The sequence below is a fragment of the Amphiura filiformis genome, chromosome 3 (genome assembly GCF_039555335.1).
Source record: "Amphiura filiformis chromosome 3, Afil_fr2py, whole genome shotgun sequence".
Classification (NCBI taxonomy): domain Eukaryota; kingdom Metazoa; phylum Echinodermata; class Ophiuroidea; order Amphilepidida; family Amphiuridae; genus Amphiura; species Amphiura filiformis.
In genome coordinates, this window is record NC_092630.1 from 40,061,172 (window position 1) to 40,133,260 (window position 72,089).

A 72,089-nucleotide genomic window follows, 5' to 3' on the forward strand; every position below is an offset into this window, starting at 1 on the left:
TAAACATATTTTTTAAGTTTTAATTGGGTTCCTAAAATAATTTCAATGTCTAACTTCATGTACAAATACTACTTGATGAAAGGAACCTCCCAGCCAAGTTTCACAGAAATTGGAGTTATTTTTTAGAATTGGCAATTCAAGCGATTTGTGTTTCGGAGGCTTCAGTTAACAACACAGGTGATCATAAAAGTAAAATATTTGGCTAACTACTACAAGTTGACATAAAAAATAGGTAAAAAATATCACAATTACTAATTTTCATGCTTTGCTTCTAAGTATTGAATTTCAGTTGTGACAAAAATTAAATTATCACAGCAAGTCATTTTTTTGTTTCGAGGCTTCATGTTAACAATTGTTAAACATTGCAGAAGTAGTTTTTTGAAAACAACAGTGTTGGGATCATCTAAGCTGTTATTTTCTTGTGTGTATTGAATCAATGATTCTATGCGGCAGATATTGTAGATTTATCACATGTTAATTTTTTCCCCATTTGTTAAGTATGGTGTTTTTTGCATGTGAAGCCTCCGAAACAGGCTTTTATGGGTATCAGTATATTTTTCAAACATAAAACCATAATGTCAAAATTTTTTTAAATTTATGACATTCTGCACATATCAAGTAATAATTACAATGCAGATATCAGTATGAAACACACCAATTTAGATATGCATAGATGATAATTAATCTTATTGTTGTTTCGGAGGCTTCATTTGTTTCGGAGGCTTCAATTGTTAACGGAAAGTTTGTATTGGGTCCCATTTTCAAACGGTGATATATATCTCCACGATTTAAAAACATGTGACTTGAGGATCTACTTTGCTACATTTTGATAAATAGATTGAATGTAGCTCTTTTATTTATATTTGCACAAGCTTGCTGAACAGTTTGTTTCGGAGGCTTCAAAAAAGTTAACGGAAAAACGGCTCTTTGAAGTCAAGATTTTATAAAAAATTTAAAAGCTTGCAAATCGACTAATTTTTGTTACCCATTTCAAGTTAAGATAACAACTGTTATGAATCAAGAAGAAGTGAAGAAATAACCAAGAATTATGAACCCAAGCTACACCCACAAAGATTGTTAACAATTGTTAACGGAAAATGAAGCCTCCGAAACGACAAATATCAAAGTCCGGTTCTCAAAAATACAGGGCTGTTCACAATTAAATCTAATGTGGCAGTGTTTACTGAACATATGACTGTACTTTCAGGATAAGAAAAATTATCCATGAACTAACTGAAGAAAACACAGGGTTTTACAAAAATGTTACTGTTTTTTATAGTTTTTCAAAATGGCAATATTAAGTACATTTAAGCCTGCTAAAACTGAACGCAGTAACTCCCAAAGCTGATTATGCTACCCAAGGTAGCTGCTAACTAGATGACTTATGTGGCCAAAAATCATGGAATTCTGTGGCTTTATTAGAACACTACGCATTAAAATGTTAAAAATCCAAAGTTACACCCTTTACCGTGAAAATGACCATATTCAACCATCATCTGATGCTACATGTATATTCCTATTTCTTGCTTCCATGTCATATCAGATGGTGTGGTTCCTCTTGAAAACAATTATATGCAGCCAGATTATGGTCATAATTAATATGTATAGCACTCAGGTACAAAGGTTGTAAAAGGAAAAAGGAAGGTTTGCTAAGGAAGAGAGGAGGCCATTGTACCACAGAAGTGTGTTTTAAAATATTGTGGTATCAGTCTTCAACAAAGCAAAAAACAGACCGAGAAAAAAAAAAGAGGACCATGAAGACATTATGTGTACAAGTGCATTATAAGTCTGGACAATGGACATGACCATCATTACTGCTTGCTAAAACAACCCCTGTTTAGTAGTACAAAAATGTAAATTTTGTTTTTAGCAATGGTTTGAATTGTTTTGTATAGTTATATAACTCTTCTGTAAAGTTGTTAGCAAAGTTGTACAAAAAATGGAGAATTTTCACTGAAGTTGACGCATTTGTATACAATGAGATAACGCAGTTTATTACAAGGTATTAAGGTAAGCACCGGATAAAAACGCGATTTTGGAAGCCAAAAAACGCACCACGATATTCCAAAAACGCAAAAAACGCGATTTCACGAAAAAACACAAAACAAATTTTTTTTTTTTTTTTTTTTTTTTAATTATTAATTTTTTTAAAAGTTGTAGACTCTAAATTACTTGTTATTGAAGGTTGGCACCTCCGAAATACTGCTACATAAAAAAAAAATAAAAAAAAAAGATCTGAGATTTTTTTTCAAAACTGGATAAATTTGTACATTTTAATTACTTTTGCTTCTATTGAACAGCTAGCAATGCATGTTAATTCAATATGTCCCTGGCTGTTCAATAGAAGCAACAGTAATTAAAATGTACAACTTTATCCAGCTTTGAAGAAAAATCTCAGAATTTTTAAATCTTTTTTTTTTTTTTTTTAAGTAGCAATATTTCGGAGGTTCCAACCTTCAATAACAAGTAATTTAGGTCTATAACTTCTAAAAAATTAAAAATTAAAAAAAAAAAAAAAAAAAAAAAAATATTTTGAAAAAACGCAATTTCACCCAAAAAACGCAATTGCGGCCGCAAAAACCGCGATCGCGTTTTCCTCCGGTGCTTATATTAAGGTAATACACAATTTTAAAGTGTTGCGATTTGGTAGTTCACAACATCTTGCGAATGGTAGTGAGTTTCGGCAAAAATTGCATTGCTCATTTCCTTGCGAGCGTGTAGAAGAATTCAAATATCACAGAAATGCTTTTATATATCCTGTGGTACTTGAGTTATGTTGTAAAGAGGGCTAAAACAACAACACTTTTGTAAAATATACATAACTCATTAACAACAATAAATTAAGCAAGTTTTCAAAGTGTATGATTTGTAGAATGAACTTTTGCAAAACTTCAAAGTGTTATGTTTCACTAATATATTGATTTAGACAATAAAAATCGATTTTTCTGGCTGCTTCGACCAACAATACCCTGTCTACCCTTAATACCTATTTTAATAGGTTTGCTGCTTCTGTATGCCTTATCAAATTGAATTAGACCATTTAATACATGTCTGGTGTCCTCAAGGGTGAGTTACAGTACCGTAATTAAAGCAAGGTAAAATTTTCTGTTAAAAAAATGAAATCTGTTGGGTCATTTTTCTATCCCGGCGCAAAATATGGTAAACATTGCCGAGGTATAGAAAATTATATATGCTTGGAAAGCTCTGACTGTGAGGAATTCAAATCTGCAATAATTAATCTTGCAGGGTATGCAGCATTTCTTCAACAACAAAAATTCCAATAGTATTTTTTTTCATGAATTTTGGAGGTTCTCAAATTCATAACCTTTTACGGGTACATCCATGTTAATTTTAAGTGCATTTTTGAACTCCTCAGGCAATTTGCTTCCAGAAAATGTATACTTTTGTGGGGTTAATGCATAGTTTGAAAAAGTTATAGCCATTGAAACGAAAATACACGCGATTTGCGCAAACTTAAAGTGTGTCACACGAAATGGGCCCAACTTAAAACGCATGGCCTAATGCTACAAGTGTCCTAGACAGTTGGTGTCACCATAGCATCGTCAATTTTGTAGCTGTCCATCAGCCAAACCAGACAACCTCATAAATCAAAAATAGCTTTTTAACCACTGCCAGAATGTTTATTTATTATATATGCATGATGCACATTTCATAACTTTGACATTATAACCCAACTTAAGATGCTAAAAGCAGAGTCGTTTTCAAATGTTAACTTTGTCCGTCCATTTGGACGGACAAATTTGGACTTAAAGCTCCTTAAAATTGACAAAATATTACAGAATTAACTAATTAATTATTTCCAATATGTAAATACATGTATATGTACTATTTAATAAACAATACTAGGCTATTTCAGTCGTTGAGAAATATTTGGACTGCACTTGGCCATATTGCTACATGGTGATTTGCCGTTTATTGTGTTTTCTGTCTTATATGATTGGTTGACGCATTCACGTGTCAAGCGATATCGCAGGGAAGTTGAGATTTCTTCAACTTGCAAAAGCGACATCGTTTTTGCCTGGGCGATTTGAATCGATTGATCGGCTTGATGCACTGGAAATGTAAGTAAACATTGAAACATTTTCTGCAAAAGCCATCGAGTATAAATTCAGCTTAAGATATGGCATATGCTCTCGTCAAAGGTTTACTGCAAAATAAAATAAAGTTTCTGCCAAAGAAAAAGGGCAGTTGAACTGTTTACAAAATTTTTGAGAGCATGCACACACAGCGACACCAGGGGTAGCGCTAGGGTTTTCAAACAAGGGGTCAAAAATGTGAAATTATGTGAAACTATGGATCCAAAACAATAGAAATAAAGGGTTCAAATGACCCTTTAGCAACCACTAATTGGTAATTTTGTGCGCCAAAAGCTAAAAGAATGTGCCTATGACCCCATGGCGCAAGTTAGCGCTACCCCTGAGCGACACCCTGCACCGTAAACACACTGTGTGACACAGAAATGGGTTCTGATTGGCTGATTCAATTCAATTGTCTGACAACACGGTAATCTGATGGCCAATTTACGATTGTACATGTACGTGTGACGCGTCTCATCTATGAACTTTTGAAGTTAAACTTCAAACTCAGGGGGGCCACTCAGAATTATACTTGTAAGCATCCACGTGAAAGAAAATACAGATTTAGGGTGGTTAGGGAGCAAAACGAGGATCCGCACAGATCCGAGATTTGGAACTCAAAACACTCATTTTACTAGAAGAAGGCATGAAGGGGTGCTTTTTTAAGAACGATCCTCGCTTAGGGTACTAGTATTTTAAAATTACCCAATTAACAGCCATTTATAGTGGTGACATATTTATCAAGTTATTTAGGCATAAAAGGGTGGTGTCCAAGTTTTACAAACCAGATAATAAAAAATTTTGGAGCCGACTTCCAACATTGCCAGAAATAGCTGATCGGCGATCATCATCACTGAAGTGAATGACACTCATACCGACACACACAATCCTTGTTTAGGGGCAAATTTCAAGCCAATTCCTCGCTTAGGGTGTTTTTATTTGAGAAAAATCCTCGTTTAAGGGTTAATTTGACAACATTTCGACATCCTCACTTACATGTAGGGTCGATTTTGAAAGTCAGTTCACGCGCATGCTTACAACTTTTATACATGAGTGCCCCCCACCATTTTTTTAAACTTGCACTACTAAATAAAATAAAACAGGATACGGCAGGGGTAGCCGCAGTCTGTGGGCCTCACGGACTTAGCGAGCGCGTAGCGCAGGACGTTCAATCAAGCGCGTCAGCGCGCTTCCGAGCGACTAACATGCTCACCATACCTCAACAAGACACCGATTATCTAGATGATAATGGTCTGTTTCTCACCCTTTATCTACTACATAGCCAGAGGTTTCCAGTGGTATAAAATCTCAAATTTTTTGAGAAAAGGGGGGGAGAGGCTGTGGATCACGAAAAGCGCTTTTAAATTATGTATGTTTCAAAATTATGATCGTTTGAATTTTCAACATCGGAGTATGTTTTTACATAGTAGCATAAAATAAAACTTTTTAATCTATTTGTTTACAGACGCAAGCCCATGGCTAAGTCTCGAGGAAAGCGTGTTCGAGGAACCAATGACCAAGCGGCTGGTGAGAATCATTCAAGTTTAATTTGGGAGATTGAATGTACATTACGTAGAACATTGTGTTTAATTATAAAGTTTTCAAAGTACGGTACCGTGCTATATAGTACTTTAGGCATTGCTGATGACAAACATTACTCCTTGAACCTGTAAGATTTAATCTTAAAGTCTCAAATGTTAACAATTTTTTAAATAAGAAACAAAGTACAGTACTCTGCATAGTGCATAATAGTTAAAATCGAAGTAAGGCCTAAAAAAAGTTTTTATTGCCCTTTTTGACCGATCCAAAAATCAGAAGAAAAAAAAATAGGGTCGCTTTTTTTGTCTCCACCACGAGGCATACTGTTTTTGCAATGTCCGTGTTTCCGTCCTTCCATCCTTCCGTCCGTCCGGATGCTGTATCTGGGGCATGGATGGGCGGATTGACTTCAGATTTTCAGGATAGGTGGGTCATGGTCAAAAACTCTGGCTACTTATTTTTGGGTGGGATTCAAGGTCATGTACTGAGGGCAAAGGTCAATTACAAAAACTGTCGTATGGGCATGAAACTTGGTGGGTACAGTCTACATTTAGAGCCAACTTTTTGGAAGGTCATTTAGGGGTCATCCGGGGTCACCAAGGGGTCATCTGAGATCAAATTACTAAAAATTGTCGTATGGGCGTGAAATTTGGTGGGTACAGTCAACATTTAGAGCCAAATTTTTGGAAGGTCATTTCGGGGTCGTCCAGGGTCATCAAGGGGTCATCTGAGGTCAAATTAATAAAATTTGTTTCTTTAGGCCTAATCTTTAGATGTTCACATCATTTGTGTTCACATATAATTTGATTTATAGCAGGAGCTTCAAAGAGAAGTAGGAAGGGTCAAGGAGATGGAGACAGAGGAGCACAAAAAGACAGGACGGTGTTACAGGATACATCCGTGTTTGGAGAACTCACCAAGCAAGCTGGTTTTGTAATGATGGCAGGAGACTTGCCTAATGAACTCAGTAAGTTGAAGTCAAAAGCAACTGATTCTTTAAGTATTTTATCTACACTACAAAAAAAAGCATATTAAACTGGTACTAGACCCCCTGATAAATTTTGTAACTAATTTTGCATTTTTCTCAAAAATAACTACACTGGTAACAAAAGTTATGTGTATTTATAGGGGCAAAGAATCCAATTCACTGAAATTTCAGTACATTCTAGCGGTACCTCTTTTCTCATCATAAATAACGTACCACTTGTCTTCAGTCACTGAAATTCCTGTGTAGTAACTGGATTCCTTGCCCCTATAATATACATAACTTTTGTTACCAGTGTGTTATTATTTTTTGAGAAAAATGCAAAAATAGTCACAAATTGATCAAGGGTTGTAGTACCACCTTAATCTTGTATATCACATTGGTACACTTTGCTCTTTCTGTTCAGATACAAGCTTTTGTTTACAGATTTATTTTAAAGACCTCTATTTTGCTTTCTTGATGCAGTGACATCAGTGCATGCCCAATGTGCACAGAATTAGATTGTGTGCATTGAGCCATTCACTCAAATAACTGGTGTGTTAATATTCACGATCAAAGCCGGTGCATCTGTATGTGCAAAGTAACTGCAACAACAGACGTCACTGCCTCAAAGAAGTTTAATCGACTATAGAGACATGATTTTTATGAAAACAAGCCACTTCATTTTTGCTTGTAACTGATTTGTAATTATCGCCTTGGCCTATATCAGATCACGTCACTATACTTAGCAAAGTGTCTACAACTAAACGTACTGTATTACGTTCATGAAGTTCATGAAGTTGTCTAATTAAAGGAAACATTTCACCCCACACAAGTTACAAAAATCTGGTCTGGACAAACTTGATCATTAATTGTTCTTTTTCTTGTAGGTGTTGATCAAGCACTCTTTGTCAAGAATTTAACCAGAGCCGTCAAGAGACATGATGACTTCCCCCAGGTAGGTGCCATATTGAAACTAGCATCCCAAAACTCCCAAATAATTATGTAGTTCTTGTAATACATGGGTGGGACCTGCAGTTGTTCCTTTGGTTTTGCAGAAAATTGTGACAAGTTGATCCCTTAAGATTGTTAACAAGTTTCTGTCTATTTTGATTTTGCAGGTTGTAGATGACTTTGTAGCTGGGGTCCAAAACCACATTGAAGATGCAGTGAGGTAAGATTCAATATTCTATGCAAGGAAGAAGCAGGGACTGCCTTTTTGAAGAGAGTGAAAGCAATCACTCTCTATTGCTCTCCTTAAATCTGATATACATTTTTGTAGGAGAGTAATTTTTAGCTCTCCTTAGTTGACCATTCATCTCCTAATATTATATTCTATTGTAAATGCTCTAAACAGCTCTCCTTGAAAGCCCCAGAAGAGCTATTTTTAAAATGCTCTCCTGCAAATTCTAAATTCCCTGAAAGAGTCAATCTCACAGATCTAATCTCGTTTTGGTTTTAAAGTTATATACATAGCATTAAAGTTAAATTAAAGTATAATTCATGCAGTAGTATTTCTTGTCCAAACTGGAACATGCGTGTTGTGTCCATGTAGCAAACTAAGCGTGTACTCAATGTAAGGCTTGTGCATGCTTTCTTATGTACCACGCTATGTGTGTGTGTGTTTATCGCGGAGCCACTAGCGTTCATAGTGTTTGATCTTGCCCAAGAATTACTTAATTTACCTGTATACAGTGGTACATCTTTATAATTATATATGAAGGGTGTGTCTTGTGCAACTGAACTGTTTCATGGCCCATAGATTGTGATCTTTATGATTTGACATGAAAATGGCTGATGTAATTAATACCAGAAAGTGCATTGAGTGTTCTCACACAGCAATTTTGAATCTGATAGCATTTTCTGACTATTCACTATTTATAATATTGATAGTCTCACACTCTTCGGTGATAAAACAGATTAGCTGATAACAACTAATTGGGTCGGCAGCCTGCTGTATAAAAAACAAACGTCCGTCCTACTGCAGGAAAAATAATATTGTCAGCTTACCTTAGTTAAGTATAATATGTACCACTCCTCAATCAAAATCAGGTAAACTAGATGAACTGGTATTTTTAATTATCTCAATTTTCTATTGTGTTCTCTGTAGATTCAAATACAGTCTTCTCCCTACCATAACAGCAGCAAATTGTGAAAGGTAAGTTGATACTTGATTCTTAGTCATATTGTAACATTTCCATAAAAATGGATTTAGTATTTCTTTTACATTAAATGTTATCTTGTACTGTCAGATCTGTCCCCTTTTAATTTTGAGCCGAACAACTGAGGTAAAGCAAAAAAAAATTGAAATTTACTACCTTCTATTTCCATCGTAATAATAAACAACGGTTCCTGCGCTTTATGCAAAATCTCGGATTTTGACAAAACTACAGCACCTTAAGTCTTGATTTTAACAGGGTGTCTTAGTTTAATAAAGTACATTACAATCGTGTAAAAACAAAATTTTGAAAAAAATATTGAGGGCATCCTCGGCAAAATGCTTTAAATTAGAATTAACTTTTGAAATTATATGCAAATAGTATAATTAAGGGCTCGGATATCAACATTTTCACATTTTTTTTGCGGGACCTGAGAGTACATCCGACATCAAATTGCATTTTTAAAACGGAGAATGTCCTTCTGACATCAAATAATTTTGATTTTTTGAAATTCACAATTTAATATACATTTTATGGCAAAGTGATTGAAAATTGATATTTAACAGTCCTTGAAGTAAACTTTATAAATCTAATGACACTTTGTATATGTAGCTGGAATGAAAGCCGATGATCAATTGAAAATTTTGACCTTTCATATTGAAGATATAGATTTTTTCCCCAAAAACCTGAAAAAAGGGTCTTTTGAGGAAAAAAATCTATTTAAACCAACTGAAATTTTGGGAATAAACTTTTTGCGTGGATACCTACTCAAACATACCATAAAAAGAGGATGCTTGAATCATAAAATACTACTTTATCGAGAACAAAATGTTTGGTCTCATATCCTTAGCTTAAAAGATTCTGATGTCACACCATCCATGCATCTTTATCCATGATCATATTTGCTGTTGTACATTGGAATATATATTTTTTAACATAGGGGCCTGAACCTTTCCAACCTATAATAATCAATGATAATGTGCACTGCACATTGTGCAGCCATTAATGCACCCCGGTGAACAAGAGACAGAGACAGGCTTGCATGTGAAATACACACCTCCAGAATGATGCTAGGCTCTAGAGTCCAATACAATTATATAATCACATTTGTGTTATTTATTTTAGTGCCAGAGGTGGTAGTCAAGACAGTCTTATGAGATTATTACTTGGTATAGATGACTTGCAGGTGAGTTCAATGCATGGTAGTACCTTAGATATAATGTGGTAGTAGTTGTCTAATGTTACTCAGGAAGTATTCTGTATCATTTTAAAGCAGGATAAAAAGGTTAGCAAAATTATAAAGTCAACTTAAAACATCTTTGGTGTTTGGTTTCTTTTTTCAAATCACTTGATATTTATTCACTTTGATACTAAACAACAACCCACATGTAGCAAACAATTTATAATTTATATTTTGTTTCTTTTCTTTGATGTAATTGTTTCTTCACAGTCACCACTAATTGTAATGTTATTGGAAAAGCTGCCAGAGTTTATGGGTGATGAAGAGTAAGTAGTTATGTTTACAACAATAATTGATCAAGCCTTTTAATTTTCTGTCCTTTATGTTGTTAGCACCTGTTTAAGGGATCTAGAATGAGCGTTTATGGCGTTTAGACAGTATTTTTTGTGGGACATGAGAGCACCTCAGGCGTGTCAATTGCATTCTGAATACTGAAGCATGTCTTTCTGATATCAAATAATTTTCATTTTTGAAATTCACGATATAATACAAATTTTATGACAAATTATTAAAATTTGATATTTTTTCAAATTTTGATATATAACAGTCCTCGAAATAAATTTTATAAATCTAATGATATATTCTTAAAGTGTATGTAGCTGGGAGGAAAAGCCGACGATCAATTGACAATTTTGACCTTTTATATTGAAGATATGGATTTTTCCCAAAAAGACCTATTTATTTTTGGTGTTTTGGAAAAAAAAATCCATATCTTCAATACGAAAGGTCAAAATTTTCAATTGATCGTCGGCTTTTCATCCCACCTACATACACTTTAAGTACTATAAATCATTAGATTTATAAAGTTTACTTCAAGTACTGTTAAATATCAAAATATCAATTTTAATGATTTGCCATAAAATGTGTATTACATTGCGAATTTCAAAAATCAAAATTATTTGATATCAGAAGGACATTCTTTGTATTCAGAATGCAATTCGATATGTCTGATGTGCTCTAATGTCCCACAATAAATACTGTCCAAACGCTCATACCCTTCCTTAAATCATCTAATAAATGCCAATTATATCAAAACTGATAAGTGGATATGAATTCTCTTTAATGTCTCTTTCATTTTTCTTATCGATAACCTTTACAGTGTTTCAAACTTTTCTTTTCTCCATGCAGTAGTATGTTTGACTACAGCGAATCAGCAAACCTACCAAGTCTTATCTTGAACCAGTTTAAGTGGCTTGACCGGGTCATCAACAGTAAAGTAAGTATCTCAACCATATTCACAAACCAGGCATCAATTATTAGTTATCATAATTTTGTGGGTAGCAATCTTGCTATCTACTGAAGAAAACAATCGTGGCATCTACTTACTGAAGATAACAATCATGCTATCTACTGAAGATAGCAATCATGCTATCTACTGAAGATAGCAATCTTGCTGTCTACTGAAGATACCAATCATGCTATCTACTGAAGAAGCAATCATGAAGATAGCAATCATGCTATCTACTGAAGATAGCAATCTTGTTATCTACTGAAGATAGCAATCATGTTATCTACAGAAATTGTAATCCTCTATTGAAGATAGAAATCATGATATCTACTGAAGATAGTAATCATGCTATTTACTGAAGATAGCAATCATGCCATCTACTGAAGATAGCAATCATGTTATCTACAAAAAAGAGTAATCCTCTATTGACGACAGCAATCATGAAGATAGCAATCATGCTATCTACTAAAGATAGCAATCATGCTATCTACTAAAGATAGCAATCATGTTATCTACAGAAATAGTAATCCTCTATTGAAGATAGAAATCATGCTATCTACTGAAGATAGTAATCATGCTATTTACTGAAGATAGCAATCATGCCGTATACTGAAGACAGCAATCATGAAGATAGCAATCATGCTATCTACTGAAGATAGCAATCATGTTATCTACAGAAATAGTAATCCTCTATTGAAGATAGAAATCATGCTATCTATTGAAGATAGAAATCATGCTATCTACTGAAGATAGTAATCATGCTATTTACTGAAGATAGCAATCATGCCGTATACTGAAGATGGCAATCATGTTATCTACAAAAAAGAGTAATCCTCTATTGAAAAATAGCAATCATACTATCTACTGCAGATAGAAATCTTGCTATCTGCTGAAGATAGCAATACTGCTATCTACTGAAGATAGCAATCATGCTATCTACTGAGGATAACAGTCATGCAATCTACTAAAGATGATTTCATTCTACTGATGATTGACAGAATTTGGGAGATGAAGATGGCAATTCTGCAGAACAGAAGATAGGAATCATGCCATCAGAACAGAAGATAGCAATCATGCCATCTACAGAAGATAGCAATCAGACTATCTACAGAAGATAGCAATAAGCTTTTTCTAGAAGATAACAATTGTGCTATGTACTGAAGATCACATTATCTTATTTGACTTTAGACACATGCCAATGACTAACTGTCCTTGTTAATTGGAACCATCTTAGCGAATGGTGACCGCATTTGAAATTCACGCTCCATGTGTGGGACATTAAGGCCATGTCTTCCATAGGGATGAATGGATTTCAAATGGAATAGCTCATTAAAAATTGTTGTCTTGTGTGTGCAATATTTTGCGAGGTTACCTCATTCCAGCATGATAGCTTCCTAATTACTCCTGGATGGATTTTGATGTCTACACCTTGCTGAAGTGCACAACACGTACATCAGCCTTAATGTCAGGGATGATTGATGATTAAGCAAAGTTCATCCTCTTGGGACAGTCTCCAAGGAAGCGGAAAGACTCACCCTGTGGAAAGAAATATCTCCCAATTCACCAGCTATGGGACTGCAACCCAGTGAGTAGCTACCACCTGGAGCTGATTCCACATGGCGGTGTCTCAACAGACTTAGATCAGGGGTCGGAAGGTGCAAGGTCACTTTGCAGAAATGGGGATACCTACCAGAAGGACAAAACGCTACCTGTGAGTGTGGAACGGTTCCACAGACTATGGAACACCTGTTGGTCTGTCCACAGATGGGGCAACATTGCACACATGAGGACCTAGCTGAATTCAACAATTCTGCTCGTCACTGCGTCAGCTATTGGCTCAGGCGCATTTGACCCTGCGCTTGGGCACGCTAAGAAGAAGAAGTTTGACCCCACAATGTTACAACCCAAAGATCAAATAAAGTTTTTGGTGCTGATCAAATAAATGATGTGAGAATCTTGTTATCAAATTTCTCTTTTGTACAGAGAATGCTAATGTACAACCTTTCCAACTCTTGAAAGTACATCAATCAATTAATCACAATGTTTAGTCTAAAGTGATTTCTTTGTCTATGAACAGGAAATGACAGATAAGATGCTGGATATGGTAGATGTGTCTTGTGAGAGTGTTCAGAGAGAGATTGTCGCTTGCATCCCTGAAGTTGTCTCTGATGAGGAGCATAACGCAGTGGCTAATAAGTTACAGTAAGCAAACTGTTTTTGTGTTATTCATTATTGACAGATAAGTGATTGATTAATTTTTTTTCTGCTGAGACTTATTTATAATCAGAGACTGAATTGAACATCACCTGTCAATCAAACTCAGAGTTAAGCATAAAAAGGAGTCTGAATAGAGCAGTGACGTAGAGTTATTAATAATTGAGTTTCTGAACATGGTGGTACCTTATGGTTAATTTTGCATCTTCAAACATATACGTGCCGTCTTAAAGGTTTGGTCTTAGTAATGTGAAACTTTCTTTCCTGAAGGCACCATGTCAACAATGCCTAGAAAATTTGCTTTTTGCCTTGTAAAAGTACTGTAATTTTCTGCAATTTTCCTATGAAGGCACCAGGTGAATGAGCCTTCCTTTTACGCACAATGCACTACTTATACAAATCAAGGGTCATGGGGAGTTTGATTAAGAGTGACTTCAGATGCAAACTAGTCTTATTAATTCTGTCTCAGATTAAATAGTGTTTACAGTTGATATACTCACTGCTAGTTGAAAATGGACAACATTCCATCCATTTATGTGTATTACCATGTTTAACTCAAAGTGAAACAAAATGTCTTCAGTATTGCTTTTGTCATGCATCTTATCTTCTCATATCTATTATATGCTTGCAGAGAGCTGTTGGTTCAAAATAGCCAGTTGACTGTGCCTATATTGGATGCGCTAACCAACCTCAATTTGACTCCGGAACTCACAATGCAGGTGAGCTGGGAATTCAAACACTTTAAATATATGTACCATCGTTCAAGTTATGTCTTTGTTTGTAGTATTGATTTGAGCAAATCATTGTTTTGCACATAATTAATTATATTTTGCTCAATGCTCAGTAATTTTTAGGGTACATGTTTTTCAGTGCTGTACAGTTTTCAAAATGGTCAACTGTTCATGTTACTGATTTATAAAAAGTTGTATGTTGATAAACGTAATTGCTATTCTAATGATTAAATTCATTGATTAATAAAACCATATGAAGCAATTATGTCATATTCTTATTTTGTATTTATATATTTGCGTAGGCTCGCACCGCAGCCCTTCAAACTCTAGCATCAGCCGAGTTAGAAGATCTACCAGCTGTGGTGAAATTTATCTTACAATCTGTCACTAGTACAGATGCTACCGAGGTAGGTCTACAGTATACACCAGCTGCTCATTTGAAGCTGGATATTTGTATTATGAGAAACAAAAAGCATCTCTAGTTATCGATGTGTAGTAAAACAAGCCAGAACTCCAATAAATTTAGCAGGATGAAACATTGACTTGTAAAATGTGCTAAATTTTTACTTTGTGAGTCTATGGCTAAATTTCAACAACAATGCAATCTTGTAGAGACTGGATTAACTTAGATTGAGAGTCATGCACATGATAAACAGATGAGAGTGTATATGTTCTTAAAACATTCACATACAAGTTAATTACGGTTTTCACCATTGGGCCAGTTTCACGACTAGCCCATCAGCATTCTCTCCTGGTTGTTACCAGGTTATAAGACATGACATCATTATGTAAAATGCTCTGTTGGGTTTTTAAAATCTTAAAACTAGGCCAGGCACTTGCATAACACTTTAAGCAATGGGAAAGTACCAAATGCAAGTCCTGCTTATGTTTTCATAGTTTAGGGATATTAATAAAAGTTTCGAAGTGAATTCACCTTGTTATGTTATATGCATGATTAATTTCAGGTAATTAGTGAATTGAGGAACAACCTTGACCTTCATTCTATGCTACCACCAACAACAGCCTCCACTCCACAGCGAAGACCAAGGTAAAGTAGTGCAGAATTAGGGATTAGTTTGGTCAATGTCAAATAAAGTAAATTGGCAAATTTTCAGTGATATATTTGTGTCTTCATTTATAATGAAAGACAGATAAAAAGACTAGTTCGCGTCTGAAATTCTGACAAATAGACAGAAAATGCTGTACTGCACAGATCGGCAACCAATCATGGCGCACATTTGCCCTGAAGTCAGACGCGATTTAGTCTTTTTATCTCTGTCTTTCATTATATGGTAATGATTTAGCATTTCAAATCTGAAAATAATAAATGAATCAATCTGATCTGTCATATGTGATAAGGTATCGTGATTTATTGAAAAGTTGATCGAATAATTACTTAATTGGTAAATTAATTGAATGATTGATTATACTAATTGATATCATATTGTACAGAACTAATGCAAGCAAGGAAGGTGATTGTAAGTTACTCATTCTAGAAACCATCAAATCTAACATATGTTTCTGGAAGGCTGTAACAGAAGGCTGGGTCAAGGTAAATCATCATTATTAATATCCATATCGGACCTGCCAACTGTCCCTCATTTTGAGGGACTGTCCCTCATTTGAGGTTTACCAAAGTGAAAATGAGGGACAGTCCTGTTTTCTGAAAATTTCAGTGATGGCAAATTTAAATGTAAGAACAGCAGAAAATGATGCAAATTTCACTTTCAAATTTTGCTATATATAGCATTCTCATGAGTCTATAACTCTATTGTGATAAATTCAGACCTGCAAAACCTTCTCTGAATTCTGAAAGTATTGCACACCTCATGTCTTTGAATTTGTTGGTACCTGGTTTGTGTATATGTACAAGATTTTGTCTCAATGTCCCTCTTTCTGACTTTGGTAGGTTGGCAGGTCTGCCATATTAGTAGCAAATTAAATCAAATTTTTATGTTTTGGAAGGCAGGATTAAGTATAATATGATGTAATGTAATTTACATTAGCAAAGCAAATCTACATGTTTCTGAAAGGCTAAAGACTGGACTGGTGGTATGGTTACTCCTTCATGTTATTTTACACAAAATTAGGGTTAGGTTCAGCTAACATGAAATAATTACATTAAGGATCGACAGATAGTGTCCTCATGAATATTCGTACTGCAACAGATAACACATAAATATGATATATTATCAATTCATACTTTATATTAGCCTGTCCGTAGCATTTTATTTTCTTAGCATGTTTTTAGCATTTCATTTCAATATTGCACCCATCTTTTAACAATTTGCAGGCTATAGAGAGTGTTGACTCAACTAAGGATCATAAGGTAAGTCCAAGATTTTTTGTTTCCAAAAATTTGGTTTTTTTTCTACAGCAGCAAAATGTGTTCTTTCCAACATGCATCAGTTATATCCTTGTGGCCATGAAACATTTCAGTAAAATCAACTGGAATATGACCGGTGTCTGTCTGTCTGTCTACTCAAGAAGAGAGTCGTCGTACATCCTTTAAAGAATTTTTTTTGATATATTTATGTCACACAATCTGATCCAACTGGACCAAAGGAAGCAATGTTGTAAATGGAGTTATTACTAGGCCTCATCAACTTACACCAACTGTTTAAGGCTAGTTAGAGCAGTTAGCTGTTGCGAATTGGTCAAGTTGTGGTATTCTGTGAATAGTAATGACCTCTGGCGATAATTGTCATGGTTATTTTGAAGTGGTGACGAAGAATTCAAATATGATTGACAGTGCAACTTTGCATCTTGTGGTTCTTGAGTTGTGATGTAAAGAGTGTCAAAAACATATCTCAAGAACCAAAATACATTAAAAGCAATTATTGGAAGTGGGACTGCATGTTTTGCATACCCATTCAAATCTTCCAAGGCGTAATTATTTTTTCATTAAAGGAAGGTGACCTGATATATTTGAAAAATCAAATTCTTTAAAACTTACGTATAACATAAAATGTCATCCCTTTCAAGCAAAAATGCAAAAAGAAAATGTAAATGTTTTTTGTAAATGTGACTAATTCCTAATGGAATTACCGACATTTATACAGTGTGATATTGGTAGTCTACAGTGTTTTTATTAATGACAATCATCATAATCATATAATATATTGATTTCAAGTGAAAGGCCCTATTTTTCTCATAAACATATTGAAATTAGAATTCCAGCTCAGTGTATTTCCCAAGATATCATCAAAAAACTGCCGAATTAGTCTCAACTATGGTATACCATAGTTGAGACTAATTCGGCAGTTCTTCGGAAATATACCGATTTGGAACGCCAAATTTCAATATGTTTATGAGAAAAATATGAGCTTTCATCTGATACCAAAATCAGCATTTTGATGAGGTAAAGTGGGGGGTGAGATTTTCAATCAGGTTACCCACCTAATCTAGACAATGAAAATTGATTTTTTTTGTTGGAGTTGAATGACCATGACATGCTGTAACTTCTAATGTAAGTGGGATGTTTTTTCTAACAAATTGAAATTCAGTAAAATGAGTCTGACATTTGTTTGTTTTTGCGCTTTTTGTTGTTGTTTATTCTAGGCTTTGGACATTATTGTGCTAATCATCATCCACTATGCTGCTCCAGATCGTAAGAAATCAGTTGAGAGTGTTTTCCGGAATAAGATCAGGATGGGACACTTGAGTGAAATACTGCTACAGGCAACTTTCTCATCACATGCACAGGTTAGGGGAGTCAAACACAAATCTGTAGTAACAATTTACTAAAGAAAATTTAGTTCAAACACAAATGCTGTGAATCTCTCATAATATGGGAGCAGGGATGTCAACACAGATTCAGACACATCAGGATGTACCTAAAATCAATTTTCATGAAGGAAATTTAAATTGATACACATTTATGCGTTTATACGTAGCCAGGCAAACGAGGACACACACAAGGATACACACATGACAAATGAAAACACCCGGTGACCGTGGACGTCCTCTGTCTTTTAAATGTATCAAGGACATCGCAAATAACGTAAAAATGCATTTAAAACGGGTCCACCTATGGGTGGTATAGGACGGGCCACGGTTGGATAGTAAGTGGTCTGGTGTGAGTGAGGTCCACGGTATGGCGATTAAGAACGGATGTGTGAGTCCTCGGTTAGCATGTTTTAAATCAAGTGAAAAATGAGGTCCTCGTTTTCCTGCCTACGCGAGTGGGGGTGTGTGTGTGTATGTTTGGGGACTCCTGGCAATATGGGATGCTTATTGCTTCCAATTGGAGATACCTATACCATGTGTCTGTAATTACTTATAGTGTCATTATTCCAGTCATTATGGGGTGAGGGTATGTGTGTAGACATCGGTCATTGTACTTATTATTGATGTGTTATGTTATGCTTGTTAATGACGACTGATATCATGCAGCTTTCAAAAAGTGCCAGATTAGAGAAAATATTCACGTTCACGGTGACAGGATCGCGTGCTGGATGTTCTAAAACTATAAGATAACAAACACTGGTGAAAAAGTTGAACTTTGACACAGCTTCACAAAATCATTTCTCCAGATTCTGGTGCCGAGTCTGACACAATTTGCATGGATGTTTTTCAGTCGTCCGTCATTTCACTTGTCAACCCATAACATAGGGCCTTGGTGTATGTGATGTGCACATTTTAGGAAGAAAATATACACACTAAGTTGACCCAATTCTTTTAATGAGTATGCTTGTTTCATGTTCAACAGGGAACCAAGGGAGAACAGTGCCAGTGCATTGATTGGTCACCCCAGGTTAAATAAGAAATAAATAAATAAGTAAATGTTGCAATTTCAGGCTATTCGTGAGTATTTTCCATCAATCCTGAGTCTAGCTGAAGTGCTCCTGAGATCTCCAGAACCAACCGTCAGTCTCTATGCATGTTCCATGTATAAACAGGCATTCCTGGCATTTGACATGTATTGTAGACAGGTAAGATCTTCTTGCTATTTAAGTGATTGAATGCAGAAAGTAAATTACCTAATTGTTCTGAGTTTTGAGTTAGCGATGGGGATCGCCTCTTCAACATTCTTGATGACCAAAGGGTCAACCATCTTGTTGTTATGATCAATGTGATTGTTCTTCAACTGAGTTAATGCTATACAGTGTAAGCTCTATCCATGGCACATAACTCTGAACAGCTATAGTCTGTATACCTTCCTCGAGTCAGTAATTTAGATATTGTTTTTATTGTCTCTCTAAATGTAATGATGAGAATGGATAAGGCATCCGTCTAGAGATCGGAAGGTCATGGGTTCGATTCCCAAGCCGGCACATTCCGTTGCTTTTTGTTCAAGTTGGGTTGTGTGCCGGTCGGATTTGTATTTATTTGTTGTCATGTTTAATTGTAACACTTTGGGTTGGTAAACTGTTCATTCTTTCTTATTTTTATATTCATTTTCCTCTTGTAGCGAGCAATCATTCCCCATTGTGTTTATTTGTTCTTGTGCAGGATGCGTATCCTCATTACCTACTTTACTGATGAGAAGTATATAAAAGTATACATTTTCAGAAAGGAAATGATGCACAGAATCCAACTAGCAAAACAGATTCCTGCACAAATGAACAGTTACTGAGAAAATCTCAAAATTTGATTTTACTTTACTGACTTGAGGAAGGTATATGGACTATGTGTACTTTTTGCTCAAAAGATGTTTATTGTTGTACTTTTGTTTTTTTAGTTGTTATTAATACAATCCTGCATCATTATGTTGTGTTACAGGAAGTTGTGGGTGCTCTAGTTGCCCATATCAGCAGTGGATTTGAAGCTGAAGTAGATGCTGCCTTAGATGTACTCACAGAACTGGTGGAAACCAATGCTTCTGATCTGGCACAGTTTGTCATCTTCATTAAGGTGAGATGAATATTTTTACTGTGTTTATATTATGTGAGTTTCATTATCAAAAATTAAGAACAATAATAATGCACCATAGCATGAAACACACCTGAACCGACACATTAAGCTCAATAGTGCACAAACTTGTGTTAAAAAACGAGAGCATGAGATGGGTTTTCATATTTTGAGCACATTTATTTGCATATAGTTTTTGGCACTGTTCTTCAGCAGATTTGGTGCTGTTTACAGCGTAAACACAGAAGCATCGCATGACCTAGTTTTTTTGCGATAATCAGACGAGCATTCAGACATTGCTGAAGGATCTTGCTGAATACTGTAACTTGCATTTGGAAGGATACCCAAACCAAATGTATGGAACTTTAAGGAGGTACTACTACCCCTGCCCAATTTTGGGCCTATTTTTGCATTTTTCTCAAAAGTTTAAGTGCATTGGTGACAAGTAAGATATGTATATTATAGGGGCAAGGACTACAACTACTGCACTGGAATTTTTATTTCAGCACAGATAACAGTTGTGGAGTTACAGCCAAAAATGAGGGAAAACCAATATTTGATCAATAAATCAATAACTACTTGCCTTGAGTTGCTGAATTTTCAGTGCAGTAGTTGTAGTCCTTGCCCTATAATATACATATCTTACTTGTCACCAATGCACTTTAATTTGTGAGAAAATGCAAAAATAGGCAGGGGTGTAGTACCCCCTTAATTATGCAGAATTTTTCCATGAAATTGGGATCAAAATATCACTACCACTCGTAATGTATAACATATTATGTTGTTTTGTTTTTGTTGACAGGGTATGCTAGACTATTTGGATAATCTGTCTATGCCTCAGATACGTAAACTATTTGCTGTACTCAGTGCATTAGCATTTGGCTCAGGTAGCCAAGATACGGCATTAATTCAGGTTGGTTATATAGCTTGGAAATATTACTTACTCTGTTTTCTAGAATTAGAAATGTTAACAATGCCTTTGGTTTATAATTCAAGGGACTGCTATTTATGGAGACTCAATCAATTTATTTTCTGAATGAGATGTTTTAAAATGGGAAAACAAAGACATAAAATTAGTTTTCATGGAATTATGCTGAGACAAACAGTTCAAGCAAAAAGTTGAAAATAATTTTAAGAGGCCGCACTCAACATTCACATTATTTTACTAGAACTTGCATGCACTGATGCACGTCCTTTTTTTTCCCCAAAAAAGCCTTGCTTAGCACAAATTTCATAATATCTTGATGTACTTACAGGATGAACTTCATATTGTAATTCGTAAGCAACTGTCCAGTAACAGTCCTAAATACAAACGTATTGGAGTCATCGGTGCCCTTATGATTGTACGCAACATGGCACGTAAAACGTAAGTACGGTTTTAGTGTGTTACTCTATCACTAAATGGAATTTTCCCAAATTGTGATGTGATCAAGCAAAATGAGTCGGATGTCGGAAATATTGATTTTGAGATAGTATTCAACTTCAGTATTGTTCTGAGCAACACTAAAAAAAACATACATTTTTTACATAGATTGGGAGGGGCACATTCTTCTATATACTATGATACTATACCAGTGATGCAAACCTCAATTTCTAACCAAGACACTGATGTACACTAACTGACAAAGAAATATATTTTGAGGCAGGTATTACCAGTAGGATTAGTCAAGGAAGTTATTTTGTCTTGTTGTGATAGATACCAAATATTAATGTTACCTTCCATCCAGTGTTCGAAATTTTGGTTGTCCGTTCGCCCGGGACAACCAAAACATGCACCGGACAATGCACCGGATAATGCTCTAGTTGTCCGGCGGACAACCAAAGATCTACAGCCAAAAGTCACTTTTCAGCATGTTAGTTTGCTCAAACCTGACACAACTGATGAATTGTTAAATATTTAAGAGTAATTGTTCATAAATTGACTACACTCACTCCACTTTATTGGTCGCATATAGTTGTTTCAAATTGTGGCAGCTTACGGACAACCAAAAACTTTGGTGGACAACCAGAAATTACAACCTGGTTGTCCGTGGGACAACCCCTTTTATTTTCTTAATTCGGACACTGCTTCCATTTATAGGCCTGCAACTCCTGGTGGAGCCAGTACATCAACAGGACAGACTGACAGTTATAGACAAGTGACAAACCTCCTGGATGATGTCAAGAATAGTAGCAATAAAATGCCAGAAGCTATGGCATTATTCTTTGATGAATTGGCTACTATTATTGAAAAAAGACAGCTCAACTCGAAAATAGAGGTAAAAATGTTGTACAGATTGTGTGCACTTCTTTATTTTTATAAGTTTTGCTATTTTAATGAACTAAGGCCAAGAAAAAAAAATTGTTTGTTTGCCCTTTTATGAAAAAAAAATCGGGTAGGTCGGTAGGTTGATTTTTTTTTAATATGATGTAAACAGCGGATGTTAAAGTCCCACATTTGTTTCAAAAACAAAACAGAAACAAAGAAAAATGAGAACAATCATGGAAACACAGTCTTGAGGTATCCCTTTGCCAAAGTTTGGTTTCAAAAGGCTCAAAAATATCTTAAAAGTATAAACAAAATTAATGATTTTTTTGCAAAATTTTTGAGGTTATAAAAGAAAAAAATCAAAACGCGACCCAAGATTTTCGTGATTTTTCGGTCAGTCGGGAAAGGGCAAACAAACAATTTGTTTTTCTTGGCCCTTAAACCTCCTAGAATAAAAACAAATCTAATTTCCCCAGGTGCAGACCTGCCAACTGTCCCTCATTTTGAGGGACTATCCCTCATTTGGGGTTTACCAAAGTCAAAATGAGGGACAGTCCTGTTGTCTGAAAATTTCAGTGATGCCAAATTTAAATGAAAGAACAGCAGAAAATGATGAAAATGTCACTTTAAAATTTGCTATATAGCATTCTCTTTAGTCTATTGTGATAAATTCAGACCTGCAAAACCTTCTCTGAATTCTGAAAGTATTGCACACCTCAAGTCTTTGAATTTGTCAGTATCTAGTTTGTGTACATGTACAAGGTTTTGGTCTCAATGTCCCTCATTCTGACTTCGGTAGGTTGGCAGGTCTGCAGGTGTTATTTGCACAAATTTACACCTTTTCAATCACATAGAACATGGTTATACCAGCATACCAGTTGTAATACAACTATACACAAATGGTAGGTTTAATATATTTCATTAGTATGAATGATAAATATTTTGTATTGCTTTTTTCATGTGAACATATTATTAATTGGTTTCAACTATACTTTCACAAACTCCTGAAACTTCACAGTTCTAGTACTCCTGTCCATATGCTTTCTAAAATATATGTGACCTGCTCCAACAAAATGAGCATAAAGTTGCAAGACCCCCTGTTGCTGAGTTGATATTCTTTGTTTAACCTGCACTGATCCTTGTGAATGCCACATTATTGTGCCCCATGGACAAAGGACATACTACTGGCTTGCAGAATGCCCCATTCATAAAGACATATACTACTGGCTTGCACAGGTACATGTCAAACAAAGAACATCAACTCAGCAGCCAAGAGATCTCGAACCTACCAACTTGCGACTTTACACAAGTTGGGAACAGGTCACACATACGTCGGAACCTTCACTTAGCCAATTAGAAAAAAGTTAGCAAAAAGATACCAATTGTCTCTTACAGCTCCATTAAGAATACATTTCACAAGTAACTGATTTTCATTCCAGAGTTGGATTGGAGATACAATTTTGGAAGATTTTCAAGAGGATTTTGTGGTTGACATAGAAGCAGAATATCTGAGAGGGTGAGTACTGTTTGAATCAATTGCTGCTTAGATCCTTTTTTTAATGTATTAGAAGGATAGATCTTGTTGATGTATTGTAATCCAGTAATTTGTATGACATGTGGCAACTATAGTGGGATTTCCAATTGAATGAACGCAGCTTTCAATAGCGTGACAAATTTTTGCGTACACTGCGCGATGTACGCCAGCGTGCAGCGACTGTGCGTGAGTAACGCTGAAGTGAATCAACAATGCCAACGCACTTTTCGTGATTGGATAGCATTGTATCCAAGGTCGTATGCGTCAAGCGTTGTAGTTTGAAATACGCAATATACGATCGCGGTTGGATCGAGTGCAGCTGTTAAAAGCTGCGTTCATTCAATTGGAATTCTTAAGATATAATATATAAAGCTTGGAAATGCCACACTTACCTTAATTCTTGTTATTCACAATATGATGCATTGCCAGCAGTTACTCTTGCCAGTCAAATTTTTGACCTCCCAAGGTCAATATTGCCATTCTAGCCACCTTTGGATTTTCATGTGAGTGTGATAATACTAATATTGAAAACAGATCCACAAAGGATTCTGTGTCATCAATAGATTGAAAATGGATCTACTATAATTGTAAATTGCTGTTTAAGTGTGCAGTCGCATGTACCATTAATTGACAGTTAATGTTACTGTGTTGTATTCTTATTACGCAGGCATTGGATGTGGACTTTACCCCCCATGATATACTGTGTATTTTGGGCTCTCCCCAGCAACCGCTGGAGACGTATCATATTGTGAATCAACTGAATTGATCACCAGGCCTCTAAAAACATGTCGGCTCTTTCTGGCTAACTAGAAGCCAAATACTCCAATTCTTGCATGCTCTTGTGAGTTTGTAGGCCTGCTGTTCACTAATTTAGGAGGATAATGTTTATTGCGTTCATTTCATTTTCAGAGACTTTGGGTTAACTATGGCAGAGTTATATGGTCTTGAAGCAGAGGACTCACAGGGTAGCATAGCTGTTAACCTATTACCACTAGTTAGCAAGGCTGAAAGAGCTCATCTCAATAATAGTATGATCAGCAACACTGGCGATGCTGAAAGGTAAGATGGTGCTAACAATTGTCAAATCTACAAAATAGATTTTATGGTTACTATACTTAGGGTCACACAGTGAGGTGTGTTGCTGCACGAGTCAGTGGAATCGCAGTATGTGATTTGGCATGCATTGCCTCTGACAGGCATCAAGTGATGTAAATTCTACACAGTTTTCTACTGTGGCATGCCTCCATTTGACTTCCTCAAGATAGTGATGTCAGTACTTTGTCGCGGATACTTTGCGCATGTACAGCTAGATGCACCACCTTTGATCGCGCATACAAACGCCAGTTCTTTGAGGCAACAAGCGCTATTAAATATTATATCACTCATACATAAATTCTAGACAGTTCATTGGTTGATTACCATTTATCATTTTTACTATCACCCTCTCCGTGTGATAGTCTTTACCATCATGTGCTCTGCCGTAGTGCACCAAGCCGTGGGCGGACTCTTGGACTCGCCGATTTAGTTATGGGGTAGACCCCAAAATGTGAAGCATATCACAGCAAAACATGGTGTTATGTTGATGAAAAAATGTATTTCCTACCTTAAATAATATTTTAGTAATAGAATTTATGAATGAGTGATATAAAACAAATATTAACTGTCTTAAATTCGTGTAATGGTCGAAATATAATCACTTGGTGAAAGATGTATTGTTCCATTCCACTTGCCGTTCTGGCTCGTGGAATGGAACAATCCATCTTTCATCTTGTGATTATATTTCTACCATCACACTCATAGACAGTTAATATTTGTATACTACGCCCACTGGAGCATGCACTGCCTTGAGGAAGCCATATGAACTATAGTGTCTTGACTGATTTAACGAACATGATAACTTTGTAGTTAGTACTGGAAAATCTTCTGCCATTATTAAGTTCTTTTTCAAAGTTTTAGTCTTGTTCTTGGGAAGCATGTTGGTCTAATGGTTAGGGCGTGAGCTTTGTAATCGAAAGGTTGCGGGTTCGAGCCCCACCACGGCCAGAGTGTCCACCTTTGTTCCATAACCATTAAGGTATAGGACATTTTTTGTTTTTGCTATAGCCCCCGAATGAAATGTATTTAATTATGTTTGTACTCACTCAGGTAGCATTGTGTGTGAATTTTACATCCAAACTAAGTGCTATTCTTTTTTTATGGGCATTTTAGTGTCTAAAATGGCCCAAAATGAGGGTTTTTCATATTGCCGTCCATTTCTAATTGTCACCCCCATAGACTTTACATGTAAAAAATTTAATAGCACTTAGTTTGGATGTAAAATTCACACAAAATGCTTTTTGAGTGATTAAAAAGATAATTAAATACTTTTCATTCGGGGGCTATGTGGAATTTTTTTAATGTATTCCTTGTACAATGACATTTCACAATAAATGTCCATTGGAAAGAAAGGTGTGTCGTGTCCTTGGGCAAGACAACTTAATTCCCAATTTCTTCACCCCACCCAGGTGTAAAATGGGGAGCTGCTGGGGGTAATCACAAGTTGACTGAGAGGACCTGCGCATCAGTTGCAAACTTGGTGAAGCGGAAATGATTCTGATATATCCTAATGGCAATGGAATAATTGTTGAAGTATGCTGACTTAGGTGTAGCGTACATTAAATCACCAACATTTATTTAATCATTTATTTTATTTATTTCAATGTTAATAAAGAGAGAGTCCTTCATTCAGAGCCAAAATTATTTTGCATAATCACAATATCAGGGGGGATAACCAGATTCAGAGGCACCAAAGGCAATTGACTTGGGTGCCTCATTGATGCCCCCAAAATATGTAACCTTAACACATTCTTTACAATACTGCACTGTACTATACTATACTGTTCAAGTATGCCAACTATTTTTTCCAGGATTGTAGGTGCAATGCTGGATTTTGTCAGAGAACAACAAGTGTAAATTAAAAGTATTTTTAGTGAGGGGTAAACTGACTATTATTTTAATTCTACTTACAAAGCAATACTTTGTTGTTAATTCCTACAGAAATGTGTCTCCACTGTGCCTCGCACCACACTTCCGTCTCCTGCGTGTGTGTGAACAAGTTCAGAATAATGGTAATCTTGACGGCATAGATGCCCTTCTTGGATGCCCTATGTATGTAGTCAAGGAAGATGTTATTGAGAAGGTTGACTCGCTTAGCAGGCCAGAGAAAGAACTTGTGTGTACTTGCCTGTTTATGACGCTGAATTGGTTCAGAGAAGTAAGTGAGCTTTGATTTATTTGAAGGAGAAAAAATAGGTTTCAAGTCAGACTCTCAGGGCATGCAGACAAGTGTAAGAACTTTGATGTGCTTGTCTGTCTGTGCCGGTTTTAGTGTGAAGAGGCTAGCTTTGGTTCACTAATTTTAATAGGCAAATAGTAATAATATGCATATCACAACTAAATTGTATAGAACATTGATGACAGTAACACACAATATAAAATGTGCATAAGCCTGAGCTTCATTGATTGGTTTAGAACAAAAGAATCAATGTGTCACCTGTACTGCCAAAATCTCTCTTCAATGTAGGGTGACCTACAAATCATCTAACTGGAGACCTACATTGATTTCCCTTTAGATTGTAGCTGGTGAGAAACACATACTGACATGGGGAATGGAATTCTGGACCAGTCCTTTACTGGTGACTAAACATGTACATTTTTAGAGGATAAGCATTATATTTTCTGTATTCCAAGTGTTTTTTAATGTATTCTATTTATAGTTTTATTATAGGAATTCGTTACTCTTACAATTCTTGTTTCCATTTTAGTTGCTGAATGCATTTGCCAGTCTTGCTGACCCAGAGATGAGAGCCAAAGTATTAGGACGATTGCAGAATCTTACTCATGTACAAGAACTGCTGGAAATATGTTTAGCTGGTGAGCAATGTCAAGAAAGTAGGGGAAATTAATCTTCCATTGTGTTTGGAATATGTTTTATCCCCTTCACTTTTGTATTTTTTCTTCCATGGTAAATTTGTGAAATTCTGTCAAACAGGCTCATTATATTTTTGAAATAATAACTGTCATTCAGTGGTTCCACATTTAAAAAAAATCAAAGCAAAGAGGTAGCTGCATGACTGGGCACTATATGCCATATATGACCTGAACTAGGAACTAAATTGGCTGCTTAGTCTATATTATTTGATCTGTGTGGTTGACCAGTAATTATATATAGTACCACATGTTGATGTTAAATGTTATACAATCATAGTGTACTTGGGAGTAGCACCCATTATCACTCACATGGAAAGAGATCTGTATACTGCAAATTTATTTTATATTTCAGTCCAAAATTTTCAGCAATAGCAATGTATAGAGCTAAATGTTATCATAATTGTTCAGAATTTGATTGTCTAATTGTAACTTCATTCTTCCTACATTTTCAGCAACTCCTGGATTCCTTCCTCCCACGGCTGATTTTGGTAGCGACACTGCCTTGAATGCACCTAGTTTACCTTCTACCGGAGGTGGTGGTAAGAAAGGCAAGAAGGGTAAAAGGTGAGTATGTGTAGCGCTCAAAATATAACATAGGGAAACAAAGGAAAACTTACTGCACACATGAGCAACTCGCTTACTTAAGCTAGTCAAGAAATATATATATATCTATGATTGTATCAACAAATTCTCATATAGAAAGAAATAATATGCTTTTCAAAGCATAAACAAAAGCATAAGACAAACATTACAGGTTTGGTTTATTTTTGTCCATTTACCATTTTCATTTGTTTCTGTCAAGTGTACAAATGCATTATTTTGATGTTTGTAAGCATGCACATATGTAGACCATCACAACCTATTTTGTACTTATGTCATATTAGCCCCCCCTCCCAAATAGTTCCCTGCGCGCATTTGATTTATGCTGCACGTTTGCTCTAGCAAAATTGCAGAGGTTGAATTTTATTTTGTATTTTGCATTAGATATCAAACTCCCTGTCATATTATCTATCACAAAATTGCTCTCTTAAGCAAACATAATCTTTGCCCTAAAAATCACTCTAAAAAATAAAGAAAATGTGTCAAATGTCTTTGATGCATGTAAATATTAATTGAAACTGTTTGTTCACCAGATCCAAGAAGGCAGACAAAGAAAAGGACCTGAATGAAACCAATGCAGACGCCACACAAAATGCAACAATACAAGAAACTCAACCCCTCAAGTCTCCAGACAAGGCAGACAGTGAGACTACAGACAAAGCTACAGTGCCTCTCAGCCAGTATAGAGTGTTCTTTAGGGAACTTGATCTAGATGTGTTTACTGTACTAAGCTGTGGGTTGTTGTCTAGAACAGTTTTGGATTCTAACATGCACACCAAGGTAGGCCGGGTTAAGTTATTCACTGTATTCACTTCAGTTACTCCCTGGCTCTGAATTCTTTAATACAGGTCAGCATGCTTAAAGCTGGGCTTGAGCATTTTGTTTGAGCCTGGTACCATCAGGATCCAAGTGCACGTGTCCTCCCAGACCGACTGGTTAAACAAACAATATATTTTATACATACTTGCTTGAAGAGTACAGAATTATTTAATAATTTGCATTACTTATCACATTATCATGTATATTTATGGTGCACAACTATAAGAGTGAACTGCATTTGCCATAAACATCATCTCTTGAAATGTTTCCTATGTCAAGAAATTAGTGAAGCTATCTTAACAAGATGGGAAAAACTATTAATTGATTATTAACCGACACATTATTGTATTTATAGGAAGTTGAGGTAATGAAGCTTCACCCACCACAACTCGAGTTCCTTCTAGAAGATCTAACCCTGAAGTTGGAACATGCTCTCATTGCTTCAGCATCCAAAAGGAGGACTTTCCTGAAGGTAAGAAATCAAACAGAAATAAATAGCATTCCTGATTCATGTATTGGCATACGAATCTGTCTTATGAGTGTGATGGTCAAAGTAAAACATTGATTGTGCAATTCCACAAGCCGGAACTTCAAGTGGAATGGAATACATACATCTTTCACCAAGTGATTATATTTTGACTATTACATGAATTTAAGACAGGCAATATGTTTCATATTGTCACTCAAAACATACATTCAGTAACATAACATTTCAATAATATTACCTATTTTACAACACGTCACCAAGTTCTGCTGTCATGGCTCAAGTCATTCACTCCAATTAGTTTTGTGCCAAAAAATCCAACAAGTCAATTTTATTATAATTTAGTTTTTACAAAAGAGTAAAATGGATCAGACAGCAACATAATAAATCGTACATATTTTCATCATGCCAGACAAAGAGTAACAAAGGAGCAGGATTTTCCCACCTTGATCAGCATACACCAAGACAGGTTGCTAAGAAAATCGTCAAGCTATTGTCATCTCTATGTGATCATATGGAAGCTACTAGTGGATTCTTTCAAGCTCTTATAGAACAGAATGATGGGCTAATGGATGGACCAGGGTCTAATACACCGGAATCTCAGATTATGGGCAGGTGTTTGGAGCTGCTTCTCAGATGCATGTGTTCACTGTTTGCTTGGTAAGATATCCTTTTTATTTAATAGCCCAACTATTACAATATTTGGAGGGATATAGGGGTTCATGCCTTGGTAATATTCCTTTATTTCGGTATTATTGAACAGTATTTTTATCATAAAAATCACACACACTTAACTCATGATTGTTTTTAACATTTATTTCTCTTATCTTTTAACAATTTTTGTCACATCATACAAAAATGTAATTTTCTGTGTTGTACCTCCGATTCCGTGATTTTTTTTTCTGTTTTCCGTAAAACGGAAACTTTGGACTCTAGATATGGTTCATTAAAACTCACCTGATCCAAAGTATAATATATGCTTTTACCCATCCATATCATATATCTGAAAAGTTATAGATCCCACGATAACAGTCTCAAATGGAATGCTTTGATCTTTTATTTACTCAACATCATTATTTGAATTCTTGATTTTGAATTACTTCTCATAGGAATGGTTTTGTGTCCCATGCAAACAAGGAGCTCCTGGAGGAAGCACTTGGTGTACTGAATGCAAGGATGAAGGGTACCAGCCAGACACAATTCACATTTAAGCAATTAATCAGGTAATTAGTTGTCCCATGGACCAGATCGTGTCACATATTGCATATATGTGACACGATCAAGGAAAATGAGTCGGATGTCGCTAATATTGATTTTGAGATATTGGCAAAGAAAGTGTTAAAATTCTTTTGTTTTATATTGTTTTCAGCGATTGATAAATTGGCGTAACTTCAGAAAGAAAAGTCGTATCAACATGGGGTTTTCAGTTTCTGAAAGCTGTAAATGTCCTCTTTAGAAACATGTGTAAAACTCATTTTCGACCAGGGCCGACATGTGACTCATTCCCCTTGATCATGTCACATATATCAAACTCATGACGTATATCAGTTTTACATGATAATCCTTGGGTGGTTATTTCACTTTTGAAAATAATGATATCTCAAGGTAAACATGCAGTGATGAAACATAAAGAAAGAATGTGTATAATACTTTCCAAATCTTCATTAGGTGCCAATGCCATAACAGAATTGATCACAACTTGATTTCCCTCCTAAGGTTATTAGTATCAATTACTGAGATGTCTAGATCACTGCAGGCAGGCTGTTGTTATAGCTATTATAGGCAGTATATGACAGATATGGGTCAATAAGGTACATAGAATGACCTTATGTGGTGTTTAGTTCCCAGGAAGTAAGTTTTACCTGAGGCAATTTGTGGTCAAATATTGACAGCTCACTACAAGATTTATTACCGTCAATTTGATTGAAAAAGGTCGAGACATAATCAATTCTGTTAACACGGAATATCTGGTAGAAGCAGACAGACCGAGGAAAACGAGGGTAGGCAGATTTCTTTCATGCTTTGATGGTTGAGCATGTGTCCCAAGTTATGCACACTGGTGACATTAAAAAATCTCACGACCCTCTGGTACGAGATACAAGACCCCCTAAAATGACCCCCTGCCTCCCCTTTCCAACAACAAAAAGCTAGAAAATGGGTATTTTCAAGATGATCAAATATATAGAAAACCAAACACAATCAAAAATATACTCTGCAGGTATTAAGTTGACATATTAATCTTAACGGATATGAAAGAAAAAGTAAAAAATCTAATTGGGTTGTTCCATTTTTTCGAGGGGTGTTTTCCTATTTTTCACTTTTTGAGAAAAAGAGCAAAATGCGATTTTTACCCACTTTTTGATGTAAAAAATAAAAACCTTCATACCTTTTAATTTTTTTTATTTTCACATGTAAACTAGTTTCATGCAAGACTAATTAAATAAAGAAATGAAAATCATGGAGAGTATTTTAGTTAATGAGATAGAAGCCCCGGAAGTGGACTACTTTTTCCATATTCTAGAATGCAGATGTTGTAAAGATATTGAGTTTAATTGGTTTTTTGAAGTCTTGATTGTGTATTTTGAATAAAAAGAAATTGTTTCTCCTTAATAATGTCCAAGATGACAATCAAATGTATTTTGAAGCCTGGGCTATTCCATTATAATACAGAGGTATCATTCTAGAACATCTTCAAGTTTGCTTATAATGGGCCAATGACATCTAAAAAGCTAGAAGATCAAAGATATAGAAAACCATTCTCAATAAAAAAATATACTCTTTAGGTATTAAGTTGATATATTACCCTTAACAGATATGAAAGAAAATGTAAAAAAATCTAACTGGTTTGTTCCATTTTTAGGAAGGGTGTTTTCCCATTTTTCACTTTTTGAAAAATTAGATATTTACCCACTTTTTGACGCAAAAAATAAAAACCTTCATATCTTTTCATTTCTTTTAGTTTCACAGGTAAACTAGTTTTATTCCAGACAAATTAAATCAAAAAATAAAAATCATGGAGAGTATTTCGGTTTATCGGATACAAGCCCCGAAAGTGGACTACTTTTTCCTATTAAAATATATTGAATTGAATTGGTTATTTGATGTCTTGATTTTGGTTTTAATAAAAAATAATTTGTTTCGCCTTTATATTGTCTATTATGACAATCAAAGGTATTTTGATGTGTGGGTTAATCCATTATAATACAGAGGTGTCACTCAAGAAAGTTAGCTTATAATGGTCCAATAACATCAACAAAGGTAGAAAATTGGTATTTTCAATGATGAACAAAGATAATAAACCCTTCTCAATCAAAAATATAATCTGCATGTGTTAAGTTAAATTACTCTTTAGGAATATAAGAGAAAAAGTATGAAATCTGATTGGTTTGTTCCATTTTGGGGAGGCTGTTTTCTTACTTTCCACTTTTTGAGAAAAAGTGAAAGTAAAAAATAATGCTAACAAGAATTTGTCTTTAAAAAGACAAGTTCATGGATCAGGTGTATAGTAGGCCTATTCTGAGCTACTTTGGTCTAACATTTAATATTCATATCTAACCTACTCTGCACTTATTCGACAATAAATAAGTGATATGAGGCTTAATAATGATACCTGTCTTGACTCTGGAAAACAATTTTTTTAACCGGAAAAATATGGGGTCTTTGGATGACAGAACGTGCTGGTAATGTGGTCTTTGGGTAACAGTGATGGTGAAAAGGGGGGTCTTAATAGCCCTACATACGTGTTACCTCGAAAGTGGGAGTGCCCCCCCCCCGGATTTCAGCACACCACATCAAAGCTCCCATTGGGCGCCCCATTCCTTTTTAAAGGATTGTTATTAAGCCACCTTCAGGAAACAAATTTGGCTATAACTGTAAAGAAGAAAATTGTATGCAAGATGCCTTATCACTTAAGTAAACAAATTACCCTGGGCAAATTACACAGCTATTTTGGTCTTGCTAGATTTTGTCAGGGATATTTGTCTCATAGCCCTGCTTTTATGAACATCAATTATTATTTTGTAACAGAAAATATATTATACAGGTTTATACACACATTGCTGGGTTATTACAAGAGTCAATAAACATTCAATTAACTACATGTATAGATAATGGACTTAGTTTTGTGCAATGATATTGAACTTTTTCTGAAGTAAATCGCCTGCTGCATAGTATTCTATACATAGATGGGTAAATCACAAAATAAACATTGCTGACCATGACCTGCCTAGTTTTGATTAACCAATCAGTTATATGTATTGTCAGCATGTGATGGCTATAAGCCAATTGCAAACATGTTTATAAAAAAGGGTAACAATTTCATACACTGAGCAGTCTCTTTGACGGGTTTAAGGGCTGATAGTCCTTGTCATGTGGGGCAGCATTAGATAAATGCATACAAACTAGGGTATGAGATATTAGGAATTATTTCCTAGTCTCTTAACCAGAGGGTTGGTGGGCTAAAATAGCTATTCAGGACACAGGATATGTAAGGGATAAACTGTGCATATGAGATGTGAGGGCAAGTGGCATTATTTCACTGCCGTGAAAAAATGCACTGAATTGGTGGACATGTAAGTAAGATGCAATGGTTGTCTCAATGATATGACTGCATATTTGTGCAAACAGCAATAGTGGAATAATGTTTAACAAAAAATAAAATATTTTCCTATAAAAACACACAAATTAGAATTAGGAACTAAGGCATTATGACCAAGTTAATGCAACTCTCCTAATTAGCATCATACTGTAGAGATATGAGCATTTAGCAGACCGTACAGCTATTATCTGCTCAATATCAGCCATTTTACACAGTGGAATATAGCAAAAACCTTGATACCCCAGTTTTCTACAAAATCCCCTTTGAAATAATGGACTAACCCTTGCTAATATCACATGTTTGTGTCACCGTAGTCATGTGGTATAGAGTGATAAACAAAATGTTGCAGTTTTGAATTGAAGTCATCATATGCAGTAATATGGAAGTAGAAGTGTAAGTAACACAAATGCCTCATTTGACTAATTGTCCTGAATTGGTAGACATGTAAGTAAAATACTAAAGAAGTCTCCATGATTTTGAATGCATTTTTGTAAACATCAATAGTGGGGTAATTTATGACAAAATAATAAAAAATAAAAAAAGATATGAAGGTTTTTATTTTTTCCCTCAAAGATTGGGGAAAATTAGGCATTTTCAACATTTTAAAAATACAAGAATATAGTCTCACCCCTCATGCTGAAAATGGAACATTCCACAAAATTTTAAAGCTTGCTGTGCATTTTTATATTGTGAAAATCTGTAATATTACATGACAGAAAAAATAAAGTGATAAACCATTGTGTTATATTCAAACATGTCATCTTAAAATGTGTACAAAATTCAATATTTTCAAATTTGTCAGGGGTTAACAGAAGCCAATTTTAGGGTGGTTTTAGGGGGGTCTGGTATCTTGCTCAGGGGGGATATGAGAATTTTCATCACCATTTTCATGAATACTTTAGGGAACCTAATGAAACTTCAAAATATGAGTAAAAAATGCTGACCCCTCTTTTCCTCGATTTTGCTATATTGTACTGTTTTCTGTAGTGTTAAGGCAGTGGAACCTATAATGTTGTTTTTAGAAGTGAGTGACTTGTGAAGATGATTATCTCAAGCTTGTGGTTCTTTGTTACTTTGCCTGCCATGCTTGTTGTGTACTGTTTCTGATAAATCAAGTTATTTGCAAAGAACTAATGTCATGCAAGGTTCAGTTGTTTATATTACTCTATATTTGATTTTAATTTAGCAATTCTTTCCAGTATCTGGAGAAGTTTTCCGAGACCATTCCTAAACTCTCCACAGCTGTCATCTTGGTTAAGTTGCTGGTATCACTCTCTGACAAGTATGATGACCCTGCTGATGCTACTAGAACAATAGGTAGGTGAAATGCTAAGTTTAGAGTTGAAAAAATTTCAAAGTGTTCTGTTCTACCTAAGGTGGAACAGAAAATTAACATTAAATAATCATAACCCATGTAATACCGTAAAATTCCATCTACAAGCATATATATGCCTCTAAACAAGGTTTTTTTGACACAAGAGACAAGAGGCAGACACTCTCAACAAAAACGTTATTTGGAGTTTGAACAACTATATTACTGATAAAGGCGGCTGTACAAACATGTATATTTGTAAGACCAATCTATTATGATGTTTTTGAGAAGGGTATTGGCCTTTCATATCTTTCGATAAAAAAAACTCTCGTTTAGAGGCATATATGCTTTTAGACGGAATTCTACGGTATGCTATATTAAAATTTGAGACAAAATATAATTTTGAACTGAAGCAATGAAGCAGTTTCATTAATATAACCAATTTCAAATTTAAATATGCATCACTTTATAGAATTCGTCATAAATGTATATTGTTTTAATACAGCCAACTTAGCCCAGGGTTTCCTTCAGAGGGAATGGATAGGATCTGATGGACAGAAAGAGAAAGGAGCCAAGAATAATGAGATGATTCAAACACTTATCAAGTAAGATACAGTAACTGTAGGATAATCAACTAGATCATTATAAGGCCTTCTTAATTTAATAGTTTCAAAGCCTCCTCAAGCATTTGTAAAATTGGCCGCTTTTTGCACGTTATTTCCGCTGGATTGAGTAAATTTCATTTTTTCCACTGTTTTATTATTATTATTTTCCAAATTCAGCGCACAAAAAATCACACCTGTCTCATCAAGCAGTACTTCCTATCTATTGGAAAATGATAGAGGTGACATATTTGCAGTACCACATTGGATCTCATTAGTGCTCTGGCATTTTACAAAGTCATTTCAAGGAAGCGCTTATTATGTACTATATCCTCAGAGGGGAAATGGATATTTACATTTAAGACAATGTTGCCAAATAACAGTAATATAAACAATCATTTAAACTCATTGTCAAGATAAGCATCCTGTGATTTATTAAACGAATGTGTACCCAATTATATGCTAAATGTTATAAATCTTGATTAATAGACATGGCTGCCATACTTAGTATGATAAAAAATAGTATTTGGTTCTTGATGAAGAAGCCAGTTGTATTATAAGTAAGTCACATTAATGGAAAATGCACGCATTGACTCATTCATTCGTATACATACGTAACTTCTGCTTGTATTTTCCAGGATCTTCTTTCTCCATACCACAGATGTGCTCAAGTGCATTCAGGATATCTGCTCTATAGCTGTGCCAGAACTTCTGGATGCTGACAAATATGAAGGATCAACAACATATCCAACACTCACCAAGTATGTATTTGATATACCCTGCCTAATAAACAGGCACAGAAATACAAATTCAATTCCCTTCTGACCCTTCCCACACCCACCCACCCACCCACCCACCCACATGCAAGCACATTCAGAACCATAAGAGTGTACTGCGATGGTTTATTGTGTTATGAATAGGGTGTGCGCTTCTTAGCTGCAAGTCCCTGATGGTTGCGTAATGGTTTATATTCCTGTTAAGTGTACTGAGGCGTGGGTTACAATATCTGTGTGTAGTGCATTATAAATCACTACACTTAAAAAAAAAAGTGATTACTTTGGTTGTGCCCAGCTTTTGCGGAACGTGAGAAATTATACCAGTTAATAACTGTATACAATGATAATGAATAATCAAATACAATTGTTTTTTATGAATACAATTGTTTTTTATTGCATACAGGTCTGCTTTTGGAACCTACTATCGTATGATGTTAGATGAACTTGTTCGTTGTGTGCGTCAAATGACCCCAGGCAAGCCATCTGACCCCATACAACAGAGCACCCAGCTATTGGTACGATGGAATATGGCAGTCCGTGTATTTCATACGCTTGTTACTTTGATCAAAGCATTTGATGTAAGGTCAAACCTCAATGCAGCACTCAAGGTATGCCAGATTTATGTGGTAAACAATTTCCCTAGGGGGGTGGATATAAAGCCAGGAAATTAGTTGATGATTCACAAGAAACTTGTATCATGCTGCTGATTTTTTAATTATAATGAATTATCATTTGAGACATTTTACCTAAATCGTCTGTCCAAGTGCGATTTATAGCGAACCTTAATTCCTAAACTTCTTACGAAGTGCAATTTAATAGCACACCTGACTGCCTGCCTATCATTTCCAAAAGTTTGATTTGTAGCACACCTGTTATTTTCAAAAACTCAATTCCTGTTTTACCATGTATCAAATTAAAGAAAATATAAAGAAAACACAGTGAGAGGTATATACATAGTGAGAAGCAATAAAGTTTTGTTTCAGCCAAAATAAACCATTCTGTATTCATCAAAATGTCAGCAGTTTTTGCAAATATGTAATTTGCAAAAGATTTTCTTAATACATTTCATCCTCTTTTATCCGGCCTTGATAAGACCAAGCATTGGCCTGGTAAGTGAAACATCAGGATAAGTGAATTATGTGTAATTCTCCATTGAATGTCTCAATTAAGCGCCACAATTGGAACAACAAAAGATTCTCAACATGGGGTAATAACACTGAAAGATGGTATTTGAGTGACATAATATATGCAACATAGATGTCATTCTAAATGCTTCAGAGCATGAAATTAAGGTTTGAAAGCTTAAAACATATGTTTGTTTGTGAAATACACACATCTGGATAAAGGAGAGATCCGAATGAAAGATGTCCAGATAAAAGAGGTTGGACTGTTACATTATATAGTTTACTTTCAAGTCAATCTATACATGTATATAAATCATCTTATTCAATTTGAAAAGCAATTAAATTTTTTTAAATGTTATTTAATTGTTCTCAGAAGGGAAACATCAAGTATAATAATGGAAACAGTAAGGGCAATAATCATCATTCAAAATGCATTTGCTTAAAATGTTGGAAACTATTTTAAACATCTTCTGCATGATTATGTTGACAGTTTGGTCGCATGTTCATAGAACTCTTTCTACGCAATGGGATGCCGCTTCTGGACAAAGTACTGCGCACTAATAAAGATGATGTGATGGGGTTATTGAAGAACTTGCAACAGAGTACACGTACTATGCACCACGTATGCAGTCATTCTAAGGTATACAACTCTAGTGTTATGCCGTTTTGCGGTTTTGTTTTTGAAAGAATCTTCATGTATTTCTGCATATCATTATAATAACTTAAAGGAAAACACGGCACATGGCCTTAATAAATTTGAAAACTTTTTAAGTAAGCAACACCAAAATTATTTTTCCAAGCCTTACAAGAAAATTCATTTTGTTGTAAAAAAAATCATATTTGGAATCAGGAGTAGTGATTTCTGTAATCTTTGGAGACAATGCATTCAGTGCATGGTATGATTGTTCACACCAAGCACATATGCCTCTAAATGTCTTTTTGACGAAAGGCAGACACCCTCCACAAAAGAATTATTTGGAGTTGAGCAAATATATTACTGATACATGCAGCTGTGCAAAAATGTATTTTCGTAATACCAGTATATTGTAATGTTTTTTGTGGAGGGTATCTGCCTTTATTATCTTCGTCAGGAGTATATATATGCTGTGTAGACGGAATTCTGCGGTATGTATAGTCTTGATCTGGTAGTCCAAGTCTTTTCACGAGAATACTTCCAGCGGCCACAGATTGACATTTCAACATTGTTTATGCCTGCTGGACTGAAACAGTGTCTAAATGTTTTGTGTATATTTATATTTGCAGGTTGCCAAAGATGTGTCACTAATCAACCATGTGCCCCTACTAAAGAAAGCACTGGAAGGCTTTGTGTTCCGAGTCAAGGCTATGCTGACATTACACAACTGTCAAGAAGCATTCTGGATGGGAAACCTCAAGAATAGAGACTTACATGTAAGGATTAACTTTTATCACCAGTTACACACATTAAAATTCAACCAGGATTGGCCCAAGAAAAGTAAACATTTTTGGTACCCTAGATGGATTTTACTAATATTTGATCATAATTATCTGATATCTTTTTCATCAAATATTTCAGACTACTTTCTCTGTAAGTGTACATTGTTGTACTTAGCATTATAACATACATAGCTTAACCATGGTTTTCAAATATCAATAGCCACACTGATGTGATAATAAATGTATGGGCATACTTTTATACTCGCTTTATTTTGATCTCAAATTTTGTTGTTATTATTTGCCATTTGTCTGCTTGAATAGCACATCTAGGCTTGTTCCAAAAAATAGAAAAATGGTGACTTGAGTGAATTTGAAGTTGTTTTGGTTTGGCTAATCACTGATAATTCCTTGAAATTCATGACATCATCAATATTATTGAGGGAAAGTTGAACATCTTGGTAAAGGGACTGTATTTTAACCAAGAAATAATGTGGTCAATGCACTACAGGGTGTATCAAAATTAAGTATACAGTTTGAAAAATGCCACTAGATTAAAAAGTATGAGGTCTGTGGTCAAAATTCTCTAGTTAATAACTTAATCAACATCTTGTCCCCCTATAGCTGACAAATCACTGGCGTGTGACCAATAATAAGGATTTGGTGGCTACTTTTGTGAACGAGTACAAAAAGCAGTAGCGCGAAGTCAATAAAAATCAAAACAACATACATACAAATCACACAAAAAAGTCTCACCACTTTCTTTACTGTTTACAGTTATTGACAGTTTTAGTCTTGGTCTTCCACATGCCCACAATTCTTCTGTACATGCAGATTTCGGATCTTCTCAACATGGCGTTCACACCACGTCTAATGAGAGGTCTGTCCTGCCTAAGATTGTCAACTGGTGCAATTATGCGTCTCTGAAGTTCATCAAGGTCTGCAGGAGGACTTGTGAAAACATTTAATGCAAACTCTGCTTCATCGCCAATGATGAAATCTTCCAGGAAATGTAGGTGACGGGCTAGAAGCCACTGACAGAACACAGTGCGACGTTGGTGATCATTGGTGATCTGCTTGCTGAAGTTGATGTCTCCTTATCGTCTGATAGGGATGTAATCGCAAGTAACAAACGAGTTATTCTGTTAAAGGTTGCAGATGGTATTCCAAGTCCATTTCGACGGCAGCTAATTTGACCTCCTGCTTGCCACGCCTGCAGAGTGTTACGGACTGCTAGGATGTTAGCAGCAGATCTTCCAGTTCGGGAGCGACCACCATGTTCTCTGTTCAGATTACGACTCTTTCCAGTTATCTGATATTTCGCAACATTTTTGTAAATAGCGCCACGTGAAGGGTCATTTGGATACTGCTGACAGAATCTCCTAGGCACTTCTGCTCACGCGGGACTCTGGGTGCGATGGTACATTGCAACAAGGAAGGCCCTTTGCTCTAGCGTGTGCATGATGTGGAGTATCCATTTTAATGTTGCTATTCTCCTTGTCAAGTAAAACTTAGCATTTGTAAGGAGATAGTTGCCCAGATTTACCAAAGGTCATGTGTTATGTAACTCACACATGCACAGGATTGGAACCCTAACAATGAGGACAAATGATCTGTACAACTGTATGTTTCTCTTGGCTGCACAACAATAACAAGCACCGGCATTTAAACCCAACTGACTTCACAAGCAACTGCTTTTTGTACTCGGCTCACAAAAGTAGCCACCAAATCCTTATTAATGGTCACACGCCAGTGATTTTTCAGCTGTAGGAGGACAAGATGTTGATTAAGTTATCAACTAGAGAATTTTGACCAAAGACCTCATACTTTTTAATCTAGCGGCATTTTTCAAACTGTATACTTAACTTTGATACACCCTGTATTTCACTCCTTGCCTTGATCACATGTACTGCTATTTATCACAAGAAACAACTGAAGCAAAGAGTTCCAGTCTTAAAAAAAAATTAATGGTGATTTAATGTGCGCTTCATCTAAGCCAACAATTATTCCGCTGCCATTAGGATATATCAGAATCATTTCTGCTTCACCGAGTCGGCAACTGATGCGTAGGTACTCTCAGCAACTTGGATTGTAATTACCCCCAGCAGCTCCCCCATTTTACACTTGGGTGGAGTGAAGCAATTGGGAATTAGCTATCTTCCTCAAAGATGCAACACACTGGCCGTGGTCGGGCTCAAACACGCAACCTTTCGATTGTGAAGCTTGCCCCCTAACCATTAGGCCACCATGGTTCCACTTATGCACAATTGCCTAACAGAACCCGATTTTGTCATATATTATATAGAACATATACTACCTGTTTCAAAATGTGCTGAAAATTTTTCCCATTAAAAGATATTGTTGTTGTAACTCTCATTGTTTTTTTAGGGTGAGGAGATCCTGTCTCAAGTCTCCAATGCAGAGTCAGAAGCTGAGAGTGATGGAGGAGAGGAGAGTGAAGATAATGGACCAGAGTTATCAGATGACAGTGATGAGGAACAGGTTTGTATACATCATTTATCATGTGGGAGAGCTATCTTAAAGGCAAAGCTCACCCAAGTCATCCCCATTTCTTCGTAAAATGTCGTTCATCTGATGACAGAACAGACTTAACATTGGAAAAGTTGAATTTTGTCATGCTCTCTTGGGATATTGGTGACTGGCTCAGCACTTCTCTTTTCAGAGGCAGAATTTTGGATGAAACAATAACAAATACTTTGCAAATGATTAACATTAATTACATATAGTTCATATGGATTTTGTCAGTTGTTGTTTTGTCAGTGTCATATCTGGGGAAGATTTCACTAACATTTAAACATTTTGTAAGTTCTGTAGCCTATCGTAAATCTAAACCCACCATAAGTCATCGGTATGAATTATGTTATATTTGCAAGGACTCATGATGCGTCACAAATGTTAGTGAAATCTAATAAAATTGAGTGTTTAAATAGTATTATATACCTCATATATAGATTCCTCTCATCTGATTGGTTAAAAGTGGAGTCATTAAAATAGCTGTGCCCCTTTTTCTATCAAGATGACGCCATACAACAACTGTGCCCCGGCACAGTTGATTCTATGCCCGGAAAATTCGCAACCCGAATACACAGATCGCTTGTATACATTGCGCACCCACTATACGGCCGGCGTTGATTACGAGTGTTGAGACTATCGCGGTCACAGTTCGCAATGAATTTGACCTCTCCTTGCTTGACAACGATGATGAACGATCTTTCACCGGCCGCCGTAGTGAGTGCAGTGATTGTTTACAAAATGTTACATGTCAAGGATTTATACCTGCCAAATGTCACTTTTTAGACAAATTACTATGACCTGGAGACTCGACAGTGTGTGATGTTAGCACAGAAACGGTAGGGTTGTTTTAGATTATGACATCTGTAGATATCGGTCCAAATTCTGCACGCATGCACTGTCATGCTGTGTGCATTTAAGCCTAAAGGCCTATGCAGTTAAAAGCTTGTAGGCCTTGTCAGTCAGGAAATCTTTTAACCAATCAAATGAGAAGAATCTATATTATTCGGTATATAAAACAAATATTGACTGCTTATATAATCGGGGCACAGTTTAAAATTATTGGCCCTCGGTGATGTCAAACCATGACTATGCCCTCAGCTTCGCTTCGGGCATAGTCATGGTTTTGACATCACCGGCCTATAATTTTAACTGTGCCCCTCATAGCAGTCAATATTTGTATACTAGTGATGGTAGCTGCAAAATCTTTCACTAGCCATTGATTTCAATGGGTTGCTAAATGGAGTTACTTCTATATGTTTATTGGAAAGTGCTCATGTTTCTGAACATTTTGATATCAAAATCTCATTTTCGCAAAACAATGGAGTTACGTCTTTGTGTCACTGACTCCTCGATATGTTTTGTATGTAAGATCCTAGCTACTATGCTAATACTTTTTCTCATCTGTTTTGCTTATTTTATAGTCTACTACAGCTGGAGATGATGAGACTGAAGCAGGCAGGGAGGATGCGGAGGGGTCTGGCAGTGAAGAATCTTACAGTGAAAGTTTCTAATTAGTCAAGATAATGGAACTACAAACTGAGTAAATATTTAACAGAGACCTAAGACCCTACAAGTTTATTGTTTACAAACATAAAGAATAAGATTGAGAAATAGGATGGATAACAATACGATGGAGTCCAGGGTCTAGATTTCGTCTTGGTTTGCGAGAATCAAAATCCATCATAGTCACTGCACTTACTGTATGATACAATGAGAGAAGATGATTCTCGCAACAGAATCTTATGAGAATCATTACATGAATCGATTCTGTGATTCTTGTCGAAGTCTAGGCCCTGGTTCAACTAGTAGAGAGAGAGAGAGTGTGGACGCTGCCATACTTGTGTGTCACTCTTGCAGGGCAAAAAAGAGCCTCGGAAATATTTTGTGCTTGTTTACCTTCTAACTGTAATGCATTGTGGTGATAAAGCATGCTAAGAACTACATGCTCAAACTTTGATACCAATTGTTGTTTGCTTTAAGGACTCGTGCTTATACAGTGAGGTTATTTCTTTTCTGAGGCTATCCTCATCTTGGTTCTTTATCAAGACATTTTTGAAAGGTTATGTTTTCATTAACCTATAATGGAAGCTAGGACAGAAGCATATTATTACAAAATAATTCAGAGAGTCTGAAGAGCTTAATAATAAATTACCAGAGTTCCAAGTTTGTAATTCTTTTTAAATCAACTCTGAGGAGCTAAATTATAAATTGCCTGAGTGGTAAGTTAGTAATCCTTAAAAATGTTCGAATCATAGTTTAATTAAAAAGGCATGTTAATAATTAAAAAAATAACACTGTGAATCATGTAATATGAAAGGGTGAGGGTCTCAAAATTGATGCAGTAGCAGCCAGACAGGCCATGTTCGCATCGGTGTTCAAAGAAAGTACTGAGAAAGAAATTAATATTGAAGGCAATCCTGATGTTTTCAAAAGTGTTGATTCTCACACTGAGGTACTAAAGATGTCACCCAATACAGCTTTTGATGTGCTTGATATATGGCATGCTATATGCAGTTTACACATGCCTGTGCATGCACCATCATCAAAGGATATTTAAAAGCCATCAGAGGGCTTGTGGTTCACAGCCGGGGGTCTAGGGGCCCTCTCGTTTTGCTTATTCTTACAATACTGAAAACTCTTTCACATTCAGCATTACTATGAAAGATAACTAATACAGCCTTCATGATTTTTCGTCAGAATTTGATCATTTTTCATCTCTGATATTTCTTGCCATTGCTTATCTATCCTCCCCCCTTTGGAATGTTTGTCAAACTGGTTCAAATTGAACCCTGATTCTAAATCATCCATCTTGTAAACTTCTATCAGCTTGAAACGCTCTACAAAGTATACCACCGAGCTGAATTTGGCTGTCTGCTTCTTCTTGATGTCTATAACTTCTGCATTCTTGTGTCATCATTTGCCAATTTTTTTATAATTTGCGTAGTTTTTGTTCTTGCACACAAATATTTTTTTGCAATTTTGCTATCAGGAAACATTTCTCTAAATAGCTGACCACAATGATCTGATACTGCAGGTTGTATACTATGCTAAACTAAAAAAATCGGTAAACAAAATTAAGCCCTTTGGAAAGGTATTCTTTCTTGCAAAATAACTCATAGATAATTGGTCAAATTTGTAATAATGCATATTTTCCCTCAAACTTACACTTGCACAAAAGAAGTAAGTGTCTCCCTGCAAAATGGGCACTTTGCTTGTTCTCCTTCTAACAATTCAAAAATCTTTTGATGCAGTTGCCGCACATTCTTGATCCACATGACATTCTAAAAGTTACAATGTGAACAATTGTTCTTTTTTCCCATCATTCATTTGATTTGACAAAAGGAGATTCCTGCCAGAAACTTTAGAATTAGACATTAACCAATATTTTAAATGCCTACAGATAAAAAAAAATGCTCAGATAATATGATTTATGTCCTTACCTGTGGTAAAGTAACGACAAACAAAACAGTCTGCCCTGTCGGTAGCTGCTGAATATTCAAGCCAAGGGTAAGATTTATTCAGTTTTGAAAAATGGAACATTTAATATTAACTCCATTAAACCAGGTAGAGTTATTCATAATCAGGGAAATTGTATATATCAGCTGGACCACTGACTTCATGTCTGCTGCCAATACTGTTGCTGTGGCTCGGTACTTTTCCAGTGGCCCTTCCCCCTCCCCCTCCCCCTCAATCATTACAAAACTCTTGGTTATAATTTGTAAAGGAAGTTTGAATCATGGTTCCACATGCATTTTCAGGTTTTTTTTTTTTTTGAAATGCAGTCTCATGTCTGTATGATAAAATACTAAAAAACTGTATTTTATCTGTTTGAAGTGAACATACATACCAAGAAAAAATTTCTATTTCATTGATAAATTAATAATCAAACATAAATACCTTTCTGTTGAAAATCCTGGGGCTGGTCCAAGGTCCACCTTGTTGGTAATCAGATGCGTTAGATAATGGACCTTTGGCTTACGGGGTAATTCTTCTTCGTTTGTAAGGGCTGCATGAAGTACAAAATGTTGTATCGTATCTTCCATCATCGGTATGTCTTTCATATCAAATGATGATGAAAAAGTTATTCTTGCTACCTGGAGTATATTAAAAAAGAACAGTTTTCCCTTTAAAGTGTCTCTATATCCTTTTGAAGTTTATTGAAATCAAGACATGAACATTTCAGTACAATGGAAGAATGCATGATAATTTCAAATTCGATTATCATTTTTTTTCTCATTTAAAAAAAATGAAATGTGTTTAACGTTTAACTACCAACTGTAGGCACATCTTGAGCTGTCATTGCTGTAATTTTTTAACTGCCATGATTATTATCACTTGATTACTAATATGTATTCACACTTTTTAATACAGATATAATTATTATTGTAGATTGATGCACATTATACATTACTAGTATACCTCTGCTAGAGTGACCAGCAACTCCATGTCGTCTGCTGACAGGTACTTGTCCATTATGAATGGAGCAATTTGTATCCATAATTTGAAGTCTTTGCCCTGGGTAGTAAATGGAATGAGTACGGTGATTTAAATTTATTTACATATCAAAATTGTTTACAAAATTTATACATCCATAACAACAGAATATTAGTGATATTAACAATAATAATAATAAATATTGTAATTTTTATAATAAATATAGTAACAATAGATAAATTGATTAATTGTAATTACCACACATGCACAACACTATAAAACAATTCATTTAATTTATCATTGGGAAAAAAGCTGTCAATGGATCCCTGCAAAAGGGGCATTTTGCTTGTTCTTGTTACACTGGAAAAAAGCTGTCAATGGATCCCTGCAAAAGGGGCATTTTGCTTGTTCTTGTTACAATGGAAAAAAGCTGTCAATGGATCCCTGCAAAAGGGGCATTTTGCTTGTTCTTGTTACAATGGAAAAAAAGCTGTCAATGGATCCCTGCAAAGGGGCATTTTGCTTGTTCTTGTTACAATGGAAAAAACCTGTCAATGGATCCCTCTTGTACTTCTCTCCTTCATCCGATTTTCTTGTTTCAAAAATCTTTTGTGAACAGTAACCACAGATGTGATTACCGCATTGTAGGCGAAACATAACAGCATGATCTTGGCATATTGTGCAAATCTGAAAAGTAAATAAATATCACAATATGATCACCTTCACTCTTTAATACTTTCCAGTCCAAACCAAACTAATTACTGTTCTCCTATGGCCCAAAAGAGTTCATTATTTGCTTCCTCAAGTTCCATGCGTATTTGAAAGAAGGACATATTCCATATTTAATAAGTGCCCAATTCTGTGACATTCAATTAAACAATATATAAAATAAGCGTCCACTCAAAATGACTTTGTTAAGCGCCCTGGGCAGTAAATGGAATGAGTACGGTAATTTAAATTCATTTACATATATCTCAAAATTGTTTACAAAAATTATACATCCATAACAACAGAATATTAGTGATATTGACAATAATAAATATTGTAATTTTTATAATAAATATAGTAACAATAAATGATTGCAAACAAGTATATAATTATAAATGTTACCTCAAACATGAATTTGTATCTTGAATCTTTCACATTATCTTAAACCTAATCAAAGAAACCTCAAGCAGAGTCCACACCTCATGCGGAACATTACTTGTTTATCCTGACATATGGTGCAAATCTAAAAGTAAATAAATATCACAATATGATCATCCTTTGTGTTCTCCTCCTCAAATTAACAAAATCAGATCCTAGCTTCCAGGTCAATTACCTGCAGTGCTCAGGGTTTTTTTAATTGTTACATGATGTCTTCCACTGTTGTACATCTGGTACTGCAGGGACCCATTTCTTGAACTTCTTGTTTTTTCCTTCTAGAATGAAGTCTGCATGGTGCTTCGCCTGAATTGGGATCTCCTGAAATGGAGAAAGTCTCATTCTCTTTCAAGTGACGTTCCATTTCTGTTGGGCAGCATAGACGATCCAGGCAATCGTTGAGCTCTAATTTTCTGTACTCTGGGTGATTTACTCTACCAAATATGTATAAACGTACGTTGTGCAGCCATCATAGAGTGCTATTGGTCCAAAAAAGGTTAAAAAAGTTGTAAGTTGATAATTCCCTAAAAGTTTGAATCGTAGCAATTAAAAACTTGTGTTACTTAATAAGTAGAAAATAATACTGAATAGCATAATTTGGAATGGTTAACATTTCTAAACATTGACGCACTAGGTTAAATCTGTGCTTGATGATGAGAAAGAACTAGAATTGCTAGAACTGTTAAGAAACCACCGGCATGATCATAATCATCTTGGACATGACAACGTACCTGCAGCAGATTGTCTTTAATTGTTACACACTGCTGTGCATGCAACTGTTAATGCAGGTACCCATTTTGTGATCGTCTTGTTACTTTCCTTCCGGAAAATCAGGTGCTTTGTCTGAATTGGGCTCTCCTGAAACGGAGAAAGTTTTGTTCTCTTCCATGCAATGCTCCACCTGCTGGACAGCACATGTGGTCCAGGCAATCGCAAAGTTCTAATTTCCTATACTTATGTTGATTTCTTCCTTAACCAAATTTGCAGAAATGCACATTGTGCAGCCATCATTACATGACCATTGTTTTTCCTCATGCCAATGCGAAAGCAAATGATTGCAAACAAGTATCTGAATGTTTTGTTGATTCCTCTAGAGTGGCCAGCATTAAAATATGATTTAAAAGTTAGTAATTTGTGAAGTTTGAATCGCAGCAATTAAAAACTTGTGTTAATAGATAGAAATAATACTGAATAACCTGATTGGGTAATTCTGAAAATTGACACACTATGTTCTAGTTGTGCTAGGAAATAGGATCGCTGGATCTATTAAGGAACTTAACCTGCAGCAATTTATCTTGATTGTTACATGATCTCTTCCACTGCTGTGTATTTGGTACTGCAGGGACCCATTTCTTGATCTTCTTGTTTTTGTCTTCTAGAATGAAGTCTGGTGCTTCGCCTGAATTGGGATCTCCTGAAATAGAAAGTCTCATTCTCTTTCAAGGGACATTCCACTTCTGTTGGGCAACATAGACGATCTAGGGAATCATACAGCTCTAATTTTCTATACTTTGGGTGATTTACTTTGTACCAAATTTGCGCAAATGCACATTGTGCAGCCATCATAACAGTGCTGTTATTTCTACTCATGCCAATGCGAAAACAAATTATTGCAAACAGGTATCTGAATGTTTTATTGATCCCTCCTGAGTGTCCTAAAAATGTTTTAAAAGTTTCAGGCAATCATAGAGCTCTAATTTCCTATACTTTGGGTGATTTCTTCCTTAACAAATTTTTGCAAATGCACATTGTGCAGCCATCATAACAGTGCTATTGTTTCTTCTCATGCCAATGCGAAAGCAAATGATTGCAAACAAGTGTCAAAATTTTGCCTTGAACATATATTTGTAACTTGGATTTTAGCTTCAATCCAATCAAAGAAACCTCCAGCAGAGATTGGCAATCCCTTCAATTTGCACTGAAGTATGTAAGGTATAAGTACTGCAAGCTGTAAAGGGCAATTTTGATAAAGGCCTCATTCATTAATGATGTGAACTCATTTTCCACTACCGACGGGGATTCCTGCATCACTGTTTTTTTACATGTATCTAAATATTTTATTGGACCCTCAGAGTGGCCAGCATTGAAAAATGTTTAAAAAAGTTAGTTTTGCTAAAAGCCTTATGGGATCTGTATCGCAGGCCCTCTTCTGTTGACTTCCTTTGAATAGGTACAGGGACTACAGGCCAAAGAGGTCGATTGCTGGATCGCTCTTGGCCAGTCTTCCCATATCGTCCTCTCGAATGTGACTTGTCACATGATCAGTGAAGGATTTGTCATCATTTTGCTTTATTAATTTTGCTGTGATGCATGGCCTTCTTGTTACGTTAAAAATGTTAAAAAAAGTTGTAAGTTAGTAATTCTTAAAAGTTTGAATCATAGCAATTAAAAACACAAGTGTTAGTAAATTAATAATTAGAAAGTAATACTGAATATCATGATTTAGAGAGGTTGGTATTTCTAAAAATTGATGCACTAGTCTAGCTGTGCTTGATGATGAGAAGAGACCAGATTGTTAAGCCACCACCGGCATAAATAATTAGGATAATCATTATTATAATCACAGACACAACAACATGATAATGATTTCTCTCATTGATTTGCGTCTGGTACAGTAGGCACCTATTTTTTTATCTTCTTTCCTTCCAGTATAAAATCAGGTGTTTCGTCTGAGTTGGATCTGCAAAAACTGAGAAAGTCTTGTTCTCTTTCATGTGATGCTCCACAGGGGTGGCGCTGGCTTCAAAATTTAAGGGGTCCAAGTGTTTTTTGCTGGACTCATTCAGCCCTCCAAACGCCAAATTCAAGGGGTCCAGTGGGAATTTTAAGGGGTCCGACTGAGTCAGACTCTGAAAACATCACTTCAGTGAAATGAGTGAATACAAGTTTACAAACTTGCGGTATGATGGACAATGGGCACAGGATTGAGAATGTTTGGGATATTGGATGGATATCAAGCATTTTACACAAAGAAAATACAGCAAATACACATGCTTAAGTCAGTTAGTTTTATGGCCTTTACTTACCCTTATTAAAAATTATGCTGCAGTAAAAATAAAACCTCATTAGGGTAAATACGCCTATTCTCGGTCACTTAAGAAACAACCCGCTCTATTTCTTGCGTAAATGATTATAAAAGTTAGCTATATGGGAACGTGCATTCCACACAACACCCCGTTTAACATACCCTGCATGACATCTTCCATTGAACTTGTATTGGAAGTATAAGGTCAAAAGGTCAAAGTTGGCGACAACTCCTACTCTCGGTCACTGAACTCCTATTCTCAGTCACCGTATAGTTTTTCTATACTCTCGGTCATTCTCTTTTGGAAGCCTGGTTGATCGGTATGATGCGGTTTTGATAACTTAAACCCATAATTTTCGTACCATCCGATCGGGGTCCGAGGCGGTCCTATTTTGTGGGAACGCACAGCGGAATGCGGTGGCACGCCCGACTAGTCCAGGAGCAAGAACACACAAGGCCCTAAATAAGTTCGTTTACCCCCACTACATACAAGGTTTGACACCATAGGTAGTTAGTATGGACCCTCTAGATCACTGCTAAGTAGGTAGTGGTCTCAAATTGTGGTAACACTTTTTTACAGGTCATTTTATATATGGAGGTATAATCATATAAAATCGCAAAAATTAGGGCAAAATTAAGGGGTAGGGGAGATATAAATTCCCATAACTCAACTTTTACTTATAATAATGAATTTAATTTGGTATGACTATGTAGCTAATTGATTGTTCTAACTTTCTAGTATTATTTGAAAGCAAACCTAGGTTTCATTAGATCATGATTGGAAGTGGCCAGTCCATACACTAGTGGAAAATGAGGTTTTTCACAACAATGTGTAGGGTGGGTGTTTTTATGGCACTGGCTTCAAATTTTACTATTGTGCCAATTTCTATTTTCAAAATTAATTAAGCTCCATTTTTTAATTTTGTTTTTAATATCAAGCATATCTAGGCAAACATTGATGTTCTGGTTCAAATATTTTTATAAGTGCATGTTTGCGTGCATGTTGGTTTGTGTTGTGTAGGTTTGGGGTAGGTGGGGTGTATATGTTGGTGTGGGGGTGTGTATAGGGTTCGGGTTGGGGTGTTTTATGTGTCTTAATATGTCACTCAGCTGAACTATATAAGTTCCATTAACAAAATTTGTTTGGTAAGTTACCATTCATGTAATATTTTGAATATTAATATGTGCGGGGTGAGATCAACCACTGCTTGTCAGGAAAATAGACTGAAAATGTAAAAATAGTTACTTTTCCACATGTAGCAGCGCGTGTAACAATATTAAGGGGTAGGGGAAATATAAACCATCATAACTCAACTTCAACTCATGATAATGAATTCATTTTGGAATTAATATGTAGCTAATTGATTGTTCAAATGTTTTAGTATTATTTTAAAGCAAAACAAACATTATTTGTCAGGTAGATAGACATAAAATGTGAGAAAAGGTTACTTTTTCATGTATAACCATGTCAAATATGGTATTATTAAGGGTTAGGGGAAATACAAACCACCATAACTCAACCTTTACTCATAATAATGAATTCATTTTGGTATCAACATGTAGCTAATTGATTGTTTTAACTTTCCAGTATTATTTTTAACAGAAAAACCATCAGGTCTACATAAAGTATGAAAAAATGTTAATTTTCCAATGTGTAACAGTGTAAAATATGACAATATTAAGGGGTAGGGGACGTACAATCCAACATAACTCGATGTTTATTCATTATAATTTATTCATTTTGGCATCAAAACATAGCTATTTGGTTCTTGTAATCTTTTAAAGCAAAATGACCATTAGTTGTTAGCTGTATAGACTTAAAAATGTAAAAAAATATCAATTTTTCAAGTGTAGAAGCGTAAAATATGACAATATTAAGGGGTAAGGGGACATACAAATCACCAAAACCCAGGTCTTACTGATGAAAATGAATTCATTTTGGTAACAATATGTAGCTAATTGATAGTTCCAACTTTCTAGTATTATTTTAAAAGCAGGGGGGACAACATACCTTAGGGGGCGCCAAATTGACCAATTTAGCATCCAAGCGATGAAAGTCAAATTTTTATGCTTACGGGCACCTAAACAGCGCCTCACGAATTTTAGCCGACAATTTCGCCTCCTTACCAGTTCCGGCCTTGATATTATTCCGACAGCCTGTCACTAATTCACAATCGATTTGAAACATTTTTTGAATAGATTTTTAATGTTGAGATCATACTCTGTTGTTCCCATAAAAACAAGCACGATTCACTTGAATTTAGTACCCACGAGAGGCTGATACATTTTGCTCAGGCGCTAGTTTTAACCGGAACTATACAAGGTTACACTAAATACGGAAGGATTTAGTGTTGTGCCCCTGAAGAATAGCACAATAGCGCTAATAGCACGCTATAAGGTCTAGGTCATTTTAAGAATAGCACAATAGCGCTAATAGCACCCTCCAAGTGTACAAGAATTCAAAAATAACATTATTGCGATAATAACGCGCTATATGCCCCCTAAGGCCAAAACAATTTCCAGAGCACAATAGCACTAATAGCACGCTATAAGGCCTAACCATTTTAAGCATAGCGCTAATAGCACGCTATAAGGTCTAACCATAAGAATAGCACAACAGCGCTAATAACACCCCTGCAAGTAATAGGAGAACTCAAAAATAGCATAACCATGATAACATGCGCTAATAATATATTAACATTTAAAGCTATTTTTAATGTCCGTAATGGTTTTTTTCTAAGTCCTCAAAAAATAACACTGTCAATTGCACAAATAGCACACCCATGAAAATAGCGGTGCTATTTGTGCTAACATGTATATAAAGTAATGACAAAATTGCGCTAATAGCACGTGTAGGCCCGAGGAGATAGTGTATGTTATCTGCGCAAGTCAGTTATAGCGCCTTTCTCGGACCAGGGCAGGAACCATTTTTGCCGACAGAAATGTGACATTGTTGACCCAATTTTTCCGACCGAAAAAGCTCGAAAATACGACTGGGTAAGGGGTAGAGGAGGGGAGGGGCGGGCGGTCACAAATAATTTCTCCTCACTCATTTGTATTCGACAAATGGCTATAGGCCTGCAGAGCAAAATGCAACACTTCTCATGTGCTCATGCATGATCATTTGTAGGACACATGGCAACAACAATGTCAACATAGCTCATACTAGGGAACACTGACCGAGAATAGGAATGCCAACGGAATTCGTATGCCTATTCTCGGACACCCCTGTTTCTATGGGAATTTATTAGAGTCACGCTGCAGCCGTGACCAGCAAGTTTTTAAAAAAAGACTGATAAAGAAGACTAATAACAGATGCTCCCGCGAGACTTACAGCTAACATTAAAACACTTGACTTCTATTGTTCGATGTTATTTTTCGCTGGGTACAAAATGTATCTAAAACCATGCTAAATGTTATTTACAGTCCCAGGTGTAATATCTTGACAACTCATTAATTCAAAAGGGCCACCAATCCTACAGTCAATCATTGTTCGTAATAAACAAATATTTTTGCTTCCATTTCACGCGGTATTTCATAGCGAAAATTAGTTGCAAATCATACTGATCCAAAATTTTTGGACACTGCTACAGGTCTACCTGGTTATCACCTTCACACTACTTTTTCAGATTCACTTCCAATTGTACCCTAGCAATTTCTGAAATACCGTACATACAAATTCCGAACCCCATTCGCCAAAAAATCAAGTTTTTCACAATTCTTTTGTTCTTTTCGGACGACAAATCAATTCATATAATAAATATTGTACATCGACACGCTACTTCACAGCCGACTTCTCGTGGTCTAATGGTTAAGGCATTGGATTCCTATTCCGGGACTCGAGTTCAAATCCGATGACCAACTTATTTTTACAATCTTTATTAAACAATAAATTTTAGTTCATCAAGGATAATATAATTTTAAACATCCGGTGCTATTGTGATAATTTTTTTTTATCAAAGCAAGATGTTTTATTCTCAGGGAAATTGTTTATTATATTAAGAACCTACTTAAAAAAAACACCACTGCACAGTGTCATACAACATCATCAATGATAGAGACCAGTTCTATGTATCCAACCAGTTTAAAAGAGAAAATTAGCCACCGATAGAAGCCAGGGCCTGAAAAATTAGAGAAATTAAAACCACAAACCGCGAAGAACGCCAAAACCGTCGCTCACTAGGGATATCCAACTAGATTGGCCAAGCAGGGCTACAAAGAACCACAAACCGCGAAATTTGGATATCCAACAAATTAAAACCACAAACTGCGAAAGACCACCAACAACCGCCGCTCAATAGAGACATCCATGCAGCTATATTGCCCCGCAGGGCTTCAAAAACCACACACCGCGAAGTATAGTTATCCATCAAGCTTAAGCTATAAATTAACCTCCGATAGAGGGTAGGGCATGAAGAATGAGGGAAATCAAAACCGCGAAAGACCGCCAACAACCGCCGCTTAATAGGGAAATCCAAGTAGATCTATATAAATAACTATCAACCGCGAAATTTGGATATCCAACTAGATTACCCAGAGGGCAACAAAGAACCACGCACTCAAGTAAGTATAGTTATCCAACAAGCTTAAACTATAAATTAACCCCGATAGAGGGTAGGGTATGAAGAATGCGGGAAATTAAAACTACAAACCGCGAAAGAACGCCAAAAAACGCCGCTCACTAGGGATATCCAACTAGATTGGCCCGCAGGGCTACAAAGAACCACAAACCGCGAAATTTGGACAAGAAATTAAAACCACAAACTGCGAAAGGCCACCAACAACCGCCGCACAATAGTGACATCCAGATAGATTGCCCCGTAGTATAGTTATCCAACAAGCTTAAACTATAAATTAACCTCCGATAGAGGGTAGGGCATGAAGAATGAGGGAAATCAAAACCAAAAACCACGAAAGACCGCCAACAACCGCCGCTTAATAGGGAAAGCCAACTAGATCTATAAATCTAAATAACTATCAACCGCGAAATTTGGATATCCAACTAGATTGCCCTTAGAGGGCTACAAAGAACCACGCACCGCGAAGTATAGTTATCCAACAAGCTTAAACTATAAATTAACCCCGATAGAGTGTAGGGCATGAAGAATGAGGGAAAATAAAACTACAAACCACGAAAGACCGCCAACAACCCTGACCGAAATTTGACACAATTTTGACATATGTCAAAATTATGTCAAACAAAAACGATAAGAATTGGGACATTTATTTGACACAAATTTGACATAAATTTGACATATGTCAAATTTGTATAAAAAAAATTTGACATATTTTTGACATAGTTCTATGTCAAAAGTGTGTCAAATCACATTTGTGTCAAAATCATGTCAAATATTATTTTGTGTCAAAATTATGTCAAACAGGATCATATTTGACATACTTTTGATATGTCAAATATGTGTCAAAATATATTTGATACATATTTGACATAGTACTTGGTTATGTTAAAATTGTATCAAATCGTGATCATATTTGACACACTGATGTGAATGCAGTGGTGGAGCTGCCGTTGAGGTGAGCCAGCACAGGAATCCTTTTCTACCCTGTTGCCCAGGTGCATGCACAGCTTCCAGTCAGTGCCAAGTTATTGGAAATCCCACTTGAGGGCAAAAAAATGCCACCAAATATTCAGATTTGTGCAAAATTGTGTCAAACAGGATCATATTTGACATACCCCGGTACTTTTGATATGTCAAATTTGTGTCAAAATAAATTTGATACATATTTGACATGTAGTTCTTGGTTATGTCAAAAGTATGCCAGAATGTGATCACATGGCTGCACCACAAAGGTGAGGGGCACGGAGGGCTTAATTTTCCATTAAGCTTAAGTTTTGCCCAATGAAAACCAAAAATCACTTAAAATATTGATGAAAACATATTAATGACAGAATTGGATGCTTTACGCCCAATATTTATTGATATACTATTTACCCGACTACCTCTCAACCAATATTTTTAAACTTGTAGCTTGACCTGTAAAATATTTTATGAGTAATTTAATACCAAATTAAAATTCAAATACGGTATGCAAAAACAAACACATGTGACCTTAATACAGATTATTTCACATAAAGTTGTTGTGACCTTAATACAGATTATTTCACATAAAGTTGTTGATCGGTCGGAAAGAGCAATCTGACTTTTTTGGGGGGCAAATAGTGAGAAAAATAGTCTTAAGTTTGCCACTCATGTATTCTAAACAATAATTAGTACGACACATAATTAGTGCGAAGTTTTGACGGATCCATTTGAAATCATGAATCAGAAGAATGGTCTTTAAAGTTAAGTTTTATGTGCATGATCCAGATCTGCATGATCTTTAACAGTCCGAGTCAAAATTAGCAAGGTTCTTTTTCACATTCTTCTTTGCGTAAAATCTGAATTCTGAACTCCTCATTTTGCATAACTGATATGTACAGCATTTTCTTCTTGATGAGTCGCCATTGATGAGTTGCTATTCCTGCCGATTCGGATCCCTTTTCAATAGCATCTGAAAGCAAATTGAACATAAAGTTACAAATTAAATAAGCTTACACATTTGGTAGTTTTCTGAAACAACTGAAAAAAATATTTGGTGTCATCAACAAGAAATTCAGGATCATCAAGAGTATATGGTTGGGCAGGTATTTCCACATTACTTTTTTAGAAATTAGAATCCATCAGTGAAGAATCCATTACCTGGGATTTTTTTCTCCCAGATTGACCCAAAATACATTTTCGAAGCTCTCAAGCATGCCTAGTTCTCAAGTACCGTAACTATTTCTATTAAAGGTATGATAGGCAAACCTTAGTTAACACATTTGCTATACTCATGCAGCCAAATTGGTCCAAAAATACAATACAAAATAGACATACAGCACGGGTATACATAGAAAATTAAAAGAAAAGATTTTTCAAGAAACCTGCATTAAATATGTACGGTGCGTGCGTTACCGTGCATCGTAATACTTCAATGAATAACAATGCAATAAATGTACTTATCTTACCATTGCTAATTAATATTTATCAGTCCATATGAAACAAGTTTGGTAAATTAGATAGTGTCATTCAGTTTACGCTTTCTCAGATTAGGTGTCCATTTTCTATCTTGCTCCATCACTTGCAAGACATTTTGATATAAATGAATTATAGGGGGCAAAGATTTTTTAGGCCAAAGGGGGGCAAGCATTTTTGGCAGGTCGAAGGGGGGGGCAAGCAATTTTGGCACAGATATTTTGGGCACCGTTTATATTACGCCCTAAAAGGCGTGAGGAAAACATTAAGAACACGCTCAAATATGCAAAATTTCCAGCTGGCTGCGCTCGCATTATATGTTAAGACAATTTAAGGTAAATTCGGGGTCCCCAAAATCTTGTATGTGTAAGGGGGGGGTGGCAAAGATTTTTGGCACGTCAAAAGGGGGGGCAAAGGTTTTTGGCACGTCGAAGGGGGGGGCAAAGGTTCTTTGGCACGGCCAAAGGGGGGGCAAGCGATTTTTGGCAGACCATTTTGAGAATTCACCCCCCCCCCGGTACACATAATTATTGCACCACCCCTAACCTGAGAAAGCGTAAACTGAATGATACTACCTAATTTACCAAACTTGTATCATATATGGACTGATAAATAAAAAGCAATGGTAAAAGTACATTTATTACATTGTTATTCATAAGGCAGCCACAGTGATGTGCAGTATAACGTAATGAAAACTAAATAGCTGCCTGATTTATTTGTCATTAAGTTAAAAACACCTACCATGCACAAACTTCAAGCTTGAAAGTGCGCGATGGACCCATTTTCCATGCAGAAACGGCTGTAAATAGAGAAACATGCACATGGCAGCTATTATTATAACGTCAAATATGTCTGAAAATAGCTGCCTTTGTGATTAGTTCAAATGGATTTGCATTTTATTGAGTATTGTCTGAGATTTGAAGTACTATAAAAACTTTCACTAAAGGCAGCTATTAATGTGTGTGTATAACTGTATACATAATACAATAGCTGCCAGCCGGACTTTAGCTGCCGGTTGCCTCTGTCCGAACTTTAAGCTCACGTGGACCCCCTTCCCGACATCCGATTGAATTTAAATTTGGAGGGGATGATTTTCTAGTTAAATGGTACAGTTTGACACTAGGAGCAAAAATATGGTTGAAATGAGGGCACTTGATGCACCCTAACTGGTACAGACTACAGTGATACATGTAGTGATGTACTGTAGTCATGTGTATAAGTAGAAGTATAGGTAAGCTTAAAATACATTTTTTAATTTTCAAAAATGTTGACTGTATACTTACCATGTGCTTTATCCAGTACATACAGCATCCGATGATGCAGTTTAGTCTTAAATTGATTGGTACTCAGTAGCAGCATGAACAGCCAAAACTAAAATCTTACTCCATTGTCCCAGTCCCACCATGCTGCATGCATTCATGATTCACGTCACACTGCAGTGCAGTCATAAGATTCGCTTTACTATATAATAGCTCAAGCCTGTCCACCAATCACACATTGTATATAATGTTCATGACTAGATGATATTGATGCATTCCTCCGTTGGCATGACAGACTGGCTTTAAGCTTTTAAAACGAAAATTGAACCGTTAAAATTCAAATCCACCACCACAAGCTGCCATTTTCTTTTTCTTCTTCTGAATGGAAGTTCCTCCTTTATGTAGGAGCACCGAAACAAGAAATTCCCTTGGTTTAATGGTTAGCTGCATTAGCCCAGTGCATTAATGCCCTGTTAGTAATAGGGGGCTGTCATTTTTTTCCCGAATGGGGGTGGGGTCGTGAAAATACTGGGGGGGGGGTCATAATGTTTATGCCAAAATGGGAGGGGGGATAATTTATTTACACCAAAAATAGGAGTTAATTAAAATATTTATCATGAAGAGCGCAAAATTTTGTCCATGTTCCGCTCCCTTTCCTGACACTTACTAGGCCTATAAATGTTTTTGCACGCTTCACCCCTTAGTTCAAACAATGGATTGAGTCTGCGTGGGCAGAAGGGGGGGTCATATAAATTTTCACCACGAGATTGTAAAAATTCTGATAGCACATCACTCAGCAAGACGGCTCTTAGGAATGATCCGTTTTTCATCTCGAGCTTATAGCTATAAACTAGTAATGCCATCCTTAAAAATTATGTAAATCATAATGAGTCGCTCCGCCCAGCTCTTCCGATGATGCCTCAAAGCAACTTAATTCATGAGACTTCCTGGAGCTGGTCCCTACACGGTCCCTGCCTGACGGGGAACTTTATAAGTGAAGGTATGTGCCTACTGGCATCACGAAGTAGGGGCCTATCGGTACAAAATATTGGGGGCAGGGGTCATTGGGTATAGATATCAAATAAGGGTTATTGGCTAGAAAATTTTGAAAAATTGATCAAAATTCTATTTCATTGTTCAAAATTTTCCAAATTTCAATACAAATTTGCTGAAATAAGAGAATTTGAAAGTTGCTGCATTATTTTGTGGCATTTTGGTGATACCATTCTAGAAAAAGGGGGTCATTGGGTAGTCAAAAAGAGGGGTCATCGGGTATGACTTTTTCAAAAAAAAGGGGTCATCGGGTATAGTAGACTTCAAAAGAGGGGCCAATTGACAGGCACATAATACTGTCACTTCTAAAGTTGAGTGCCCCCGGCCTGGACACACCAGAAGCATACTGACCGGGACAGGAGGAAGGGGAACAAGTTTGCTCCATCTGGCTCGAAATACTGGGACAAAATTGCAATGACCAAAAATCGTAATTACTTTGATCTGGCTGCCTCAAAATGGAGCAAAATCCTATTTCTTGTTCAAAATTTTCCAAATTTCAATGCAAATTTGCTGAAATAAGAGAATTTGAAAGTTGCTGCATTATGTTGTGGCATTTTAGTGATACCATTCTAGAAAAAGGGGGTCATTGGGTAGTCGCAACTAAAAAAGGGGGCATTGGGTAGCCGCACCTAAAAAGAGGGGTATGACTTTTTGAAAAAAGGAGTCATCGGGTATAGTCAACTTCACAAGAGGGGCCTATTGACCGGCACATACTATCACTTCTAAAGTTGAGTGCCCCCTGCTTGGACACACCAAAAGAATTGGGCACACACTGTGTCACATAATTTAATTTATACAAAAAAATTAAGAGTCCCACGTTACATCGCATGGTAAAAGTGAAAAGAACGATGTTTTAATATAAAATAATTCACTGACGTTTTGTACTAAACATCAGTGAATTATTTTATATTAAAACATTGTTGAACAACACCTTTTTGTTCAGTTTCTTTTCACATTATACAAAGCCTTATATCATGTCAGATCTTGATCTTATGTCTTGATATGTAGTTTCAATAAACCATGATAAACAGTAAATATTCTATGCGGTCATTAAATTCATATTCTCTACTGATCATGATGTTTGATTCTAAAAATTCAATGATGCTAAAAAAAGATAAAACAATGTTTCATTTTACAATGTACATGCATTTGGTCAGTAAAATATATAAGTTGGATTTGACACAATTTTGACACAATGAAATTATCAACAAAATGGCTAAGTAAAATTTGACACAAATTTGACACAATGAAATTATCATGAAAATGACTAAGTAAAATTTGACACCAATTTGACATACAAAAATTTTTCTGAGTTGGATTTGACATAATTTTGACACACTGAAATTATCAGGAAAATGACTAAGTAAATTTTGACACAAATTTGACATACAAAAAAAATTTTAAGTCAAATTTGACACAGATTTGACACAATTTTGACACAAATTTGACCCTCATACTTTTCATTTGAGAATCTAAGTTAAATTTGACATAGTTTTGACATACTTCAATTTTTTTTTGACACATATTTGATACAATCAAATATATGTCAAAATCTATTTGATATAGTTTTGATATATCAAATTTGTATCAACATGCCATTTAACATATTTTTGATATACTTTTGATATATATTTGACATAAAAATTTCTGCGTGGGAACCGCCGCTTAATAGGAAATCCAACTAGATTGCCCAAGAGGGCTACACAGAACTATCAACCGCTGAAATTTGGATATCCAACTAGATTGCCCCTTAGGGCTACAAAAACCACAATCATTAAAACATAATTATCTTGCTAAGTCGTGGCATTTAGACGCTTCCGTAGTATAAGCATTGCTACATATACGCGCATTCCTCGGTTTCAATTTGAAGTAAATCGGACTGACTCTGTGTCTCGCTGGCATCGTCAACATTGGGTATTTGTTGTTCATATTTACATTTTCTTAGTTGCCTTGAATAATTAAAGTATATTAAAATGTATATGTATCCCTATTAACATTATAGTCACGCGGTAGCTGTGACCAGCAAGTTTTAAAAATAAACGGCTGATAAAGTTTTATTAAATTATTTACTGTCATAAATCAAGGATAACATAATTTCAAACATCTATTTTTCGTTTTATTCGCTTTTATGGAGTACTTCAGAACCCGATGACTTTCCAAGCTTAGAGCTGCTTGGCTACATTCATAAAAAGAAAGAAAATCCACCAAAAAAACGTTAACAACGTAAAGAAAGCAGCAAGTTTAAAAAGCCCCCACCTCGGCTCACTTTTTGAAACTTGGTCCCATTTTAAATATCAACAGCAAATCGGTGTTTTTAACGTTTAAACAATAGCATCATTGCCATGAACATGCCTACTTGTTATTCGTTTAATTTAATCATTGATCATGAACTTAATAATTATTATAAAACAAAACATATATGTGTACATCCATATCAAAACGATGCACTTGTCGGCTGCTACTTGTGTCTCATTTCACATAATAGCTAGGAATAAATACCAGACTCATCTCAAGTGGATGTCACTTCAAATCATCCCCAGGTCACATGGTTTAGGAACATGTTCTCTGTATTCCTAAATCAAGTGATTGTGTGACCCTTAAGGGTATCCGTAGGGAGAACACTTTGTTTTACGGCCAGGTCTGGCCAGGTGCATGTTTGTTCGCAGTCTACAGGTGTAACTAGGTTGTTGTATATTCTATAATTTTCCTGGTGTGTTAACTGTGATTACATCTAGACACCAGTTTATTTTTTATTTGAACGGGACCCTAATTTAATGAGAAAAAAGCCGAAAAAGAGAGGCCCGGCAAAAGCCGATTTGCAGACAATTTTGTAGCTACAGACAGCTCGTATTCCATATAACAACTACGGAAACCAATCAGTGCCAGAAGTGTTGATTTATATTTCATCCACTTAGGTTTGGCTTAACCCACTAAAAGGTAAAACTTTAAGGCTGATCATTTTAATTATAAATGTAGTGTGTGTGTAAAAGTATATTTCTCAAAATGGAGGTGAGCACCTATGACTATTGTCCGTTCTGTCTACATGGTCTATGATAATTATTTTCTTACCGAAATATATTCACTTAACACAGACCACGGTTGCCAAACAAATGAGGGCAAACCGCTGGTCAAATCATTGAAAAAGTCGCCTAATATTTTTTTTATCAACCGTTGGTTTCTATGAGATAAAAAACTACCAGAAGTCGCGTAAGCCAATGTTGAGAAGTCATGCAATATTTTTCTTAACCATCAATTGGTGTCTATAGGACAGGAAATTGTCGCGAGGAAAATCTTCAAAACTCATCCTATTGACCTAGGCCTATTACATCGCTGGTTTGGCAACCCTGCAATATATACAGTTATATAACATCGCACCGCATTGTGAGGTGAACGAACTGAATGTTGACATTGTATTCAGGATTTAAAACAAGAACTGTCTTTAACCAGACAATGCGGTTGGTATAAAACATAGCGTGTGATATCATGATATCAACTTCAAAATCTAAAAACAAAAGTAAAGAAATAATTTAGGGTAAATAAATAAACAGCGTACAGCAGGTGCTATCTTGTCAATAATGATAAGAGGAACATGAAAAAAACCAGCAGAGAGCATGCACCCCAGTAAAGAGTTAAATAAAGCAAGGAAAAATCATAATGTGCAGAAGGCCTACTTTTCGGATGATATTCACAGAAACAAAAATAAAGAACTAAAGATCTAAAAACAAAAGTAAAGAAAATGAGGGCGAAATAAATAAACAGCGTACAGCATGTGATGACTTGTCAATAACGATAAGAGGAGCATGTACCTCAATAAAGAGTTTAAATAAAACAAGGAAAATCATAATGTGTAGAGGCCTACTTTTCGGATGATATTCACTGAAACAGAAAAAAAGAAATAAGTTTAAAGAATTATATATTTTAAGATTAGATAATGAACAATCATACATAAAAATGTGACAGGTGTCTGATGATATTTATACACTTCGAGCAAAAAATAAAGAACTACTTAACACGCGACATAAATAAATAGCCATATTTTATGAACGAACTGAATGTTGACATTGCGGACCAGGATTTGAAACAAGAACTGTTTTCAAAAAGAAAACGCGGTTGGTATAAAAACATAGCGTGTGCTATCATGATATAAACTTCAAAATCTAAAAACACAAGTAAAGAAATAATTTAGGGCGAAATAAATAAACAGCGTACAGCAGGTGCTATCTTGTCAATAATGATAAGAGGAACATGAAAAAACCAGCAGAGAGCATGCACCCCAGTAAAGAGTTAAATAAAGCAAGGCAAAATCATAATGTGCAGGAGGCCTACTTTTCGGATGATATTCACAGAAACAAAAATAAAGAACTACGTTAGTACGCTTAAAAAATTATATAATTTGAAATTAAATAATGCAAAATCATACATAAAAATGTCACATGTGTCTGATGATAATTATAAACTTAGACCAAAAATTAAAAAAATACTTAACACGCGACATAAATAAACAGCCATCTATCAAGAATGACAAGAGGAACATGAAAAAAAAACCACCTAATATATGAGAGCATGCACCCCAATAAAGAATTGCTTTAAAATAAAACAATGAAAAATCATGACATGTGAAATGTATGTTGATACACTTATAAATAATACCCAAGGGTGAAATTAAAAACACCTTATCTACCGATATTTCCACAGTTAAACATACTCAGTGATCACTTGTACTAAAACAAAAATAAAGAAATACTTCACAAATGATAAGAGGAACACATAAAAATAAATAAGCGAGCATTTCCCAAAAACAATTAGTAAAAGATAAAATAATGATAAAACGTACAAGAAGGGGCAAAATATTTGTCGCAAAAACTTATTAAATGCTCATTTGCTCTAAGATATTTAATGTTTGCAATTTACTCCTAGTTTATCATTTATTTATTATTTATCTAGGCTTATATATCTTTTATTTATTTATCTATTAATTTATCTATTTATCAATTTATTTCAATATCATTATTATTAAGTGCCTATTTATAATGATATTTAAATCTATCAACATTATGCTTACGTCATCCAGGAGTTATTATCCCACTTGAAATCGCCATATAAACACAAATTAATAAAGAAATACCCAATGGGTGAAATAAAAAGCATGATCTATCTTTTCAAGAATGAAAAGAGGATATAAAAATATAACAGAGCATGTCCTATAAACATGATAAAGAATTATTTAAAATCGTACAAATGTGAAACATGTAATATGACATGGAATGAGCGCGTTTAGACAGTATTTTTGTGGGAAATGAGAGCACATCAGACACATCGAATTGCATTCTGAATACGAAGAATGTCTTTCTCATATCAAATAATTTTCATTTTTTGAAATTCACGATATAATGCAAATTTTATGACAAATTATTAAAATTTGATATTTTTCAAATTTTTGATATATAACAGTCCTCGAAGTAAATTTTATAAATCTAATGACATATTCTTAAAGTGTATGTAGCTGGGAGGAAAAAGCCGACGATTGAAAATTTTGACCTTTCATATTGAAGATATGGATTTTATTTCCCAAAAAGACCTATTTTTTTTTTTGGGGAAATCCATATCTTCAATACGAAAGGTCAAAATTTTCAATTGATCGTCGGCCTTTCCTCCCAGCTAGGCCTACATATACTTAAAGAATGTATCATTAAATTTATAAAATTTACTTAGAGGACTGTTATATATCAAAAATATGTATTACATTGCGAATTTCAAAAAATCAAAATTATTTGATATCAGGACATTCTTAGTATTCAATGCAAATATGTCTGATGTGCTCTAATGTCCCACAATAAATACTGTCCAAACGTTCATACCCCAGCCCTTAACATAAAACAAAATAAAACGGTCATGATAATATGACATTAAGGGCTAACACCACTAATGAAGCGTCTTGGTTGAAATGCACGTGAAAATTAATGTCTTTCTTTGCTCAACTTGAGGCCTTTTTGGCTCTCATAGTTGCCTGATGTACCCGTTACATTTTATTAAGAAACAAGGTAGTATAGTTTCTCTCCATTGATTTTGCAATAGCGTCTCCAGGAGGGGGGCTCAGAGGGCTTTCAGATTTATGCGGTGGGGGGGCTTAATGGCTAAAAATTTTACATATCCTCTAGCGTTGGTTGTCAGTAGATTGCAGTCACTCCTCATCAAGTGTTGACAAAGACAACAGTGGTTGTTGAAACGCATACAGTAAGTGCATTTTCTTGGATCAGATACTACGAACTCTGGTTTACTAGTTTACTCTACCGATCCTGATGAATTTGTTCAATCAATAACGATATCTGGGGGACCAATCACAAGCCAGATTCATTTAAAGATGCATTACATCATGACCAATTTTAGTTAGCCTAACTCTCCATAGAATCCCGTGTTAAAAAGTTATCCGCAATCCAAAGTCAGTAGTCCACTTGGGAAGCTAACAAACAGAGGGCGTACGGTGACTGAAAAGATTAGATGTGAAAATCTATCAATTGTGCACATAATCAGAGTTTTAAGCTTAAATGCAATAGCCAGAAGCACAATTGGCAAGTGGAGTACGGAGAAGTCTAGCTACACCCTGGAAGGGAAAAAACAGTATTTGAAACGAGGAAATGTGCAATATGACTTAATGTAATACATTAGAAAAGGCTTAAAAGGCAACTATTAGGCCCTGATTCATATTTAATCATCATTTAGGCCTGTAAATTAGATTGTCTGTGTAAATTTAGCAGGATCCGACTTTTTATGACGACTTTCAAAATGTGTTACATTTCAGAAACACCAAGCTGTTTGTGAGGTGGCGTTAGCTGTATGGGTTATAGGTTGAACTTTTTACAATATTTCTGGAAAAAAAAATCCTGAAATCCATATATTAATTTTTACAATGGATGTCGCATCTGACCTTCTGCTTGCAGAAAGGGAAGTTTTGAAGAACTGAGTTGTTTTCTCGGCCCCTGTCTGTATAGAAAGTAGTGGGGGTTATTTACTGGTGTGCACCCTAAAAGGCCCTTGTCATAACCAATGGTGGCGGCATGATTTTTCCGTGCATGAGGGTTTAGGAAAATTAAATTATATGTCTAAACTTGAGGTTGCATGTGTAAAACATGGTCTTTTTTAACGCATGTTTGGGGTATTGAAATGATATTTTTGGCTTGCACAATCATGGTAAAGATCCATGTCATACATAAGAGATTATAGGACATACAATACTTGGTAGGCCTAATGATAATGCGTAAACTTTGTACCTGTTAGGGAACTGAAATCAGACTGAAAACACAAACGTCATTCGAGGCTCTGTCTCACCAGTTGCATTTACAAGGCCCTTGTTATAACCAGTGGTGGCGGATGATTTTTTTTCTGGGGGAAGGGTCACACAAGGTTCTGAACAGAAACGTCACATACGGACCAACCCACACTACCGAGAACCGCGAATGCCGAGAACCGCGAAAGCCGAGAACCGCTCTAGTTTCAGTATGATTTGAGGCGACCTCCACTTGAGATGAGTCTGGTATTTAGTCCTAGCTATTATGTAAAATGAGACACATGTAGCAGCCGACAAGTGCATCGTTTCGATATGGATGTACACATATAGGATATTGGCCAAGAACAACATAATAACCTTTCTGATCGTTCCAGAATGCTAACAACTTTTAAAATATCGCATCGGCACATTAAAGATACATAACACTTATGACAAAGTTTTAATCAGTATCTTTTACAAATGGGACCAAGTTTCAAAAAGTGAGCCGAGGTGGGTGCTTTTTAAACTTGCTGCTTTCTTTACGTTGTCAACGTTTTTTTGGTGGATATAAACACAACACCAATCATTTGCTATGGTGTTATTTACGATGCAGATGGATCAACTTGTTAAAATTACAGCTTTAAAATGCATGTACAATTTCGCATCACTGATTATATTACAATATCACCTCTTAAATGACGTCATTATTTTTTTTAAATGACGATATTTCAGGTCACCATACCATCTCAAAATCTATCATTTGAAGTGAACTGTGCTGCCGTGATATTAAAAAGTCACCAAAACCTGCAGCACCGGTACGGCTAAATGATTCGTTCGGAAGACACGGCTGAAATTAAAACAACGATCGTTAGTGGTTGTTCAATACGCTAACTGACCGAGAATAGGCGTGTGACCGAGAATAGGCGTATTGACCCTATAACGATTCACGAAATATGATACAAGAAAAACCCTGTTATGAAGAAGTATTTTTCCAGAATCAAGATACAAAATTCTTTTGTTTTTTATTGTTTTTACAACCCTGATTAGGCCAAGTAAAACTAGTGGCAAATGGTGGTCATAGACCACAAACCTAGCTGGGGCATGTTGGTGTTGTGGAGGTATCTGACCCCAACAAAATGTTCCAAAAATGCTCCCCTGGTCATGGGGTTTGTTTTCACCGAGTTTGAGTCCCGTACTCCTAACAGATGTCCAAAAAATTCAATTCTAAGATTTGACCCCAGATGACCTTTGACCTGACCTATGCATGATGTTCCATAATGTTCCCCTGGTCTTGAGGTTTGTTGTCACCATGTTTGAGCCCCGTACCTCTTACAGATATCCAGAAAATGAAACTCTACGATTTGACCCCAGATGACCTTTGACATGACCCTTGCACAGTGTTCCAAAATGTTCCACAGGTCAGTAAGTTTGTTGTTGTGGAGTTTGAGCCCGTGCACTCTAACAGATGTCCAGAAAATGCATTTAGAAAATTTGACCTCTACATGACCTTTGACCTGACCCCTGCAAAATGTTCCCCTGGTCATGAGATTTGTTGTCACTGAGTTTGAGCCCCATACCTCTTGCAGATATCCAGAAAATGAAGTTATAAAGATTTGACCCCAGATAACCTTTGACCTAACCCCTGCAAAGTGTTCCAACATGTTCCCCTGATCATTAAGTTTGTTGTCACCAAGTTTGAGCCCCATACCCCTTACAGATATCCAGGAAATGCGTTTCTAAAATTTGACCTCTGCATGACCTTTGACCTGACCCCCGCAATGTTCCCCTGGTCATGAGATTTATTGTATCGAGTTTGAGCCCCATACTCCTTACAGATGTCCAGATAATGCAATTGTAAGATGTTACCCCCTTAATGACCTTTGACCCCAATTTTGTGTGCAAGGTATGGGCACTGGGTAAAGCCGATGCACATGTGTAAGTGACGTCATTGTGCTATGTAATATGTGGCAGAAGAAGCATTTTGAAGATATTTGGTTATATACCAAAAATGCCCCTTTAATGACCTTTGATCCCAATTCTGTTTGCACCATATGGGCACTGGATATAGGCGATACATATGTGCAAGTTACGTAATTGTAGGGTGTAACATGTAGGAGGAGAAGCATTTTGAAGTTTGTTGCCAGAAGAAGAAGAAGAAGAAGAAAGAAAGAAGAATCGGAGAGCATTACAGTACCTAGCTGGGGGTGTAAACCCCCCAGCTAGGTAATAAATAACGTGTATATCGTCCCCGCCCTCACCGATTTTCGGAGATTTTCAAATATTTTTGTTATTTTTCCTATTTGCTTCCTTACTTTGTTTCTAAAATTGTTGTGATGAAATGACATGTTTAGTTCTTGGTTATCATTTATAAACACATTGCAAACACTTTCTTCAAGCTAGGGATAGGGCTTTGGGGAAATAACAAAAATATTAGGGGCCTCTCCGATTTTATGATGTGTTGACAAACATTTGCAAATTTGCAATTTTACACAGACATAATAAGGACCTCCCTCACCAATTTTTGAAAATGTCCGGACGATATACATGTTATTTTGTTTACTTGGCCTTATATAACAAGCTCTTCGGCACCAGGATCTCCTTTAAATGCCAGGAAAAAGGGAAAAAAGTGTGAATAAGGTTAAACGTAATTAGTTAATTAGTTAATCCACTCTGCAGCTCCAACGCACTCGCCAATTCACTTCAAAGTTAGGTGATAGGATACATTTTATTTATTAATTTTTAATGTCATTATGATAATTAGGCAAAAAAAAAATATTGTTGTGTTGCCCTCAAGTGAAAAAATGGGAAATTTGGGTAGGACGGTCGGATTATTATTTTTTTTTCCTTTTTTATTTTTTTTAAACCTTCAGTTTTTAAAAATCCCCTCAAATATTAAATAATGCTCATTCAATTTGGGGACAAATAATATGACAAAAGTAATATGACAAAAGTAATTATTGAACTCAAAATACAATCGACCTGGTAATGCGAAAAATATCACTGAAAGATGTAAGGAGAAGTCAACACAAAACAAATTACGAGGTATCATTGGCAACATGAAAGTGCAGATATCTTGTTCCACAGGTCTTGAAGGAGGACAGAACAAAGGCAAAGGCTGTGACATCGCAACTGCTGTCACAGTCTAACAAACCCTTGCAACACTGGTTTCAAACCCCTTTGCCACTTTTGGAAGAAAAGCTACATTTTTGATTGCAAAAAATATCATGTCGTGTACTCTGGTACTTTTGATATGTGACACATCATAACCAGATGGATGGCGCATCTTGGGAGTTGATTTCATGAAAGCTGTGCGCCACCTTTTCAGATGCCAGTTATATTTCCATATTGTGGACTCGATCCCAAATATAAAAGCATTGACATATTATGTTTGACATATTTCTTTTCCTAAGCTTGATAAACTTTTATGATGATCCTTACAGCTTGGTTTGGTATATCTCAGGTTTTCTCTCCCATGTCTGCAGATGTACAGCATAAGTTCGAACCATACTTGATACTGGAGGCCCTCTGATGTGTTTTCTTCAAAGATATTTTTGCCCCAGGTCTTTAGATATTTCACTGATGTTGAGGGGCCTCTGGTTAACTCCTCTCCTGGAGTCAGCGGTCTCCACTTCGCTGCGTAGTATGGCAATATGAGGAAGATTTGGGCTGTGTACAACTGCTTGTTTGTAGCCATGTTTCTTGGCCATTCCTTATACTAAGCGAAGCAAGAGCTTCAGAGTTGACCAATATTGACTGTTAACATTGTTTGTTTTATGCAAATCCAAAATAGATGAAGATGTTAAGGCCAGAGTAATGGAAGACACATTCGTCCACGCCCGAATTTGAGATTTCTTGATTTTTATCAACACTAAGATGTATTCTTTCACTTGAAACTGATAAAATACAACTTGTTAATATTTACACGTATTTTTGCTTGATTTATTTCACTCTTTTCAACTCTAAAAAGTCACATGGCTCAAGACAGCTTAGTAAATTGGCGGAAATAATGAGTCAGAAATGCGCGAATCTGAAATATTGTGATTATCGCGATTCGCGGTAGGACGCAATAAGCTTAACTCTGCTGCGTATGTCCAACGAGTCAAGGCGCATTCGGTATGTTTTTAACGCCGCAAATGCGGTGTAAACAAAACACAAATTTGCAGTCAAAATGCCACTTAGATTTTTCAATTATGTTGAATTTTGGCAGACTAAAAGCAGACATTATAAATTCATTGTTGCAAAAAGATGCATATTAAGACCATGCACCAGGTACAGCTTTTACAAGCGTGAAAGTCTTGCCGTTTTAAAATATAAGGACATTTTGTGCATAATTTTGACATTTTTTACTAAAACGTCGATTTCTCATAGTTCACTTTTGACAATATTGCACGATTTTTGTGACAAGATAACTTTCGAAAAATATGCAAGCAAAAGGTAAACTTTTTGCACTATCGTTTAGAGTACATCAAAGTCTAGGGAAGGTTTTCTCATTTTTTCAAAATATTTGTTTTAAACAAAAATATACACCATTATGTGCAATTTTTAGCTGAATAGAATGACAAAATTGCTTTTTTCACATGTTTTTTTCAATATTTCAAAAAACGAGAAGAATTTCATAAAAATTAAAAAACATTCCCTTAGTTCATGTATCTTCTTCATTAAAAGCGAACTGATTTTTTTTACTCCGAACTGATTTTTTTTTAAGTTGTCACAAAAAAATTGGGGTAAAAAAGCGAGTGATTTTATTCGAGATTTTTGAAAAAATCTGACGTCACCATGGGATTCCTTGACTCATTTCCTTTCCAAAAATGTATAGTTTTATATACTTTGGAGATACAATTCAGAAATAATGATGCTCGA

The 72,089-nt window shown here is 35.8% G+C and overlaps 1 protein-coding gene across 1 annotated transcript; it reads left to right on the top strand.

Annotated features, from left to right (window-relative positions):
* The first annotated feature begins 5,555 nt into the window (after nucleotides 1-5,555).
* On the top strand, nucleotides 5,556-45,005 carry LOC140148496 (Fanconi anemia group D2 protein-like). The gene is made up of 37 exons (XM_072170478.1): nucleotides 5,556-5,624; nucleotides 6,451-6,603; nucleotides 7,491-7,558; nucleotides 7,722-7,774; nucleotides 8,711-8,758; nucleotides 9,885-9,945; nucleotides 10,210-10,265; nucleotides 11,128-11,215; nucleotides 13,305-13,429; nucleotides 14,073-14,160; nucleotides 14,475-14,579; nucleotides 15,138-15,220; nucleotides 15,625-15,724; nucleotides 16,466-16,501; nucleotides 17,734-17,877; nucleotides 18,972-19,106; nucleotides 19,897-20,028; nucleotides 20,828-20,938; nucleotides 21,282-21,391; nucleotides 22,106-22,283; nucleotides 23,713-23,789; nucleotides 24,717-24,866; nucleotides 26,844-27,060; nucleotides 27,611-27,719; nucleotides 28,229-28,333; nucleotides 28,924-29,156; nucleotides 29,551-29,667; nucleotides 30,092-30,339; nucleotides 30,789-30,902; nucleotides 35,463-35,593; nucleotides 36,094-36,193; nucleotides 36,829-36,951; nucleotides 37,370-37,574; nucleotides 38,581-38,730; nucleotides 39,354-39,500; nucleotides 41,892-42,005; nucleotides 43,460-45,005. The coding sequence occupies exons 1-37, from the start codon at nucleotides 5,573-5,575 to the stop codon at nucleotides 43,547-43,549; spliced, it is 4,356 nt and encodes a 1,451-aa protein (XP_072026579.1). The 5' UTR covers nucleotides 5,556-5,572; the 3' UTR covers nucleotides 43,550-45,005.
* Nucleotides 45,006-72,089: the final 27,084 nt, after the last annotated feature.

What these genes read in the sequence shown, in the direction of transcription:
- LOC140148496 (XM_072170478.1), top strand. Translation starts at nt 5,573, where the DNA reads ATGGCTAAGTCTCGAGGAAAGCGTGTTCGAGGAACCAATGACCAAGCG. An exon ending in ACAGCAGCAAATTGTGAAAG is followed by an intron (nt 8,759 to 9,884) that starts GTAAGTTGATAC and finishes TATTTATTTTAG; the next exon opens with TGCCAGAGGTGGTAGTCAAG. An exon ending in AACACTGGCGATGCTGAAAG is followed by an intron (nt 24,867 to 26,843) that starts GTAAGATGGTGC and finishes TAATTCCTACAG; the next exon opens with AAATGTGTCTCCACTGTGCC.